The sequence below is a fragment of the Cajanus cajan genome, chromosome 2 (genome assembly GCF_000230855.2).
Source record: "Cajanus cajan strain Asha chromosome 2, NIPB_CcT2T_4, whole genome shotgun sequence".
NCBI lineage: Eukaryota > Viridiplantae > Streptophyta > Magnoliopsida > Fabales > Fabaceae > Cajanus > Cajanus cajan.
In genome coordinates, this window is record NC_138518.1 from 14,433,309 (window position 1) to 14,505,397 (window position 72,089).

Here is a 72,089-nt window from a genome sequence, read left to right on the forward strand (position 1 = left end):
TAAAGAAGCTAAAAATAAAAAATAAAAATTGAAAATTGAAAAAACAATGAAAAAAGAAAGAAATGTGTATTTTTTTTATACTTGTGACTTTATATAAAAAAGAGAGAAATTTCCCCTTTCAGTATACAATTTTGGTCGTTGTTTATGAAAGATTAATGGGAAATTAGTCTTGGCAAAGGAGTTGGAATGGAAGGAACCAAATTGGGGTGTTGTTTATGGAAGATTAATGGGAAATTAGTCTTGGCAAAGGGGTTGGAATGGGTGGAAGTAAATTGACAATGACTTGAGGTTGAAATATCATTTATGCTCTCTAAACCTCTAGTGCTTTGATTGTTTATCTAGGAAAACCAATTCTTTTGTGAACCTAGTCAAGTTACAACCTTCTAAAGACCTTGTGATCCATGATTGATTCTTACATAAATGGCATGTGAGAGATGATAATTAATGTTGACTTCCATGGAGGCATTGACGGATTTACGTTGAGAGTAGTGGGGGCACTTGCCCCCACTACTATTTTACATGTACATATTTTTATTTTAAAAATAATATATTTTAAAAAATAAAAATTATATTTTAATAAAATAAATATGCATGTTTAAATTATCATATGTATAAAATATAGATTTGGAGAAGAGATTTATTTATTTGATGTATGTCAAATTTTTTAAAAAGATTAATTTTCTTATGTGATAAAAAATATTCCTTAATAATGAATAAATTTTTTTTAAAAGGTTTAATGATTATATATATATATATATATTTTAATATTCACATATATAATGTAATATATTAAAAAAATTAATTTTTGATAAAATAAAATTTTTAATATGCATATTTACCTTTTATACTTTCTATTTATTGTATATGTTGATTAAAAAAATCAAAATAAGAAAAATCGAAACATGTAGTATTTTCTATTTATTGTATATGTTCCATTTATAATTGTTATTATAAAATATATATTAAAATAAATTATCATCTAAAAATATATATTAGATATTAAAAACATGTTTATATCATAAATAAATTAAATTTGATTTTTATAAAATTTAACATATTTATTTTATATTTTTAATAGTGTTAAATTATTATTAAGTAGGTCTTAGGATTGTAGTTCTAACCAAACATTTAAAAAATGTCTATGATAGATAATTAAGTCATACTTAAGATATATATTTTTAAAGAAAGTTAGGTTCAAACATATTAAATTATAATAAAATTTAGTCTAATCTAATTTATTTTCATCTTTACTTATACTTATAATCGTAAATATAAAAACTTGTAAAAAATAATTATGATATATATATATATACATATATATATATATATATATATATATATATATATATATATATGCTTTTAAAAGTTATATATGTAAATTTTTAATACTATAAATATATGAATAAGTATTGCCCCCATTATCTAAAATTTTTGAATTCGTCACTGATGGAGGTAATGTATGGATAAGTGAAACACCCACCCTAAATTGAGAGATACACTTGGAGAGGGAATCGTTCAACTGATTGCTTGATTTTGGGTTTCCATTTATATTGGTTCTTGTTGTGTTAACCTTCAGTGACCTTGTTTTTGCTTGTGTTGTGGCACCAATTTGAACATTAACCGGATTTTCCATGATTGTGAAAAGAGACTTGAGGATTGTATCTTGATTATGATATTGATTTGGTTTGAAATTTCTTGTGGTGAAAGATGTTCATATAGTTAAAGAGTTTAAGTTTAGTTGACTTTTGCTTGAGAGCAAGCAAAACTCTACATTTGGGGAAGTTGTTATGTGTGGAATATCATACATGTTTTAGTTGTAAATTGGTATAATTTTTCTTTTTTCTTAGAAATTGTCCAAGACAGTACACCTTGTTAATATATTTATACTTATATCATTTTAATCCAATTCATTGTAATTATATTACGTTTTATTATTTATGATGGATATTATTTTGTAGGATAAATAAGAGAAAAATAGATAAAGAAAGGAGAAGAATTATTTTTGGCTCAAGCGAATTCACCAAGGTTTGAACGAATTTATGACAGGTAGATTACTCTATTTTGAAGATCATAACATATTAAGACCAAAGATGAAGAACAAAACTCTTTCTCTAGACTCTAATATCACATATCTCACTCTCACTCGACGAAAGATCATCAAAGTTGAACACCTCAAAGGCGATTCCAACGTTTGGGGACGAAACAATGAGAACTTCTACTAGCTTCTTCTTTTTCCTTTTCTCTTTGTGAGTTGGCTCTCATGGAGACATGGTTGTAAGCAGTGATTGGGGGTAAGCAATATGCTTACACACTAATTTGATTTCATAGTTTATACCTTGGTAGTAAAGGAGGAGGGTTATGCCTTTCTGTAATTTTTTTTGTTTCTTTTTTGATACTTAATACTACTACTTTATTATCCTCTTTGTGGCTTTAAGTTTTGTTGATACTCAATACTACTACTACTTTATTTTCACCTATGTGGCTTTTGGTTTCTATTAACGTTTTTCCAGTGGTTAGGCTATAATATCTTTATTCTGAAATTTATTTCAGGTTTATGAAAGGCTTGGATTTGGTGACAGTGACAAGAGTAGTAAAATGGTACCACAGAAGGTTCAACTTTTAGCTGGGGAAGATATTGTTCAGGTACTCCTTTATACTATCTACACTTGATCAGGTTAACTAAAGTATGGAACATTATTGTCATGGCTAGGTAACAACAAACAATGATCACTTTCTAGCTTTTATCATAGATGAATTGATTTGGCCTCCATGAATGGCCTACATTTAACAACAATAGTATGCATTTGGTTCCTTTTTGACTTTTGAGGACTAAGAACATAAATTTATTTAAGCGATTTAATTATAATATTTGTATGTTTAATTGATTGAAGTTTGGTAGTATAAACATTCCTCCTCCATAGAATCTCAATGACAGCGCAGCCGAGGGACATTGGATAGCTAAATTTGTTGCTTGTGGTGGCCACCATACCTTGGCAATAGTAGAATGGAAATCAAATAAATCTTAAGATTGACTCATGAATCATAAATAAAATAGAAACTAGAAAATAGATGAGCCTAATGAATCATTTAGGACTCAGATGAGGTGCTACAATTTCTATTGGAACTCATAAATCATGTATGGAACACATGTTCATCAATATAGTCATGAGAGTTGATTTTGGATGGTCTTAATTTGCATGCTCATTTAGGAGATGTTTGGAAGTAAAACTTAAATCTAGAGTAAATTTGTTTTTGAAACAATAAGGATTTAAAATATATTTAAGGATTAAAAACAATAAAGATGAAATTTGACTATAAGGTTCCAAACCATTCTCAATTGGCTAAAATTCCTAGGAATTGAGTTCTCAAAAGTCCAGAACAATATCAAGATCTTGGATAGTCTTTTAAAGGTTTATGAACCAAAGGTCACTATCATATTAGAAACTTTTGACCTTAAAACTCTTACACCGGATGAACTCCTAAGAGCCTTAAGGGTTCATGAAGTCCATTTGAATAACATGAATCATTTAAAAGCTAATGATTCTATTGCACTAAGGACTGGGGAAACCAACAAGAAGATGGAGAAAGGCAAAGCTCTAAAGCTTGAGTCTGAACATAACAACTCGAATGAAGGTTCTGAAGATCATGTCCAAGAAATTCAAAAATATGTTGAAAAAGAAAGGAAGACTAAGGAGCTTCCACAAAAAAAAAAAAGATAGGTTTAAGAAACTCGTCAAAAAAGAAAGCAAAGGGGTCGTCTGCTAAAAAGCATGTTCATATGGAGGTTTAATGTCCTACACTTAAAAAGTGATGAACAAACAAGAAGGAGGCCAAGAAAAGTCTAATGGCTACCTAAAAATATTTGGACAATAGTAGTAATAATAATTTAAACAATGAGAAGACCAACATTTGTCTCATACTAGATGCAAACGAAACAAGATTAGAGGTAGAATCTAACTCTAACTCTTGTTTTAACTCTTGAAAGTTCTAATGAAGAAGAGATTTCTTATAAAACTTTTCTAGCAAATGTAACGCCATGGAAATACCGAGCTATTTGGTAGATATACTCTATATATATATATATGTATGTATGCATGTATGTATATGTTGTTTCTATGGATTTGGATTGGATTATGGATATGTGGATTTGAAATGTACTTACCTTTGTGCATGTTGTATGTTGACGTGGTTTTGATTAGTTGTTTAAGCATGGTAGTGATTTTATAGTATGAGATGAGAGGTTGATGTTTTGAGAGGTTTATATAGGCATGTGTGTGCATGAATTTGGTGAATGATGCATTGTACACCATTATACTGAATTGGTACTAAGAGTGAAGAAGACTGATCACCTTCCTTCTCATCTTGGTTAAGTGAAGTATTATGGCATGCAACTCATTATTCCAAGAATATGTATCTGAAAGTGATGTTTGTTTGTGTGTTGATACATGTTGCATTTCATATGGTGGTGAGTTGTGAGTATTGCATGGAAAGGAATAGGATGAACAGGAGATTGAAAGATAGGAATATAAGATAAATCTGGTCTTTTTGAGTGAATTTGAGGTTGTTTTAGAGCTTAGGGAGTTGAAATACTTCAAGGAATAGGATATTTGAGGTGAATAGGTGCTAAGGGTGAAATTTGGAAATTTTGGAAAATGGCTATATATAGGGACTTAGGACCGGAGGGTCTCATTTGTCAGACAGAGACAGTTCTAGAGAGAGAAAGTAGAGAGAGGGGCTCTGGTCCGGAGGGAAGCTGAGGACACATTTGGGAAGCTTATCAAGCCAGGATCAATCTTCACAACTGGAGTTTCAAGAGATTCAACCTTTAAAGCCTTTAAAAGGAGGATTAAAGTTTGAGTTGGGATTTGAGGGTTTTGTCCAAATCTTGCATTTCGGAAGTTTCTAAGGTAAGGGTAGTACTTATAAGACTTAATCTAGTATGTATGGAGTTGAAATATCACATTGATTCCATGTTTTACGCATGATTGAGGCTGGATTGAGATGGAGACGGTTTGGTTAGGTTTCTTCATGATTTCCTACGATTTTCATGGATTAATGGTTAATACTTATTTTTATCACTTAATATGTTGTTTTTGGATGGTGTTTATACTCTATAATGGTTCGGAATTGTATAAATTTGGTTTGGGATTCATTTGGGATGGATTTTGGGGTTGAAAATCGGAGTTTTCGAACTTCCGACGCGCTGTCTGATGCATGCGCGCTGAGCGCACGAGACAACGCGCTGAGCTCATTGAAGAACAGAGTTTTCTGTCTGGAACGCGTTGAGCGCATTTATCCATGGGCTGAGCGCATTTCAAAATGGGCTAAGTGCATGTGTCTACGTGCTGAGTGGGCTGTTTCCAGTGGCTCTCTGTCTCAAGCGCGTTGAGCGCACGAGTCTATGCGCTGAGCGCATATAGTCATGGGCTGAGCGCACGTGGTGATGTGCTGAGCGGGCAAAGCCTGATAGGCTCCCAGTTTTAGTTGCGCTGGGCGCAAATACCACTGCGCTGGGCGCATGGTTTCTTGAGGAAAACCTTTTATAATTGGGTTTTTATGAAACTTTTAAATGTTGAATCATATCATCTTTGATGTTATATATTTGGTATGGAATGTGACATGGTTTTGGAAAAGATTGCATGTAATTATGGAATATACTATGCGTGTTTGGTTTGGAAAGCTAATAGGACTTAGAGGAGTAAGGTTATGGTATGGATTGGAAGATCTCTTAGTGAGATCAGGATATAATCTTTGAGAAAATATGGAATTTGGGAGTCCCATTGTGAGGATTCCAATATGGAACTTTTCCAAAGATTATATAATAAACCACTTCAGATGTTAGGTGGATTCTGAAGTACTCCTCTAAGTATTCTATTTGCTACCAGTATGGGTCCAAGCTGAGTCATACCGATGGATGAGGTGGCCACGATCACCAGGGTTACGTGACGATGTAATCCAATTGTATATTTTCCATGAGAGGTTAGGTGTGTGACATGGGTTGATGACATGTTTCACCGAATCAACACTTGGTTTGGATGTGTTGAGGCCAACATTTGGTTTGGATGTGTTGGTTACATCATGGATTATACAGTGGTGTGACTTTGTTTTGGATGTGGAATATGTATACATATGGTATGGATTGTATACATTGGTTATGGATTCTTTATTATCATAAAATATGTAAGCATTGGCATGGATGTGTATACATTATATTCTGGATTGGTTTATATTTGGCATGAAAATAACTGTTTATAATGTTCATTTCTTTGGTATGGATACATATTGTTGATGAATATCTAGTTTTAATGATATTTCATTATATTGTACTATGGTTGGTTTTATATGTGCTAACCCTTGTATTTCCATGATGTGGACTGTGATGATCTCATTATGTGGGGGAGCAGATCAGGTGTGAGGCTTTGCAATAGCAAGGAGTCTTTTTGGGTAGCAGCTTTGAGAAGTGGCTAGACTTAGAGCTTGACCCGCACCTAGGGTGTCTTATTTTGATACTTTCATGATATTGTAATTATATTAATTTTTTTGATTACTGTATAATCATTACTGAGGATGATGACTCTGCTATAAAATTGTTTTATATTATGGAAACAATTTATACATTATTGTATATTTACACTCTAGTGTAGCTGGCCTTTGCTCTCTTTTCTTAATTATATATTATTTTATTTTTGGTTGTCATATTGGTTATTGATGTGACGACCTAAGGCGGGTCGTTACAGCAAACTCTCACATGATCACCCTTAAGTATAAAAATTTTAAAGATAAATGCAAATCTTTAATGATTGAAAATGAAAAATTCAAGAATGATCTACCAAATGCTACTAGAGAGATTCAAACTCTCAAACACAATACCACAAGCAACAAAACACTTGTGGTTACAATATTGCAAGCTGAAAACCTTCAACTAAGGAAGGATCTTGCTAAGTTTGTGGATTGATCTTCTAAAATGAATATGCTTTTAAAGCTTAGAAAACTACCATTTGACAAAAGTGATATTGGATTTGATGAGACATAGTCAAAAACATCATTCTCTAGACCAAAAACTATTCTCTGCTATATCTTGTAAAAAAACAAACATCTTCTAAATAGATAGGAATAAAAAGAAGCAAAGAAGGAAGTCTAAGGTCAAGGGTACTAACAAAAAAAAAACCTAAGAAGATTTGGGTACCAAAGTCTCAAAAAAATTTTGTTTCAAATATCCTTGATGGAAAAAGGAGGGATTCACATCAGTACCTAGACAATGGTTGCTCATGACACATGACGGGAGAAAGGTCTATGCTCCTAGACCTTCAATCTCATGAAAGAGTAGTCTCTTTTAGAGATATTGGTAAAAAAAAAAAAAAAGATCAGAGGTATAGGTAAGATTGGTAAGAACTTTATATCTATTATAAATAGTGTGCTATATATTGAAGGGTTAAAGTATAATCTTCTTAATGTAAGTCAATTTTGTGATAATGGATATATGATATCTTTCGATAAAGACTCATGTAGAGTCAAATAAAATGATGAGTTTGTACTTTTTACTACCTACAGAAAGAATAATATCTATGACATTAATCTTGATGATTTAGGCAAACAACAAGTAAGACAAAACAACAAGCAACATAATTTGGTTGTATCATGTTTTGCAAGTAAGACAAAATAACAAGTGATTTTCTAGCTTTAACTTTGTGTTAAAGTATGAAGATACCTTGTTTAAGGAATACTTGGTTGTTGAAACTTAGAGAGGCTTCGTAGTTCAAAGAATACTAAAATAATTGCTTGAAGAGGTAAGTAAAAGAATATTTAAGTTGAGCCAAAAGTAGCTTATGAAAATATATTTGTATTTTTGTGAAAAATAGTGAAACTTGATCAATAACTGGACATAATCTCGGTTAAGATAAATTAATATAAAAATATTATGTGTTCTTTGTTTTTATTTCTCTGCGTTCACTTCTTAGGTTTTGTTGCTACTCCACTATCTTGAAAAAGTGTTAAGTTTTTTATTAACATTAATTAACTCTCCTTCTAGTATTTTTTTCTTTTCTCTACAAAAGGTATATGGTAAAAGAGAGTGCTTGAACAATATCAAATAAATAAGTGTCAAAAGTATATTGCCTACAACATTGTCACCTTTAATTTGTAATTACTTAAACTTGTAAACTAATCATCCGACTCCATAATTGAAAATCACAACCCTTTGTGGTTTTAAGTGAATCTCTTAGTCTAATCCACTTATTTTAATTTAATGATTAATGGTTGAGATAGATCATTTTTATTCATACATTGTAAAATCATTCTCCTTATATACCTTCATTTTCAATATATACGCACCACTAAATAGAGTGTTTATGAATTAAATTTTTGAAAAATTTAAATTGAATCAAATCAATCTATTTTATAAAAATAAATTCATTAATCGATCTTTTTTTTAGGGGTGGCAAAACGGGCCAGCCCGCCCCGCCAATGGCCCGCCAAAAACGGGCTGGGCCGGGCTGGCCCGCCAATGAAAAATGGGTTGAAAATGCTGGCCCACCCCGCCTAAGGATGGGTTGGCGGGCCGGCGGGCCAGCCCGTATACCCAAAAAATATTTTTAAAAAAAATGGAAAAAAAAAATATATTTTATGTTTAAATAAAAAAAAAATGGAAAAAAAATTATAAAAAAAGGAACCATTCCTTGTTACCATAAGCCTAAGTACCAGGAGGAATGGTATGCTCTTCGGTGGCTGCGGCTGGAATGGAATTCATTTACGTTTTGGCTGTTGGCTGAAATTGGTTTAGGTTTTGGTTCTTTGGTGACTGCAAATGGGCTCTATTGGGCCTGATTTTTTTTTTTTTTTATATATATTAAGCCTATTATTTATACTAGTCCAATCACTAAATCAATAAATTACCTATGCGGGCTTGGCGGGTTGGGACGGGTCAGCCCGCTATTTGGCCCGCCGGCTTGGCGGGCTTGGCGGGCTGAAATGATGGGTCCGACCCGCCAATTTTTGGCTGGCCAGCGGGCCGGCCCGCAGGCCACAGCCCATTTTGCCATCCCTACTTTTTTTCTTTATATAAAGTGGATTGGTTAATTGACATTTTTATTTATAAAGTAGATCGATTTGATTTTTTAAAAATATGGATTGAATTTTTTAAAACTAGATCAATACAATGCAATTATCCACTTTATACTCATATATGGATTGATTTTTCAAAAAATTAAACTGAACTAAACTGGTCTATTTTATAAAAATGGATAGGATAATTGAATCGGTTTTGCAAACCGGATTGATTTAATTTTTTTTTCTCAAAATGGATCAAATTTTTTTTAATTGGATCAGATCAGTTATGAATCATTTTGGATAGTGGTACTTGATCTAATTTTTTTTAGCATGTCATTAGCTTCTTATTGAGTAGTCATGAGGGTGTCATCTCATATATACCATTATATATATGCACCATCTTTTATCACCTATGAAACAAACATCAGAAATAAACCATGTAGTTTTGCTATATGATGAGAATTGTTTTCTGTGTAACTTCCAGGTAAGGCTTGGCGCGCTTTCCATATATACTTATTTGTAAATAAAAAAAACGTATAAATTAAATTTTCTTTTCATCTGCTACCGAATCATCTCTTTGTCGATCTCAATATTTTGAAGGTTAGATGCTCAAATCCATCTCTACACATTGAAGAGAAGTATGACAATGTACTCTCACACCTTAAAATCAGTTTTCGTTTAATTAATTAATTAATATATACTTTAAATTGGGCATTATTATAAATTTTATATGGTCTTAGAATTTTTACTCTATATTATGGAGAAAACAAAAACACTTGACATCAAATAACATATATGTGCAAGAACGTATGTAAAGGATTTTGATGATGCCAAAGAAATTATAGAAAACAAGAGGTCAAGTTAAAGCAAGGTGATCAAGAAACAAGAATTTCAAAGTATTTTAGATAAGTCTTGTCAACCTAGCTTTATATGTAAAAAAGAAATCTTTAGAAATATTGCATAAGATTCTTGGCCATTTAAAATAAAGAATTTCAAAGAAAACCCAAATATAATTTTTTAAATAAGTTTTTGAAAATAAAAGTTTTTTTATATCTTAAGTTTTAACAGTCTGGTAATCGATTACCAGTACATGTAATCGATTACCAGAGGATGAAAACTCATATGTTCAAAATTCAATTATAAAAACGTGCTCTGATAATCGATTACCAATTTATTGTAATCGATTACCAGAAGTTTAAAATTTCAAAGTTTGAATTTAAATTTTACAACGTTCCAAACTTTTTGAACTTAAACCGTTGTAATCGATTACCAAGTGTTGTAATCGATTACCAGAGCCTATTTTCTGGAAAATTTTAGAAAGACACAACTCTTCATGAAAAGTCATGACCTATGAAACAATCATCTATAAATACCAATAATTTTTTAGAAAAAGGTTACGAACTCAATTGTGAAAAATTATCTTTACAATCATTTGGTCAAAAATCATTTGCAAATATTATCTAAAGAGTTCTACTAGATCAACAAAGTGTAAAATCCACTCTTCAAAGAGAGTTGTTCTACTTCATTCATCTTTTCTATTGATCTGTAAAGGGGAAATTGTTGTTCTCCTTGGTGGTCTGTGATTCTCAGCACGAGGAAAGAGAATTCCTAGGTGTTGGAGAATTTGAGTCTTGTAAAGGTTACAAGCATAGTAAAAAATCTCAAGTGGGTGACTTGAGGACTGGATGTAGGCAAGGTTGGCCGAACCAGTATAAAATCAAGTTTGCAATTCTTTATCCCTATACTTTTAATTTTGTTGTGAAGTTTTTGCATCAGTACGTACAAATTGTTTATGATATTGATTTTATAAGAAAGAAGTTAGAAAAACTAATAAAGAGAAGAAAAATTAGATAACTTAATTCACCCCCCTCTTAAGTTACACGAGGCTACTTGACTAACAAGTGGTATCAAGAGCAGGTTACTTGTATAAGGCTTAAAAGCTTCAAGATTTAAAATAGCCTCATCAAATTTGTTATTTCCTGAAGGAAACTCTATTAATAGACCTCCTATATTCACTGGGGTAGGGTATCATTATTGGAAATCTAGGATGCAAATTTTTATAGAAGCCATAGACTTAAACATATGGGATGCTATTGAAAATGGTCCTTTCATTCCCACTATTGTAGTAGGTCATGAAATAAAAAATTTGCCCAGAGAACAATGGAGTGATGATGATAGAAGAAAGGTTCAATATAACTTAAAAGCCAAAAATATAATCATTTCTGCTTTAGGAATTGATGAATATTTTAGAATTTCAAATTGTAAGAGTGCTAAAGAAATGTGGGATACACTTGAAGTAACACATGAAGGCACTAATGATGTGAAAAGATCTAGGATAAACACTCTCACTCATGAATATGAATTATTTAGAATGAATCAAAATGAAAGCATACAAGACATGCAAAAGAGATTTACACATATAATTAATCATCTTGCATCTCTAGGAAAAGTGTTTCCTAATGAAGATCTTGTTAACAAAGTTTTGAGATGTTTGAGTAGGGAATGGCAACCAAAAGTAACTGCAATTGCTGAATCAAAAGATCTGACAACCATGCCTCTTGCCTCATTGTTCGGAAAACTCCAAGAACATGAAATGGAATTAATGAGATTGAATCAAAATGAGGAAAGTGATAAAAGAAAGAAAGGGATAGCACTCAAAACATCATCATCTATTCAACAAGAAGATGAGAAAGAAGAAAATATTGATGAAGATGGTTTAGAGGATGATGAGGATTTCAGTCTCTTTATAAAGAGATTCAACAAATTCCTTAGAAACAAAGGAAACCGAAAAGATTCAACTTCAACAATAAGAGAAAAGGAGAAGACTCTTCTTCAACCCCAAAATGCTATGAATGTAATCAACCAGGACATTTCATATTAGAATGTCCAATCTATAAAAGAAGGATGGAAAAATCTAATAAGAAAAGTTTCAAAGAAAAGAAGGGGAAGAAAACCTATATCACTTGGGAAGAAAATGACACAGATTCTACAAGTGACTCTGAAAATGAAGTTGTAAATTTGGGACTTATGGCCAATGACTACGAAAGCGAAGAAGATGTAACATCTTCTAACAATGAAATCTCAATCTCATTTGATGAACTTCAAGATGCATTCAATGATTTACATAAAGAATCATTTAAACTTGCTAAATTAGTATCATCTTATAAGAAAACAATTTCAAAATTAGAAAACGAGATTTCAAAGTTAAATAATGAATTAGATAATCTCAAAACTGAAATTAAGATGATTAATTCTAAAAATGAAAAACATGAAATTAAAACTAAGTTAGATACTAATAAAGCAAATCATCCATGTTTAACTTGCAATAAATTTAAGGAAGAAATTAGTAATTTAAGAAACACTCTTGCAAAATTTACAAATGGAAGAAACAATTTAGATATAATATTAGGAAAGCAAAAATGTATGTTTGATAAGACAGGATTAGGATATAATCCTCAAAAACAACAAAAGAAGAACAAAAATTTCTTTGTTCCCACACAAGTTACTAGTTTTCCTTTAATAACATGTTTTTATTGTGGGAAGCAAGGTCATAATTCTTCAAATTGCTATATTAGAAAGAATTTTAACAATCTCAAGAATTTGGTGTGGATTCCAAAAGGTTATTCTGTTAATACTAACATTAAGGACCCAAAGAAAATTTGGGTACCTAAATCAACCTTTTCTTTGTCTTGAAGGATTCCAGCAACCAAACTTGGTACATTGATAGTGGATGTTCCAAGCACATGACAGGAGATGCTTCAAAATTTATTGACTTCACTCCTAAGAGAAGTGGACATGTAACCTATGGAGACAACAACAGAGGAAAAATACTTGGCATTGGAAAAATTGGTACAAATTTCTCAACCTCCATAGAAAATGTTTTACTTGTAGATGGTCTTAAACATAGTCTATTAAGTGTTAGCCAACTTTGTGATAAAGGTTTTTCAGTATCCTTTGATTCACAAAAATGTCTAATTGAACACAAAAATGATAAACAAGTTAAGATAGTGGGATTTAGAATTAACAATGTATATAAAATAAAAATAGAAAATAATCCTAAACATTCTCAATGTCTCATGAGTAAAAATGATGAACCTTGGTTATGGCATAAAAGGATTGCTCACATAAATATGGAACACTTAAATAAATTAATCTCAAAAGATTTAGTAATAGGATTACCAAAAATAAAATTTGAGAAAAATAAATTATGTGATGCTTGCCAAAAAGGAAAACAAGTAAAAGTATCTTTCAAACCAAAGAATATAGTTACAACCACAAGACCCTTAGAACTCTTGCATATGGAATTGTTTGGACCTTCTAGAACTATGAGTTTTGGTGGAAGTTACTATGGTCTTGTCATAGTGGATGATTTCTCTAGGTACACTTGGACCTTATTTCTTGCTAATAAAAGTGATACATTTGGTGTCTTTAGAAAATTTGCTAAACTAATTCAAAATAAGAAAAACCTTAAGATTGTCTCCATTAGAAGTGATCATGGAAAAGAGTTTGAAAATAAAGATTTTGATTTATTTTGTGAAGAAAATGGAATTGAACATAACTTTTCTGCACCTAGAACTCCACAACAAAATGGAGTAGTAGAAAGAAAGAATAGATCATTAGAAGAATTAGCAAGAACGATGCTTAATGATTCAAAACTCCCCAAATATTTTTGGGCAGAAGCTGTCAACACTGCATGCTATACTATGAATAGAGCCTTGATTAGACCTATTCTTAAGAAAACTCCTTATGAGTTATTCAATGGAAGAAAACCTAATATTTCACATCTTCATATTTTTGGATGCAAATGTTTTGTACTTAATAATGGAAAAGATAACTTAGGAAAATTTGATACTAAATCTGATGAGGGGATATTTCTTGGATACTCTCTAAATAGTAAATCATTTAGAATATACAACAAAAGAACTATGACTATTGAGGAATCAATACATGTTGTATTTGATGAAACTAACCTTGTTTGTCCAAAAAGAGATATTGTTGATGAAATTGTAGAAAGCTTTGAAGATACTCATATTAATTAGCAAATTCACAAGGATGACAAAGATAAAGAAAAAGAGGATTCAATTATACAAGAAGGTCAAACAAACATCAATCCTCAAAGAGAGTGGAGAATCTCAAGAAATCATCCTCTTGAAAATATCATTGGAGATATAACAAAAGGGGTAATTACTAGAAACTCTCTAAAAGAAGCATGCAACAATATGTCTTTTGTTTCTGAAATAGAAGTTAAAAATATTGATGAAGCTTTAAATGATGAAAATTGGATTAATGCTATGCAAGAAGAATTAAATCAATTTGAGAGGAATCAAGTATGGGATTTGGTAAATAGACCCACTAATCATCCCATTATAGGAACAAAATGGATTTTTAGAAACAAACTTGATGAACATGGTTTAGTCATAAGAAATAAAGCTAGATTAGTTGCTAAAGGTTATAATCAAGAAGAAGGTATAGATTATGAAGAAACATATGCACCAGTAGCAAGACTAGAAGCCATTAGGATGTTACTTGCCTATGCATCAATAATGGACTTCAAATTATACCAAATGGATGTTAAGAGTGCTTTTCTAAATGGTTTTATTCAAGAAGAAGTTTATGTAGAACAACCCCCCAGTTTTGAGAACTCAGAATTTCCAAACCATGTCTTTAAATTGAAAAAGGCTCTTTATGGATTAAAACAAGCTCCTAGGGCATGGTATGAAAGACTTAGTAAATTTCTTTTGGAAAAAGAATTTACAAGGGGAAAAGTTGATACTACACTCTTTTATCAAAAGAAAAAAGAATGACATCCTTTTAGTGCAAATCTATGTTGATGATATTATTTTTGGAGCTACTAATGACTACTTGTGCAAGGAATTTTCAAGTGATATGCAAAGTGAATTTGAAATGTCCATGATGAGAGAACTAAATTTTTTCCTTGGACTACAAATAAGGCAAACCAAAAATGGAATTTTTATTAATCAAAGCAAATACTGTAAAGAATTGCTCAAAAGGTTTGGAATGGAGAATGCTAAATCAATGGCAACACCAATGACCACTACTTGCTACCTTGACAAAGATGAAGTGGGAAAATCCACAGACGTAAAGAAATATAGAGGTATGATTGGATCTCTCTTATATTTATCTGCAAGTAGACCTGATATTATGTTCAGTGTTTGTTTGTGTGCTAGATACCAATCTAACCCTAAAGAATCTCATTTGAGTGCTGTTAAAAGAATTATGAGATATCTGTTAGGAACCACAAATCTAGGACTATGGTATCCTAAAAACATGCCTTTCAATCTAGTAGGTTACTCCGATTCTGATTTTGCTGGGTGTAAAACTGATAGAAAGAGTACTAGTGGAACATGCCATTTTATTGGATCAGCTTTAGTATCATGGCATAGTAAAAAGCAAAATAGTGTTGCTTATCTACTGCTGAAGCAGAATATATTGCTGCTAGAAGTTGTTGTGCACAAATACTATGGATGAAACAGCAACTATCTGATTATGGATTATCATTAGATCATATTCCAATTAAGTGTGATAATACTAGTGCTATCAATCTCTCTAAAAATCCAGTTCTTCATTCTAGAACAAAGCATATTGAGATACGACATCATTTTCTTAGGGATCATGTTCAAAAAGGAGATTGTGTTCTAGAATTTGTTGAAACAAAGAATCAATTAGCTGATATATTCACAAAGCCCTTACCAAAAGAAAACTTCTTTTCAATTAGACAAGAATTGGGGATTCTAGACTCTTCTCACATTATTTTTTGATTCTATAGCAAAAAGGCATATTTTTCATTTTTGTAATCGATTACAGGTTTAAGTAATCGATTACCAGAGGAAATGATTAAAATTTTTAACCATTGTAATCGATTACCATGGTCATGTAATCGATTACCAGTGCGTGTTTGCTTGTTCTGATATATGTAATCGATTACAGAGTAGTGTAATCGATTACCAGTGTGAATTACACTTATCTGGGTAAAGTGTAATCGATTACCATGGAATGTAATCGATTACCAGTGGCAAAATGCACAGAATCTGAAAAGGTGTAATCGATTACCATATGCATGTAATCGATTACACGGCGCGCATCCGCACTTATATTCGTGCAGTTCGTCTTCTTCGTCACGAAAATTCACCAAAAACCTTCGCGCCCTAACCTTCCCCAAAAACCCATATCTTCCTCAAATCTCAACGAAATTAAGTCCCGTTTGTTCCATTCTTCATCATTTTCAATTCCCTTCATTTCTACCAATTGTATTTTTCAAAACAATCACTCAAATGGCAGAATCATCAAAATGTCGTAAGGGTTCTTCACGTTCAACCACCGTTGGCTGCCATCAACAGCCTCCCTCCGACGACGCCCCTGCTCCTGCGAATCCAATTCCATATACTGGACGTGCTCTCGCTCTGTTCTCCACTGACGAACAACGAGATAGGTACTACCAGTTATTTTCTGAGCGAAATATTGTTGATCCCAAGTATATCAGTATTGATTTTTTTGAGGGTGAATCATTTGAGTGTCATACCATTTTTAAAAATTCTAGGTTGTTGGATTTTATGTCAATGACGAACCCTGTTTATCCAGAATTAGTTAGGGTATTTTACAGCAATTTGGAAATCAGGAATTGAGTTCTTTACACTGAGGTTAAAAAAATTCCAATAGTGATAAATCAGTCTCTGTTCGGAGATTTATCAAAATTAAAAGATCAAGGTACTCTGTTTGAGGGAACGATTCCAGATACATGGAAACCAGAATATTCCCATCCCAATGCCCAAAGTATGGTTTGTGTAGATAATGCTGACATGACTGGAAGATTATTGGCCGGCTCAATGAAATTTAATTATAGAATCATGCATTACATAATTGTTCGGGTACTGCTTCCCCGCACGACTAACCTTGCACAGGCTTCAGAGGAGGACTTAATTTTGATATGGGCTCTAATCACTGGCCGGGAATTTAGCTGGGCTCATCTGATTAGGAGTCAAATGAAGAAGGCCTTGCGGGTTAATGCTTCTCTTCCATACCCACATCTTGTAACTACTATTTTGGAACATTTTAACGTTCCTCTGGAAGATGAAACATGGGTTCCAGTTAAGAGGGTCTTTGAGATTGGGGCAAATGCAATTGCTTCCTTTGGGTACAAGAAAACACTAGATAACACCTGGGTCAGGAAGCGGGATTTTCAAGCAGTAGACACTGATGATAAGACTCCGTCTCCACCTCCTCAAGATCCTTCATCAGCACTTCTCTCGGATGTTCTCAATGAAATTAGAGATCTCCGGTTCTATGTTGGTGAACGTTTTGATTCTCTTGACACTCGAATGATTCGTCTTGAGGAGAAAGTAAAATCTCTTAGACGCCCTTCCAAGTAGATAGTTGTTTGTGATTCTGTTAGTTGCTCTTTTAGTTTATCTTATGTTTTGGACTATTTTTACTAAATTTCTGAACTTTTTGATTAGGACATATTTTGCTAACCTAGGATGATTCTGCACCTTTGACTCTGACTATTTAACTATAGGGACATATTTGACTTTTGGTTCTGAATGGTGTTTGTTTCTCTCATTCTATATTTTTTATATATTGTCTCATTCCTTTTGATGTTGCCAAAAGGGGAGAGGAAAGGAAAGAAGAAAAAGGGATAATTTATTTCTGATCAAAAAATTTGGATATTTTGATTTGAACAAATTAACCAGGTCACTACAACTGTCTATTTCTGATCAATTTTTTATAAAAAAAATTAACATCAAACAATGATTTATTAAGGGGGAGACTAAGGGGGAGTGATCGATATACACTGTTTTATGTTTCTTTCCATCTACAGTATGTTGTCATCATCAAAAAGGGAGAGAATGTGGAAGAACGTATGTAAAGGATTTTGATGATGCCAAAGAAATTGTAGAAAACAAGAGGTCAAGTTAAAGCAAGGTGATCAAGAAACAAAAATCTCAAAGTATTTTAGATAAGTCTTGTCAACCTAGCTTTATATGTAAAAAGAAATCTTTAGAAATATTGCATAAGATTCTTGGCCATTTAAAATAAAGAATTTCAAAGAAAACCCAAATATAACTTTTTAAATAAGTTTTTGAAAATAGAAGTTTTTCTATATCTTAAGTTTTAACAGTCTGGTAATCGATTACCAGTACATGTAATCGATTACCAGAGGATGAAAACTCATATGTTCAAAATTCAATTATAAAAACGTGCTCTGATAATCGATTACCAATTTATTGTAATCGATTACTAGAAGTTTAAAATTTCAAAGTTTGAATTTAAATTTTACAACGTTCCAAACTTTTTGAACTTAAACCGTTGTAATCGATTACCAAGTGTTGTAATCGATTACCAGAGCCTATTTTCGGGAAAATTTTAGAAAGACACAACTCTTCATGAAAAGTCATGACCTATGAAACAATCATCTATAAATACCAATAATTTTTCAGAAAAAGGTTACGAACTCAATTGTGAAAAATTATCTTTACAATCACTTGGTCAAAAATCATTTGCAAATATTATCTAAAGAGTTCTACTAGATCAACAAAGTGTAAAATCCACTCTTCAAAGAGAGTTGTTCTACTTCATTCATCTTTTCTATTGATCTGTAAAGGGAAAATTGTTGTTCTCCTTGGTGGTCTGTGATTCTCAACACGAGGAAAGAGAATTCCTAGGTATTGGAGAATTTGAGTCTTGTAAAGGTTACAAGCATAGTAAAAAATCTCAAGTGGGTGACTTGAGGACTGGATGTAGGCAAGGTTGGCCGAACCAGTATAAAATCAAGTTTGCAATTCTCTATCCCTATACTTTTAATTTTGTTGTGAAGTTTTTGCATCATTACGTACAAATTGTTTATGATATTGATTTTATAAGAAAGAAGTTAGAAAAACTAATAAAGAGAAGAAAAATTAGATAACTTAATTCACTCCCCCCTCTTAAATTACACGAGGCTACTTGACTAACAATATAGTCGATCAGACAAGTCAAAATAGTAAAAGACTTGGAGTCATGGATATGTAGTACACGTTTGGATTGATGTTAAGAAGCAGCAAAATGGATATTCACATATTTAAATTCTCCGAATGATAAAGTAAATATACCTATGAGTTGGAAAACATCATCGGCTACGTTCAATACAACATTTTCCAAACACACATATTATGTATCATAACAAGTTAACAACTCCCTAATATTAATATATGCATCAAGGAAACTACATGCTTAAGTCACAATGAAATTAGCAAACTAAACCAACAAAATGAACTGGTTTAGGTTGCCAACTAACTAATGAATGAATTATTGGATTCCAAATGAATAGAAGGAGTAGAAGAATACCAGATATTATCTATTTCCAATTTGCATGTATGCCAATTCTTACAATAATGTATGACTGGTTTAAAAATCCAATTATATCGTTGCAAAGTTACAATAGAGATGAAGAGATTTGAGGAAAAACACAAGTAACAAAAAGAAAAAAGATGGCTTCCTTAGTCTAACTCCAAGGAATGACTGTCTTCATTAGATGAGAGCTTATTGTTCAATTAAGAAGACTCAACACCTAAATCAAACTTTTTGTCATGTTTTCCAATTCATTTGATTTAAGTTGAGATAAGTGACTAAAGTAATTTACATAGACTTTAATGCCAAATTGCCAAAACCAACAAAATTAAGTAACTATAGGATTGAATGACGGAGCCAACACTAACTTAGTAAAGTGTATACTTAACGACATTTTTTCTTAATCTGAGATGCCAAGAAATTTTGCTACAAGCATTCTGTGAGCCTGACTTGAGCAATCCCATGTTTCAAACAATTTCAAACTAGTATCCTAGCAAATCTTAATTTTATAAGTCCATGTATATCAAATGTAAAATAACACACGTGATCATCAATAATTATGATAAAAAAAATAGATGTTTTTAAGATTTTAACTTTGATAAAGTTTAATTTTAGTCATTAGAACAATTTTTTTTATTTATTAATTTTAGTTCTTGAACTTTTTCTCCTATCAGTTGTTTATTCTTCCTTGGTGTCAAAATTTCTTGTTAATAGAAAAAAAATTAGAAACCATTAGAAATCTCATATCAATTAAAAATAAAATTATAATATATATATATATATATGAAGAATAATTCTATTGAATTAACCACTTTCTTAAAAGGGACTAAAACTATTGAAAATTTTTCAAAAATAAAAATAAAAATTGACAAAATCCGATGGCTAAATATATTTAATCCTAAAAGAAAAAGTGAGTCCTCCATAACTAGGCTTTTCCCAATCGCTATTTTTCTTTTTTATTTTATTCTATGTCAAAATTTACACTTGATACAATAACTTGATACTTTTCATTTCTTTTTTCTTTTGACGAAAGTAACTCGATACTTTGAAACATAATTATATTTTTACATATCTTACAGGACATAAGTCCATTAATTGACTAAAATCATGCAACATGGAAGAGGATAAAATGGTCTACAACTTCATGAAGGAGAAGCATTGTCATTGGGATCTGTATTGGAGATAAGTCTGACATCATATAAACCTTTTTTGCTACCCTTACCTGCAGCCAAATATTATGTCAGTATGCATTCAATCATTTCATACACATTCTGAGTCTTCCAATTATTAAGTATCAGAGATTTACCAAACACCCAGACATCAGACTCCCCAACTTCAGCTGTAATTCCTGGCCCAAAGAATGAAGCAAATTTGGCCTAAACACAAAATTGAAGTTTGAAAATTTGTTAGCACCAATGTCTTTGATATCACAACTCCAGAGGATCTTAGAATTGCAGTGAAAAGGAATTGAATTAATTAAATTCCAAAAGAAGCAGTCCTCTAAGGTTAAAGCATTCTATTCTGTCCACGATGCGGTTATGCATTCTGTTATAAAGAACCCATTTTATCTCTTGAGAATTGTTTTAACTTCTGTGCAACTTTGGACTTGATAAATCATAGTCAATGGGTTGGGACTAGTTTATCTTACTCTATACCCAACTCAAAATTTTGATCAGGTCATTTATTTGAACTTAACTCCTTAATAAATTGTACATGATTGGATCAACCTCATTTGTTGACATAATATATCAATCTTAAAATTAAGTATAACTAAATTATAGAATTAAAAGTATAGAACAAAATTAAGTTTTATTGATAGTATAAATTTCAAAACAAATAATATCCATATATGCAAAATGTTATCCATTAAGTCAGTAAATCTTATTAATTACTATTTACATAATTATTGAGAATTATATAAATTTCAAAAGAATATAGGACATTAATCTAGGTTGAGACAAGCCGGAAATATAATCCAAACCCACTCTCAACCTGAATATGTCAATTAGTTTGGTGCTGGATGAGTTAATGAGACAGTACAAGTTATGAACATCCTTTATAATTAAAATACAAGGTGATACGAGATTTTGGTTTTGGTACTTCTGTCTTATGATTCTTCTACTCTGATTTTCTCTTATCTGAATTCTTTTAAACCTCATTAGTCATTACAAACAAAAGATAACATCAGTTATCCAGTTTCTAGCACTTTTTTTATTCTCCAAAATTCAGAGAGTTCCATCATCTCCACGAACATGTTAAAAAAGTGAAAGCAAAATTTAAATTATGCTTCAGGAAAGAAAGCTGAATACCTGTCTTTTTTCAAAATCGGACAACTGCAGATCCTTGGCCTCAAAAACCAAAACCAAACAGAATTTACCATCTTCTGTGACCTAAGATGTGATCACATCATGAGACAGGATTAATAAGGGAATGACCATAGAGTTTAATCAATATAAATGATCCCCTAACTATTATGTTAGGCAGGATCTCAGATCAACAGGGATTGTTGTATGAAGAATATTAACAGGTTACCATTTCAAAAGTATTATGGAATCCCTTATATTCATATAATATTAGACTAGAAGGGTTTTGTACTAATGACAAAAGCCTGAGCAACCAAAATGGGTTAAGTAGGCCTATTCTATTTAAATGAAAATAAAATATTGAGGGGATCTAATCTCAAGAGAAAAAATAGCTGCTGGAGAATAGAGCTTGACCGGTGGCAACATTGATTAACAGAAAATATAGCACAAGTACCAAAAGTGGGATTAGACGAGAACTCAACATGTTCTATTTTAGACTTGAAATTAGACTAGAGCTTGCTCGAGTTTAATCAAAATGAATCATTTGAAAGGTCAGGTTGTTGAGGTGGCCTGGTGGGTAGGGATAAGGATAGAGGTATAAGCTTAATATGCAGTAAGGCACTATGGTATACCAACAAAAGATAGAACAAACGAAGTTAAAACAGACAAAAGAACATAAATATAATTTTTAATTATATAAAGAGTAATAGAATGAGGGAAAAAAAAGGAAACATAGTGTATTTAGAGCAGTCCATTACATAGAGGGATGGAAGATAGTGTGCACATGATAGAAGAGACATGAAGTAGTATAAAAAATTTACACACTACTAATTTTTTTTAAAGTCAAATGAGATATATGTCATTATTTCTTTTTCTGTATTTCCAAATAATCTAGTAAGTACTATGAAATGAGACTTAAATAATCTTATTGATTGATAAATTAATGCAAAATTGACAAGCATACTTCTTCGCGAATCATTTGTAGAACAGGAGCACTTCTCCTTGGTATTCCTCCTCCCTGAAACAAAAAGAAAACAAAATGATGTCTCAAAATTGAAGAACACATCACGTGCTGCAGAAGATGAAAGATTAAATCCCACTTGCAACAAGGACATATAGTAGGCAATGTCACTATTTAACTAATGCTGCTGGCTTGGATGAAGATTGTTAGAGACGTAGTATGGAAAGATATTCATGTGTATTTGCCAAATAGCTGAAGTTATAAGGTGAAGACTTGAAAATGGGCTTTCATTTTAACAGTCACAGGACATATTGTCAAAACTGACCTGGGTCCATGTATTGTGTTGAGTTTCATTTCAAACATAGGTAGAAAACAGAGATCTTTTTATTTATTTATTTATTACTTTTATGTTTCATTTAATGCTTACAAATGGAGAAATAGATAATATGCAAAAAGCTAATAAGTACCTAAAAGATAATTTATTGATTAATAACATACTTGACCATACTGGAATATCCGTTTCAATGCCTCATCCAAATGCTGCTCATCTCCATAGCGATATCTGGTAACATCACTCTTCACCTGTGAAAGCACAAGATGACAACTTAATACATTCGATATTCAAAACCATCTAGGTTAGACAGACTATCAGTGAGTAAAAATGAGTGATTGGATGAAAAATTGAATCTAATGGTAATAAACAATCAAACTAAAAATATTTTGAAAATCATGGAGGGATTTGACATTGAATGAACTAATTTCGCTTGGGAGATGTACAGCTGTATGCCATTGGTAATTCTGACATGACCCATGAATGCTACTCAAAATGGACTATGTATTATTACTGGATGACCAACATGAGCCCAGTCCAGAATAAAAAGGGCAAGCTAACAGGGGCAATAATAAATAAGTCGAATCTAGTCAAAACTATACATATTAATAAAAAGGTTAACTCTTTAATAAGTCAGCATCATTAATGTGTAATTTAAAATGACAACTAGCTGGGCAGTAAGCATGAGTCTATGATGAGATTACCTGTTTAAGAATTGGAGTTGCACATTTTTCCCTCAAGCTTTGAGCATCGGAATATGTGAGGCACAGGACTGGCTTGAGTTCTGCATACTGCAAAAGAGATGGCCCAGGACAAAATATGAATACAAGGATAGTATGACCCAAACGAGCATCCATTAAAACACCAATGTACAAATAAAACTATGAAGCAACAACATAAACATTAAGAAGGGAAACTCCTAACATGACTCTTGCACAATTTTGTTATGATGAATGTCCATCTTATAAATTTATTCACATCAGTAACACTTTCTCTACCTTGAGTGCCATTCCAATAATTGCAAGAGGGAAGCCATATGTTAACATTATAGCTGACCATTCAGATCCGGGGAAAAGATTAAAATATGCTCCAAAACCATAGCTGCATGAAACAAACAACTAAAATAAGAAACAGAAACACTTGACATATTATATAAAACCAACGAAGAAGGTGAAAAAAATGATAAAAAAACTCACGATAAGAGTGAGAGTCCAACACCTAGACCAATCACACCAAATGAAACCTGCAACCACCAAACAACTAGTTATAAAACTTTATGTTGTAAGGTCAAGCACAATGATATAAATCTGCGAATCAGCAAGCCAAGATGAGTGACATGAACCAAAACTTACAAGTTTCAATAATAAATAAGAGTTCCCTCAAAGACAAGGAAAATATTACGCACAAATCACCAATTCACTGCCATATATCATTGTCACCACCAGACATCTAGGAAGAGATCACACTTGCAACATGTGTAAATTCATTCACCCCACAGTATATATCATCAATAATTCAATATTTCTTTTCTTGCTTCTCTGACCAAAATCCAGTGTTGTTGAATATTCCACAAAATACTAATATATAGTAAAAAGTAAAGCACGAGTTACTGAAATCTGCACTTGTCTCATAATGTACTATTAATTGTAGTAGTACCCTCTCAAAAATAAAATTTTATTTTATTAATTATACATTGTTAAACTAACATAAGAAGATTGTTAGAAAAAACCACATAGTAACTGTGGTGTAACCCAAATCCTTTTCCATTAAGGGAAATATTAAAGTTTATTGGTTCAAGAAATCCTTTTTATTGTTATTTTCTTGTATTTAACACATAAATACAAAAACATCACAACATTTTTAGTTTATTTCTTACTTTCACATACATCATTTCATATACATACTAAAATCCTTGAAAACAGAAAAGGAAGTAAAAATAACTTGAGAATATTGTAATTATTTGTGGTAACAGGAAATAGAAAACACTTCCTAAATTTGGCATTTGGTTGGGTGTATTTTAATAGACAACTTGATTAGGTTCTTATTAAATAAGTGCTTATCATGTAAACAATTATGCACAAGTTATTTCATAATTGAAAAAGAAATAAGGTTAAATCATTTTCACCTATGCATAATTTATTTTCATAACTTATCCTGATGAGGTGAAAATAGTTCATGGACATGTCATAAGTTCTTTCAAACATTTACATCAAAACAAAACACTTATTATATAACTCAATTATATAATTGAAGAGAAAATATAACCAAATTATTTTCATAAGTTACGGGAACAGCTATAAATAATTTATAGAGATGTCATAACCTATGAAGCCTAGATACTTAGTACGACACAGGTACAATACGACACAGATATGGGGATACGATTTTTTTTTTTTGAAACTAAGGATATGATACGTTATAGATACATTAAAAAAATAGAAAATTTTATATAAATATAAAATATAAGTAAAAAAAAAGAGAGAAATGTGTCTTTGTAGAATATGTATATTAACTTTTAAAAGGTTTTTTCTGTTTAAAAATTTTAAAACTAAAAATAAATATTTAAAATATTAATAAAACGAACATTTGGATAAAAAAAACGCATCCAAGCCATATCACATGTTATAAAGCCGTATCTAGCCATTGTGAGCGGAGTCGTATCAGAGCTGTATCCAATAATTTTTTTTACAAAAACAATAAAAAATAATCAGATACTCCTTGGATACGTATCCTGGCATATCCTAGCCGTATCGGTGTTTGATACGGGTAAGACATCGATACTTTTCCATTTTTAGAGTATCCAGGCTTCATAGGTCATAACATATTTTTATTAGTTCTTTTAAGCATTAACACATGCTTACAAGATAAAATAAAGACATACTTTTTTATGGCACCTCTCCTCCTAAATTTTAGTTTTAATTTGATATGTTAATTTTAAAAAGTTTCACTTTGATCTTTTAAATAGCTTTGCCAAACTAAATTAGTCATTTTGTCAGTTCAGCACACAAGCAGTTTTAACTTTAGTTGTTTGGAAAATGCCCATCTAATATGGCATGTTTCACAGTTATGATATGTTGAACAAGTTAATGTGATACTCTCTGACACAGACATATAGGCACTAACACCCTGTTTGGTACTGCTAATTAGCCAAAGAAGAGGGAGGGAATGACAGAAATAGGGGTGAGTTTATTCATGAATGGTTATTTGGTGCCGTTGAGAGAGTGAGGAAAGAATAAATAAAAAAATGTGGTGGGTCCCATACTCCCATGTGTCTTTCTTTTCTGCATTGAGTGGGTGGAAAATGCAACGAAATTGCTTCACAAGAAGCACAAAAACTTTTTGGACAAAAATACCCAACACTCTTACGACCACAAAAGCAAAGGATTGTGTATTCTATCTCAATAATTTGCAACTTGAATTGATTGAGTTTCCTAATTAATCAATTGAAGCATAGAACTACGTATTCATGCTCCATAATTTGCAACTTTAATCAACTGAAATCCCTAAACAACTGATTGAACCAGTGAAACAATCGATTAGCATAGAACCACATATTCACACTTCATAATTTGCAACGTTAATCAACTGAAATTCCTAGACAATAAATTGAATCATTGAAACAATCAATTTGTACCTCTACAATTGATTATACTTTTTTTTTCCATGAACATAATATGTCTCAAAGCTGACAACCAAAAATTAATCATGACTTCTATTGATCAAACATTATTTTAACACATTCAAGAATCATACTTGGGAGCATCATGTCGATGCCCCATGTCCCAACGCAGCACTTGCAACCATTAGACCAAAAGACTTGATGAGAAAATGTGCAACACCCATTGCAGTTGAGTTATTTGTTAAGGGCAAAAATGGAATTCATTTGTTCTTACAATTACTTTCCTCTCTTTTCTCTTCCTTCTATTCCTCATAAACCAAATAATTCAAAAGTTCACTTTATTTCTTTCTTTCTTCTCTATTTCTATCACACTTATTTCTTTCCACCCTATTTCTTTCTTTTCTACCAAACATATACTAAGAAAATAGAGCAATACTGTGAAAATTATCCTTCACTTGAGACAATCAGGTTGAACATGGTAGAACCATAAACATTTTAAGTTTAAGAGATTCAAGAAGCTCATAAACTAAGAGAGAAAACACATAAAATAAATCCAAATAAACAGTAAATAAGTTCTTCCAGAAACCGGTCCGGTTCGGTTCATTGGTTGAAATACGAAAAAGGAAAAAAAAAAATACCTTAGAAATGGAGAAGTCATCGTCGGGAACGAGAGACGGTTGGGCGGAGGAAGAATCAGCAGCTCTGGGAATAAGACTCAACTTTGAACCGAACCGGTTGCTACCGCCATTCGTAAGGGATGTGGATATGGATATGGATCCGAGCTGAACCGGAACGGGTCGCGACCGAGTTGGGAGGGTGAGTCGGGGACGAGTTGAATGCGGGAGAACGCAGAGAAACCGGTGACCGGAGCAGACGGTGGCTCCACCTGGCATCGCAAAGAAGGGGGAAACGAGAATGCTCTTTCTTTGTTTCACAAACCCAAACGCAGAGTGTGAGGAAATGAGTAGCTCAGGTGCTCCTCAACCGCCAAAAATTTGGGCCACGTGTCCTCTTTATCTTTCAGATAATATATATATCAAGAAGTAAAATAAATAAATTTCAAACTGTTGTTTTATTTCTTATTCATTTTAATTTTTAGTTATGTAACGATTCATTCGATGACATACTTAAACGACAAGTATTTTTTTTTTTAAAGAGTGAGAATAAGGATGATATTAAGATTTTTTTTTTTTAAATAGGAAAGATTACAAAGATAATTGCATCGAGAATTGAACTTAGATCTTCATATTTCTAACTACCTCAATCCTTCCCTACCCAATCACTAGGCTAACCTAGTAATTTTATTAAGATTGTTTATTTAACCAATTATACTAAATTCTTTATATGAAAAAATAGTTTCTATCTATGCCTAATTTTTTTAGTATTTTAATTACTTTGTTTCTTTAATAAAACTCTGGTTAATTGTTTTTTTTATGAGATGGGCCGGTGCATTAGTGCTGGTATAATTACACTTGAATTTTATTTTTTCTTTAATCATAAAACAAATATAGCTAGTTAAAAAAAAATTTGGTCTCTTGTCGTATATTGAATAATAGGACTGGTTATATTGAAAAAATATAATTTATATTTAATATAATAATTAGATTTTATAATTAATTATGATGATTTTTTATTTATTACTACTTTTTTCTTAATAAGGCTCTATTTTATTTTTGGACAACAACCAATAAGTTCTTATTTTCAAGATTTAGAGGATCTAAGAGGAAGGACTCTAAGTCTAAATCTTCTGTAGTTCCTACATGAAAAGCCCCTAAAAGGTGGAAGACTGGTAGAGCCACCTAAAAGAAGACATTATTGGTGTTGCATGATGATTCAAATGATGATGAGCCCATTGCATGCATTGCAAGCTTGGTGCATAAGGGCAAGTGGACAAACTAAGGATGTTGAAGCTAAGGTGACTAGTGAACCTCATGAATGTGCAGGTTGAAGCTTCTATTGAAGCACAAGTTCTTGATGAGGAAACTGTTGCAGATGGGTTTCTTGAGCCAAGTGTTGTTGAAGAGGTTGTTGCTAAATAATCTAGTATTGTTGTTAGTGAGAAGTTTAGGGTGCATTTGGCTTAAAAAAACATTTTCTATTTTTTATTTTAGAAAATAATTTTTAATTTTAAAATTTAAAATTAGAAAACGTGTTTGGTTTAAACATTTTTAATAAAATTTCATAAAATGTTTATGACATAAAATTATAAAAAAGAATTGAACAATAAATTTATAATATATATTTAATATTATTTAATTATTGTATTATATATATTAAATAAATGGATATAAATATTGAAAATTCAACATATTTCATAACTAGTATTTAATTATAATAATCAAATAATATATTTTTATAAATAAGAATTAAATTAAATAATATATAACATATGAAATTAAAAATCTGTAGAATAATTATGTCAAATAATGTGTAAGATTCATGATTTTGTAGGTGTGTCTAAACTGACGCAACTTTGAGTGTCATGAATGACTGTTGGGCACGAGCTCGATAGAGATGACAAGTTGTTCTCTAATACATTTAGGTCGGACGGGTAGTGTCACGTTAGGCATGAGAGCTTCAAGGACTCCCTGTTGCAAATTCCCTAGGTGTGGGAGGGTTGCGATTAGCATGATCCTTTTAAAGAGCAAAGTTTGTTCGTGGTCTCTATCACACTAGGCGTAAGTATCCTTTAACAAACTTCACCATATTCATACAAAATTGTTTTACTTATAAATATGGAGTTTTGATAATTTTGAATGCCCTATGTTGTTTAATTAAGAACGTTGTATTGAATTACTTTTGGAATAAATGTATGTATTGGTTAAAGTGACATTGGTGATGTGTGATGTGTTGTTGTGTAAGAAATGTATGATAATCATTTAATAAAGTCTAAGTTTAACTTAATCGTGTGAAAAATCTAGGTGATATTGCTTAGCTAGTTGTACCTCATGCAGTATTTGAATTAAATCTATTGTAAGAATGATAAATATATTTATATGAGTTTGAGTGGGTGAATGGTGTTGAACACGAATTGCATAAGAGTCTTGTATGGCATGCATCAATTGATTGTTTTAATGGGTACAATGTGAAATACGTCAATAGGAAAAGTTTTCCTTGTGTAAAAGCTTGAGGATTCATGACCTTAGAGATAACAAGTTTTGGAGCTCTAGTTCCTCCTAATGTGTGCATGTGGTGTAATTTGGCCAAAATCAATATCCTAAGGCGCCTTATTACATATCCTCTTAGTGTAGAGTGTTATTATGACTATGATTGAGCATGTTCTCCTAGGGTATTGGACACCAATTGACCGTTAATAATCATTTTATTGACGTCACATGCATATATTTAGGATTGTTTTGTCCATTGCATTGTCATAACATAATAATTATATCTTGGTTGATTGAGAATTGTGGATTTGATATATAATGGATGGTGTGCTATTGAACTGTATTGAATATTTATTGATATTCATTGTCAATTTATATATATTGTTTTTAATGTCTATGATTACCTAGTCTACCTAGTCATAACTTGCATTGATAATTAGAATTAGATGTTTCTTACTTTCCTTTCTTTTATGATTTGTTTTGGAATGTGGATGTAAGTGAAAACAATTTATGAAATAATGTGATTAGAGATGAGGTTTAAACTTTGTATTGAAAGTGTTGTAATAAGATGTGACATCGGAACAATAAATAAAACTTTCATATTTTTAGTTAATTATTAAACTATGATTTAATTCTATTAGTTGATTTGATGTTAAGTTTTAAATTTTGATTTCCTTGTAATTACTGTTAAACACAACTTTGCTTATTGTTTAATTTTAATTATAATGTGATACTTTTAGCCTTTGATGTTTTCAATTTATTCGGTAAAATTATTTGAAAAACTCTTCTATATAATTATTGAATTCTTAGAGAATGTCACAATTATTATAAATAAATAAAAAAACAATAAATTCATGCATTATTTTGGGTAAAAAATAAGAAGACTGAACCATTTAATCGATGGTTACACAGGCATCAAGAAAATTTCGTCAATAACTAACACATGCTTCAACACGAGAACTACCTGTTTTAAAAAAATTAAAATACAAATATTATATGCATAGTTTTAAAAACCGGACCGGTCATCGAATCGGTTAAGGTACTGGATCAGTGGGTCAAAGGTTGAACCGGTGAGTCATTAGTTGAACCGCATGACTCAGTTTTTATTTATTTTTATTAAAAAATATTCATATTAAATATATTTTATACTTATAAATTTTAATAAATTTATATCTTATTTTTAAATCACTGATTATATGGTGCTTTATTACCACGTGTTTTTTTTGCTAATCCGGACCATCGATATTTGAAAGCTTTTATCTAAAGGTTATGGAAAAAAGCCCCCCATCGTTGGAGACATTGTCCCTTTCCCACGTTAGAATGCGTCTCATGTTTGTAAGATTAAGTTTAAAAGTATAAAAAGTATTTCAATAAACATCAAATAGTTTTTAATTATTTTTTTATAATAAAATAAGAATAAATTTTTTTTCTAAAATTGATGTGTTCAAACCATCTATACCACATCTCCCATTTAATTTAGTTATCAACCATCGGTTTGCATTGTGTGCAACAATGCAACAAAAACTAAAAGTAATAATAGAGAAAATATTCAAGAATCATGACTCGTCAAAATTTGCATTAGAAACTAAAAATGAACTTCTAAAATAACTTATGAATTGAAAACGTATTTAATATTTTTTATATTTGTTTTTGGCCTCGTTTTGGATAAACAATAAATAAATAAAAATCACAACTAAATAGCACTCATTATTTTAATTTGAATTGTCTTTCAAAATCAAGTTTTCAATCTAGCTATTCAAAAGTAAATACAAAATAAATAATCCAACAATTTAGAAAATAAATATAAAGATGTCACAAGCTTCCAGTCCACTGAAATACGATGTAAGGAACCCATGTTTCAAATTTTTATCATAACATAAAAAACAAGAGACTCTTCTTATATGTAGATTATTTATCACAATGAAGTTTTCTTTGTACGCAACACTAAGAATGGAGGGAACTCACTCAACTCAATAAAAACAATCAATCATCCAAAAGATGTGTACTTTGTTTACTCTCACAAGTATTTTATGGAGAGAATAAGACTCCCACCACCACCAAAACCTGTGAAATCAAGAATAACTTTTTCATGTTATAATCATATTCAAGTTCAAAACAAAAAAAATGCATATCATGTTACAAATAGTAAACAACACATTTTTTTTACATTATTATTAGATAAATTTGTTAAATTTCATCTCAAATTCAATCGACAAGACTCCCAATACTCTCTTCCACAAATGCTTGTCAAAACAAGCAATGCCTACCAAAATAGAAGAATCACAAAAATGAACCATAGACTTTGATACAATATTTTAGATTTCATCTTGCAACCAATTAATATCAAGTAAAATTTCCCAATAAATATATAAGCCACAACCCAAGAATTGAGACTTGAATCTCAAAATATATCACCAACATTCTTAGGGAGAAGACCAATATGCAATTTACCTGACAATGAATGTGTTTTTGCAAATATTTATGTTATTATGAAAATTTAAAACTATGTTAGACCTGTTGCAAGTTAGATAATACTTGAAGCAATAATAGATGCCCAATTGTAAATTATAATTAAAGATTGCAATACTAACCATGAACATCCTATGGATTTGCTTCATCGTAAAGCATGTGAGAAATCTTTCGACTTTTACATCTCTTAACCCTTCAAAAAATAAATGTACTTAATTGATTTCACCTTATGAGCATTATTCATGAGCTATATAAGTAGAATTCACTAACAAATCTATTGTATTCAATATTCACAGATGTGTTCAACCACATGTTCCCTTCCCTTATCCTCGTGCTTGAACTTCAAACAAAAATGTTGCACTCACAATGGTAGATAATTGCATGCATGGACAGAGTTAAATTTAAATGAATAAGGTATTAAATTTAAAACTGACTATTTAGATTGTTAAAATATCACATATTATCATTATTATATATCAAAGTATCTTAGATGATTTCTTAGAATCCATTTTAATATTTCATTAGATTTCTTTATTAATAGCTTAAAAAAAACTACCATTACAAAATATATATTTTATTATATTTTGAAATCTATCTTTGTATGTTCCAACATATAATGAGTGATCACTATTCTTTCAACGAAATATTCAACACCTTCACTGAAGCTAGCTTTCATAACTAATCATGTTCTTAACAAATATAAAAATTGAAAATTCTCTAATATCAAGTACCATATCCAAAACCAAGAAAACAATCATCCACTTCAGCTTTAATAACAAAACTCACCTTGAGGAAATGTATTTGTCAACATCAACCTTCTTCTCAGGACCATAAACAACCCATTTTTCATTTGGAGATGTAGCAGTTTCATCCATTATTTTAATATCTGCATGTTGCTTTATTTTAGAAAACTTGCTATAACCCAAATCACGACAGTATCATCATTCCAAATAATTAAGCTAATGCATTTTGAGAATTACCTTGCAACAGAACATCATGAGCATTGTAACTTTTTAGTTTCCAAAATGCATGACCATTGTTGTCCAAAAACTCAGGCTTGGTTCTCATAGCATCAGAATTATGTTTCTCTATAATATATTAGAAGAACAAATGTCAACCATTCAATATTAGAAACATTACGTTTTTATAAGATAGAAAGTAACACATAATTTTCCATTTTGGCTTCGGTAAGAGACTTATTTATTTACCAAACCAAGTCTCGACCTAGATCAAATGAAAAATAAGTATATAACAAAATTATAAGTTTAATAGATCATTCGGTTCTTAAACTTTTTGACAAATTTCAATTAGGCCCCAAAACTAAAAATTGTAATTAAGTCATTTGATCTTTTATAACTTTTGTAATTGATTCCACAGAGTTAGGAAAACTGTCACAAAATATTATTTTTGTAACAATTTAAAATTGCCACAAATTAACTATAGGACCTCAATTTCAAGAAACATAAAAGATTAAAGACTTGATTGCAAATTTTTAAAGTTTAGGGACCTAATTAAAATTTTCCAAAAAGTTCAAAGACCAATTGATATATTAAACCAAAATTATAATATCATTAAGGATGCAAGCAAAATTACTGTAGAATCTAAAAGCATATGATATACCAATGGAAGTTTGTCATATGAGTATACATTAGTTCTTTTTCATGTAAGTGTAATAAAAAAAATAGTTCACTTTAATTTTCCTATGATAATTATTGCTTGATTGCAACTTGGATAGTTTTTTGAATTATAGAATTTTGTACCATCACCTAAATATTCTGATTTAAGAGACATGATTGATGCATAATTCATAAACATCATAGCATACCTTTAGGAATTGTTCTCTTTAACTCAAGCATCTCAGCATGAGCCTGAACCACTTCACTTTGTATGTTTGTAAGAGCATCAATATCCTCCATTAGAAGGGGAGCCACATTTGAAGTAACAACTTTATCCCTCTCATTCTGCAACTTCTGCTTAAGACTTTTTTCCTGTAGATAACATGCATAAAAAGTTTCACACACAATGTAATAGCAAGGACAATCCAGATACAAAGAACATGACACCTTATTTCCTGTTACCTTTTCTTTGGCTACAGCAACCTTGGATTTTGTTTCTTTTACTTGTTTTGCATGCATTGAATTTTGATCTTCAATGTATCTCCTTAGTTTCCTACACATATTAAGCAAGTTTTCAACAACTTTAAACAAGATTAAGAAGACAACAAAAGAAAAGAAAAGGAAACAATAATTGCAGAGATGAAAACAATAAAACAATAACAAAATACACAATAAAATTATTTTCTAATTGTACTAAAAATACTTACTCTGTGCCTAAAGCTTCATCACAAAGAAAATTCAACAGAATAAGCTTTTTAGATAAATCCAAATGGTAGTATCCACTAATGCCTTCTTGAAGCCAATCCAAGGGAAAATCTTTGAGTACAAGATTAGATTTGGTAATTAAATCTTCCAGAGGTTTCAACCATGAATTACTTCCATTGCCAGTAGTTAAGGATGGAGACCTAAACCAAATTATGCAACTTTAATCCAAGTACATCATAGAAAAATTTGTCACCCCCAAAAGTATAAAGAAACAAACAAATAAATAAAAACTATAATGGATAACTCACTCATTTCCCGAATCAATTAGTATCAGAGTCAACATAATTTGAAACTGAACCATAAACTATAATGGATAACTCACTCATTTCCCGAATCAGTTAGTATCAGAGTCAACACTCTAATTTGAAACTGAACCACTAAGGTTGTGGTGTTTTGTCCTTGACGCAAATTTTGTTTGCATACTAATTCTTGTAAAATGGCTTCACCTTCTCCTTCCTTGAGGTCAAGAGCCTGACAAAATTATACACAAGATTAAATATGAAGTAACACAAGATAAAACAATTATGACTGACTGCAACATCATTAAGTATAAACAATATTTATATATGTAACAATAACACCATTATATCTAGAGTGTATCATATAATTTAATTTAATGTAACACAAGAAAATATCCCTTTCATCATGTAATCATTCAATTAAATGACCGACTACAAAAAATCTGCCATTTGATTTTTAAGTTGTATGATATTTAAAAAATAGTAAATAGTTCCAATTTTGTAATATTACTGTATAGTGTATAGCATTAAAAGAATTTGCCAATTATGGGTTGTTTGTTTAAACTTAAAATAAGTGTTTATAAATAAATAATTTTTTTAAAAAAATTCTTTAAGAAACAGATAGGAATTGCTTCTTAAAAAAGGCATAAAATTGCTTATTTAAAAAAAAAAAGTTTAGGCAAACACAACAAAAAGTAAAAAAAAATGCTTATTTTATTAAAAAGAAGTGCTTTTGTAAGAAAAGAAGTTTAAACAAACAAACCATATATATATTTAGTTGCTCAACAACTACCTGTAATAGTAAATTGCGACTAATCAAAGCTTGTGAGAAAATTATCAAAGAAGTTAACATGTAGTCATACCTTTCCAAACACTTTACAGAACTCTAAAAATTGTAATGCATTCCCAACATCTTCAGGTCGAAACTCAATGTCTAATATTTTTGTTAACTCAATTCCAGAGGGCAAAGGAATTTCCTCTTCAATTTTTTCTATCTCTAAGTTCACATCAGGAATTTCCTCTTCAATTTTTTCTATCTCTAAGTTCACACCAACAGTTTGGAACGATGTTATTTTTGCTTGAAGCACAGCACTAGCATCATCACTTATAACTATAGTGTTGCCACAAACTTTGGTGTCATCATTTGTATTTCCTTTTAATACTTCCGATGGAACTTGTTTGCAAATTTTAGGTCTTTTCAGACTCTTCTTTTTGCTAGCACCATCAACATTATTCCCATTAGATATTTCCTTTAAATCTTTAGACTTTGTTTTCTTAGATATTTTGGGTGATGATGTCTTCTGAGCGTTCGAAGGGTCAAGCTTTAAATAATTGTTTCCATCTAGAGAGTTTTCCATCCCATATTCTCTTGAGTGAAGTACTACAAGCTCCTGCAAAAGATAAACAAGAACAACCAAAATCCACAAGAGAATAAGGGCTTATGATGCATCATGCATGGCTACATGAAAGTATAAGATAAGACACAATGATCCCAAAGTCCTAACACAATGCTATAGGTGTAAATATGACAAATTTTTTTTTTAAAAAAAAGGAAAAGAATATTGATACAAAAATATATTAAATAAACATATATTTATAAATTACTTATATTTTATTAACTGGTTTTCCCAATTTCTTGATTCTTGTATTGATATTGGTTTGCCATTGTCATGATGTTATTGCTAGTCTTTTATCTCTTGAAAATTTTGTTAGAAATATATAATCACAATCAAAATTAAGTAAAAATATTATATTCAATTTATGATATTGATCCTTTCATTTTGCAAGGAACAAAACATACATTGATAAATGATATGATGTGATAAGAAAGAGATAACAAAAAATTCGAAGTGTCTAATAGGAGTTTGTGATATGTGAGTGTCCATATATCATTCACCTTTAAAGATAAGAATTGAGTTTCCATAAAAAGCAACCTCTGTGAAGATATTAATATCTGGTATAAGTATGATATGGATACATCCTCCATTTTAAAGTACAAGTGTATCATAACTAAGAGAATTAAATTTTAAAAGTTTTTAATCATACCATTAAAAATGGATAGTCAAAAAAATATTTAAGTAAAACAATCTTGAATGTTCATATATAATAATGTGGTAAAAATCAACTCCTCTGCCTGGCTACACCAATCTGTAATATTTATCTGCCAAAAACTAAGATAAATAAAACAAAACAAAATAACTATAGTACCTTATCTGATTCAATTTTCTTAACATGTGAAACACCTTTGCTTATAATAACCTTATCAGAACTTGAATTATCAACACATTTTTGCTCCTGTCATAATTAACACAACATGAATTTACATGATTCAAGAGGAGAGCTTCTTTAACCAGCAACCGTAACTTAATTTGTCGAACATAGGATAGATGGGAAGGGGCATGGAAAGAAAAATAGCATACCTTTTCAATATTTGCTTCCTTTGAAGGCAAAGCAGCAACATCAATGTCCCCATTTGAATCAAAAGCTTCAGAAGGCATCACGGTAAGCAATTCTGACACACACTTGAAACCCAATTCTCTAGCTTTATAAATTAATTGCCCAGTAGGTTTTTTACCAGCCTTTTTCCTATAAATATCACTTTTCTTTCAGAATGAACTCATAGGAACAATAAATAAATACCAACTCAAAACACACAAAGAAATAAAGAAAAAGAAACTCACCGACAAACACTACAGTTGCAGAGGTTTCTACACTTTATACATATCCAATCACCCAACTGCCCTACCTCTTCATCATTCTCCCCATACCTAATGCACCACCAAAAATCCTTAAAAGGGAAAACACATACAAATATACAAGGACTATTATACTCTATTTCTTTTAGTTTGTACATTGAACCAAGGATGTCTCCCAAACAACAATCAAAGACTAATTCCTTTGAGACATATAGCATGTTTGGTTCCACGTTTGTTACATGGAATTTCATGTTTGCATAAAAGCTAATAGTCATAGTATCCATGTTTTTTAGCAAAATTGATGTAGATTCTTGCTTTGTAAGAGTATCCAAAGATCTGTTGCCTTGCAATGAGTCCCCATACACAGAGATCACCAAAATGTGTTTGGTCATTTTTTGTTGTACGAGGCGACTAGTACCTTCCATGAGAGATATTCTTGCTCGAAGTAGGTAAGACCACCATGGCCAGCATAACTCTTGGTGGTCCTACTAAATTCAAGCAAAATCGTCTACCCTAGAGGATACCATTGTCTTGTACAAAAAAAGAAAAAGAAAAAAGGTCTTGGTGATTTCTACAAGTGTGTTTGGACACTTACAAAGTTATTGATCTTTGCACACTCTTGCCAGGCAAGAAAGCCTTTTTCATACACAAGGTTAAAAATACACCTAAAAAAAGAATAATTCTGAAAAATAAAAAAACTTTAAAAATAAAAAGAAAACTTGATGTATATATTGTTGAACCTAACCAGTTCAAGAGGCAGCTGTGGCAGAACTTGATGGTACAAGGCTTCCCCTTTTTCAAATTCTTACAAGTAGCAGCAAAATCCCTTTTTTTCTGTCGACACTTCAATGTAGAACACCAAGCAAACAACAAAGGTTATCATTTGAACAAACTTCAAAATCTAAAAACAAGAACAGATATAAGTACACACACAAAATAAAAGCAAAACTACGCACAAGCATCATCATCATACAATTCCATCAACCAAAGTTCCGATTTTTCACACAATTGCCACATTCTTTCACATACCCACATCCGGATTTCACCTTCTCTACAAACCACCACACCCCATAATGCAAAACAGAACAAAACACAGAAAAAGAAAAAATACAACGCCACAAACATCATAATCATCATCGACAACAATTCTTGAACCACATATGACTATTATGGGCAGAAAAACTCTCTATTTAACACTGTTGGATATTTAGGACTCAAACTTGAGACTACTTGTTGAAACAACCTTGTGCTGGTAGATCCACATGCTCAATGGTACATCATCATTATTATACAACCCATCAACCAAAGATCCCCTTTTTCACATAATTTACACTTTTTCTCACATATCCCACATATCCCACATTCAATCTCACCTTCTCCACAAACTACCACACCCTACAATGCAAAAACACAAACAAGGAAATGGGTATCATAAAAACTCAAAACAAAAGTACCTGGTGACAAGTTTTTCCATTTGCATGATCGTAGGTTCTATTTCTTTGAACTTTTTGAGGATCAGAACGCTTCGATTTTATGCCATCAGCAGCAACCGCATTCAAATTCTGATGCGATGTAGATCCAAGTTCCATGATGGAGTTGGAGGCAACCTCGTTCAAATTCTGAAATTGAGCAGAGAATCAAAGTTTCATGTTAGAGTTGGAGATCGATGCAAGAGTCAACAGGATTGTAAAAGCACAAATGTACCAAAGACTCTTTTTGATGAGTTTCAAACTAACTTTGAATTTGTGTCTAATAAGACACTAAAAAAACGCAGCTTAATACGAGTGATGATATGATGTTTTAATACTTGTTTTGGGAACTTTTTTTCTCTCCTTCAATGATGAGGTGGCAAGATTAGCGAAGAATGTGAAAAACAAATACGCTTTTGTGGCCTAATTTGAATTTTGCAGTTTTGGAAGAGTTTCATTCACTCTCTCTCTTCCTTTATTAATAAAAATGAGTTGTGTCCTTTAAAGATATATGAAAATAGTTTTCATGGGAGTGAATAAGAAAATAAAGAATTTTATTAATGGTGGTCATAAATGTATTTAACTTTGAATCTGAACTTTAAATGTTTTATTGGGAGGATATAAATGTAGAATTTATCTTAAAATTTAATGGAGTAAAAGAAATTAATTAATATACATGAAGATATTAATTTTGGAGTAAATGGAGTCAAAAGAATTTATCTTTAAATTTAATGGAGCAACAGGATCTTATTATTATACCATGTTCAAAACAAAAAACCAATTGAACGCCCTGAACATACTCCATTTTCAAACCAACTTTTAATATATCAAGGGTTTATTTGGTTCAAGGTAAGGGAGGGGAGGGAAAGGGAATGGTGGGGAGTGTTTAAAATTTTGTTTGTTTGAGAGGAGGGGAGGAAAAAGGAAGGAAGACAACTCTTTTCTTGTTTGATTCACAAGAGGAGAATAGATTTTAAAAATTAAGTACCTTTGTATCCTTATAATTTAGAATTTAAAAACATAAGTAAGAATATTTTGGATATTATATTAAAAATGTTTTAAAATCACCCCCTCCAAATCCCCACAATATATTAGAGGAGAACTAAAGTTAGATGAGGAGGGGTTTTGCTCCCCTCCATTCTTGCCTCTCTCCTAAAATTTGAACCAAACATGGAAGTTTATAAAATCTGCTCCCCTAAAAGTAATAAAAGAGTGATATACCATCAATTTGCATACATTCTTGAAAGAAAAATACATAAAAATATTTACATAAAAAACTTTGTTGCATTTATATATTTTTTATTTAAATATTTTATACATTTTCTATTTTTTACAAATTAATAATACTTCAAACCTTCTATGAAATTTTAAGATAAGCAACTTAACTTGAATAGTTAAAAAAAAGAAGCTATAAAAATTGAGGGCAAATATTTGTAATCGCACGTAAATGAAAACCCAGCAAATTTTACCAAATCAAGAGATTTTCCCAATAGAGGACAAGACCTCAGTCAAAAAGAACAATTCAGCAAAGTTTTTCCCCAATTCATTAAGCAAAAGGAGTGGGTCAGTTAGAAGAAAAAAACAGAACAAGTTTTTTTCCAGTTAGTTCATCAATGCACTGAACTGCAATTTTAGAAGTTCATTTTTTCAAACTGAACCATAAAATTGTTCAGTTCAGTTTTTTCAGTTTAATTTAGTATATTTATCTACTAGTTCAGTGCAGTACAGTTAATTTTGTCCACCCTACTCCCTAAGCTAGAAACCAAAACCATCATCAACACAAGGAAATTTTTCCCATCAACAAAAGATGAATCAAGAGTTAAAACAAGCCTTAGATGGAAGAATGAAACAATAGAAGGAAAGAATGAGGGAGGGTCGAGAGAAATCTCACCTAAGAAATCCGAAAGGGCTTGGACTTGAAAGATCATGGAAGACACCAACTCAAGAGTTTCTTGTATGCTCTTTGGATGAGAATGAAAATGAAATGGGAGTGTGTAGAGGGAAGGGGGAATTTGACTGCAAGAAGGGTGGGTTTTTTATATTAGTTGACTAATTTGAACTCACGCTGACCTAATGATTTCAACTAGCACATGTATTCATATATCCTCACAAAGCTTGTTGAATTCTTCATTTTTGTTTAAAATACAAGGATTAATGGTATTTAGGTTTTGGTATTTCTGTCTTTTGATGTTTCTATTCTGATTTTCTCTTCTCTGAATTCTTTTGAACTCCAATCCCATCCCAGCCAAAAAGGTTACAAGCAAAAGATCGCATGAGTTATCTAGTTTCTAGCACTTTTGTTCTCTCCAAGATGCAAAGAGATTGATCATCCTCATGCACATATCAAAATATTGAATACAAAATATAAATAATTAAAAAAATATATGCTCCAGGGAAAGAAAGCTGAATACCTAATTTGTTCAAAATCTGACAACTGCAGAGCCTTGGACTCAAAAACTAAAACTAAACAGTATTTACCATCTTGTGTTGTGTGACCTAGGATGTAACCACATTATGAAACAGGACTAATAAGGGAATAAACCTAGAGTCTAACCAACAAAAATGATTCGCTAACTAATATGCTAGTTACCATCTCAGACCATTAGTGATTGTTGTGTGCAGAATATTAACTGGTTACCATTTCAAAAGTATTATGGAATTCCTTATATTTATAGAATATTAGACCTGAAGTTTTTGTACTGATGACAAAAGCTTGTGCAATCAAAGAGAGTTGGATAAGGCAGTTCTACTTACATGAAAAGACAATATTGAGGGGGATCAAATCTGAAGACAAAGAATAGTTGCCAGAGACTAGAGCTTGTCTATTGGCAGCAATGATTCACAGAAAGGCTTTAATAGAAATTTCTTGAAAACTTTAAAATAATAAATACATACTATAAATGATTAATGGAAAAGATAGCACAAGCACCAAATACTGAATTAAAAAGAATCCAAAACATGTTCTATTTTGGACTTTAAATTGCTCAATGTTAAGTGGATCAAGATAGACTTTCAAAGTAAATCTAAATGCAATTAGAGTGAAAGTGAACTAATCAAAGAATTACCGGTAGCTTTTATACTTTGAACCAAGATAAATACTCTAGATAACACATAAGGTATTCAGATAAATCTCACTGTACTCAAAGAAAACTTGGGTGCTTGAGTTTAGACAAAATGAATCTTGTGAAAAGGTAATCAGATTGTTGAGGTGGCTAGGTTATAGGCTTGAGATGTGGTAAGACTGCATGATATACCAACAAAACATAGAACAAATGAAGTTAAAGCGGACAAAAAATAGATAAATGTAATTTTAAATTATAAATAGAAATAGAGTGAGGAAAATAAATAGAAAAGTAGTGTATTTAGAGCAGCTCATAATAAAGATAGAGGGATATACGATAGTGACTGTATGAGAGAAGAGACATGAACTAGTAAACCATAAATTTACCCATTCTACTAATTTTTCTTTTGAAGTAAAATGAAATATATGACACTATTTTGCTTTTCAGTATTTATTAATTATCTAGCAAGTATTATGAAAAAAGAGTTCATAATGAGACGAAAATAATGGTACTGATTGGTGAATTAAAACAAAATTGATAAGCATACTTCTTCACAATCAATTGTAGAACAGGAGCACTTCTCCTTGGTAGTCCTCCTCTCTGAAACAAAAAGCAGATAAAATGATGTCTAGCAACTAAAGAACATATCATAGGCTGCAGAAGAAATATTAAATCCCACTTGCAACAAGGGCAAATAGTGACAACCTCACTATTGAGCTAATGCTACTGGTTGGATGAAGATTGTTGGAGAAGTATTATGAAATAATATTCATATGTATTTGCCTAATAGCTTAAGCTTTGGAATAGTTGGTTCATGAGAAAGAGACCGGGAAGTATTGAGAAGCATACCTTTTGCCCCTGTTCAGAACCAATTCATTGGAAACTTAAGCTATAGGGTGCAGCCTTGAGGTTTGGAAGTGGGGTTTCATTTTAACAGTTACTGAACATATTGTCAAAACCTGACCTGGGTTCAAGTATTCTGTTGAGTTCATTCCAAACACAAGTAGGAAACAGAGAAAAAAAAATGTGATACTTTAATGTTACATTTTATTCCTCAAGATATGAAAAATGGAAAAATAGATACAAAAAGATAATAAGTAGTTAAGTACCAAAAAATAAATTTACAAATTCAAATAACATACTTGGCCATACTGGAATATCCGTTTCAATGCGTCATCCAAATGCTGCTCATTTTGATAGCGATATCTAGAAACATCACTCTTCATCTGTAAAAGCACAAGATGAACACTTAATACATTTAATATTCAAAACCATGTAGGTTAGACTGATTAGCAGTGAGTAGATACGAGTGATTAGAGGAAAGAAAGAATCCAATGGTAATAAACAAATAAAAGAAACCGTTTGAGAATCATGGAGGAATTTGATATTGAATGCTTAAAAGTAACTATTTCCTAGAATGAAATAATTTTGCTTAGTAAATGTACAGCTATATTCCATCGGCAAATTTTTACACGACCCATGGCTGTTACTCAATATGGGCACTATACTGCAAGGTTTGGATTGCTAACATGAGTCCAGAATAAAAAAGGGTAATCTAACAGGAAAAGTTAATAAATGAGTTGAATCTAGTTTAAAATCCTGCAACCTAAAATTAATCCACATTTTATGCCCACTTAATTCTGAATAATTGGTTTGACTCGTGCATGTTGGCAAATCCTTTTAGAATATACATTGAAAATGACCATTTTACCTAAGAAATTACAAAGTAGAATAAAGAAAAAGTTGACAATTTTAACCCTATAAATAACCAGAACCTGGACATCACATTACATGTTTCCTTTAACTACCTAATCCTGGTTGCTTTTAGATAAATGATTTAAAAGGAAAATGTTATGCATCTTGGATTTGCTTTTCTAAGTAAATATGTTAAATGGGCAATGTCAAGGTTAACCCTTCAATAATTCATTGTCATCATGGCCTACTTTAAACTGACAGCAAGCCTGGAAGTTATGAATCATTGATGAGATTACCAGTTAAAGCACTGGAGTTGCACATTTTTCCCTCGAGCTTTGAGCATCTGAATATGTCAGGCATGGACAGGCTTGAGTTTTGCATACTGCAAAAACAAACAGCCTGTGACAAAATATGAAGAGTGTGTGACCTGCAGGAGCATCCACTAAAACACCAATGCAGAATCACAAATAAAGCTATGAAGCAACAGAGTGAACATTAGCAAGGCGAACTCCTAACATGACTCTTTTTTGCACAACTTTGTTATGATAAACATCCTTCTTACAAATTTATTCACATTAATAAAACTTTCTTCACCCTGAGTGCCATTCCAATAATTGCAAGAGGGAAGTCATATAATAACATAATAGCTGACCATTCAAATCCAGGGAGAAGATTAAAAATATACCCTCAAAACCACAGCTGTATGAAACAGAAAGACCAACATAAGAAACAGAAGCACTATGCATAACCTGAAATCAATGAAGGAGGTGAAACAAGAAAATAGAACTCACAAGAAGAGAGAGTCCAACACTTAGACCAACCAGTCAACCACACCAAATGAAACCTGCAACCATTAAACAATATCCTTAGAATAAAAAACCTAACTAGCTACAAAATTTTATGTCGTGAGGACAAGGACAATCATATAAAGCAGTGAATTAGCAAGTAAAGAAGAGTGACACGAACAAGAACTAGCACAAATCAACAACAGTTCCCTCAAATAGTAGGAATATATTACAAACAAATCACCAATTCAAAGCCATGTATCATTTGTCACAAGACAGATAGACAAGATCACACTTGCAATATGTGTAAATCCATTCACGTCATAGTTTATGTCATCAATAATTCAATATTTCTTTTCTTGCTTCTCTGAGCAAAAACCTGTGTTGTCGAAACTTCACAAAATACAAATATATAAAACGATAAGCACAAGATACTGAAAACCACATTTGTCTCATAAACTATGTACTATTAATTGTACTTGTACCCTCTCAAATATAAAGTTTTATTTCATTAATTATACATCTGGATTCTCATTGTTAAAATAACAAGAGAAGATTGTTAGAAAAAGCACATAGTAACTTCTAAAGTAACCAGTGGACCCCATAATCCTTTTCCATGAAGGGAGATATTAAGGTTGTTAGGTTTTGACAAAAACTTTCTAATTGTTATTTCTTGTTTTTAACACGAACAAAAATGTCACATTATTTTGAGTTTGTTTCTTACTTTCACATACATCATCTCTTATACATACTAATCGTTGAAAATAGGAAAGGAAGTAAAAATGACATGACATGACATTTTTGTAATTATTTGTGGCAACAGGAAACAGAAAACACTTCTCAAATTTGGAATTTTGTTGGGTGTATTTGAATAGACAACTTAATTATGTGCTTGACATGTAAGCATTTATGCATAAGTTATTTCTAAAATTGAAAATGAAATATAACGTTAAATTGTCTTGGTGTAAGTTTAAGTCATTTTTATAACTTTTCCCGAAGAGGTGCAAGCATGTCATAGGGCCTATTTGGATAGACTTCTCCATAAGTAATACTAGGAGAAGAAAATTAAAATAACATTTTCCATAAATTAAAACTATCTATGCATAAAGTCAACTTATTTTCAAGTAAATGGAAAATTATTTTCATAAGTTAATTATAAGTTGAAAATAGTTTATTTTCAATGGTTGATATAAAAGGAGAAAAGACCTTGGAAACGGATAAGCCATCATCAGGGACGAGGAAAGGTTGGGCAGTGGAAGAATCTGGCAACACCAGGAACGTGTCATGACTGAGTTGGGTGGCTGAGTCAGGGACAAGTTGATCACAGAGAAACCGGTGACCTGAGCAGATGGTGGCTCCACCTGTCATTGCGCGCACACACACAATGGGAATGCCCTTTTATTAACTGAAAAATTGATATCAATACACTCCTTAGCACATTCTTTTGGAGTTCAAGCTAAGGTGAATCACCTTATAGCTCATGGTGAAGCACCAAAATTGACGTGATGAAGGCTGTAATTTTAACCTGCAAAATGAATATTCTTATAAATATGGGAATCGAACTTATATCAAGAAATTTACCATACATAGGTTCTGATCAACTAACTGAATTAGACTCATTAAGTGCAAGATGAATTTTACATATTTATTGTTCACAGCCTAACACTTCAAAATTTGGAATTGTTAATTGATTGAGACTAAGAGCTTGTTTGGATCAAAGAGTTTTTTCCAATAAAGAAATTCTCCGAAGCTTGTATCCAAACACGTTCAAAGTTGGTAAAGTTGAATTAACTTTACTGTAAACAAGGTGAGTACCAAGCGGAGGAAGCCATTGCCAGCAAGAGAAGGATCGCCGGCAGCCATGAATCAGAGTACCGTCAAGTTCCCCTTCTGCCTTCCCTCCCATGAACACCATCGAATTTTTGAACGTCTCCGACTTCCCTAAAACCTAAACCCTAAATATCTCCCACAACAACTTCAAAACATCAACCACCTGAGACATGTTCAAGAAATTCAGCAAAACAGCATTCATTCACGCCGACAACAGCTTTAACTTCGATGACAACACATCCAATACGTCAAAGCTAAAATGATATCAAAACCAGAAGCATGATTGATGCACTCAAACTCGAGATTGTGGCAAGCGCAGAAATCAACCCGAGTGCGTCGTCTCCTTTGCCCACAGATCTGCGCGAGCTTCGCTGTGACGATTTTCGCTTTCGTCTTCGCTCTTTCCGGCGGCGTGAAGATATGGTGTTGAAGGCATTGGCGGAGCGGTGGCCTTGAGACCTTTTCCAATGGCGGCGAAAGACGCCTTGGCCCGTCCAGTGCAACTAACAATTTGCATATTTACCCAAAAATGTAAGGACTACATTGCAATTATTATAAAACTAAAACCATACAAAAACAATTATGTTGTAAATATACTTTTAATTTTGTGTCTATTATTGAAAACATCACTTTAAATTTAGAAAATTGATAATACATAACTATCTTAATATGTGATTTTCAAATATGTTACATATTATCATATTTTTATATATGTTATTGATAATTTAAATGATTAAAAAAATTTTAAAAGTTACAATGATTAAAAATAATAATTTTAAATTTGAAGAAAAAATAAATTTATTTTAAATTTAAATAACTAAAAAATATTTAAACATTTTAGTTATTATAATTTTATAACTTTTTTTTTGGAAAAAAGAATAATCAATCATTATAAATATTATTTTTTTTACAAATAAACACTATAAACCTTTGTTTTTATCATAATTAATCTTAAATTTTATTAGATTTATAAATAGACATTATAAATTTTAATTTTATTTCAATAATTCTTAAATTTTATTTTTTTTACAAATAAACACTCTTAATTTTAATTTCAATCTAATTGATTTTGACATTTGATAATGTACTGTCTGACTCTCTAACCGACTAAGTTGGCTAATTCGAGACTCTTCGCGCCCTTGACGCTCAAGCCTGGAGGGTTGTGTACCCTCCAAATTCCCAATTAACCAAATTAACCAAATCAGTCGAATAAAGACTTTTTGCACTGTTAATAATTAAGCATGGAGGGTTACGTATCTTCTAACTCCCCATCCGACCGAGCAAGCCGAATTCAAGATCACTTATGAATTTCCAATGACTAATTAAGGAGGTAATTTTCATGATTGTCGCACATATTTGATTACGATTATAAATGTGATTTATAGGCTCATTATGAGAAATAAAATGAAGGCTTATTTCAAGGAATTTGGATTGGGGAAAAATATTTGTATCCTTAACATGACACTCATATATATAAAGGAAAAAGGGTTTTACTAATGGTAGGTTACACTCATCAAATATTTTAGGTTAGGACGACGACTAGGTTCTCTTAGAGTTCATATCATTAGGGGTTCTCCGACTATTATCATTTAACTGAAACATTTTGGCATCCATCGTGGGGCCTCGGGAAAACTCTTCCCAAGGCCATTACAACTACAACCAACGAATACATGGTTAAATTTCTGTTTTGCCATTAGATGCCTAACACCTAAAAGGTTTATGTGATTATCAGTTGTGAGACCCGCAGCCCCACTCCCTCCCTTCTCTTTTCCCTTGTTGTCCCTCTCACTCTCTTTTCTCATTCTCCCTTTACCATTCTCTCTAAAAATCCTTGTTCTGATTCCCTTTCTCTTAGGCTGAGGCAGTGAGCTAAGGTGGTGCTTTTCTTGTGGAGCTAGCGGAGAGTGGAGCCTTCTCTTTTCTCCTTCTTCCTTTTTCTTTTTCCCGGAAGCTCGGAATCTTCTCCTCCGAGCTAAGGGAAACTAGTTTTTCGCATGGATTGGTTGGAAATGAGTTTAGAAACTCATGTGTTGTTTGATGTGAGAAGATTGATGGGCTGTTTTGAAGAAATTGCATTTTTGGGGTTTCGGGGAAAAGGGTGAAAATTTGGGATTTTTGAGTGTTGATGGTTGCATGTTGAAAAAGTCATGATTTTTGAGTTGTTTGCTGAAAACGTGGTTCCTTTGATGGATTGCATGTGCTTGAGCAGTTTGTTTTTGCAAGATTTGAGTGAAATTTTCGAAGTTTGAGGGTTGCTATGTGATAGTGCGCCGAGCGTAATTATTGGCGCCAGGCGTGTGTCCATCAAAGTGTTTCATTGTTCAAGCACGCCGGGCACAGGATTGTTTGTGTCGGGCGAGCTTAAGAATGGAAGCCCTTGGATGGCTCACGCCAGGCGTGGTTAAACCACGTTGGGCGTGATATCAGACAAGGACTCACAATGTTGGGGTACTGGCATGGCGCTGGGCATGGTTCAATCTCGTCGGGCGTCGAGACTCCTTGGGAGTCTCTGCCAGGGGTGGCGCCGGGCGCAATTAGTATTGCACCGGACGTGAGACCTTGGGGAGGTCTCTGCCTTACTTGCGCCGAGCGCGGGTTTGGTATGTTGGGCTTGTGAGACTCTTGAGAGTCTCTACCTTCTATTGCACCGGGCGCAATTAGAATTGCGCCAGGCGCATAAGAGCTTTGAAGCTCTCTGGTTGGTCCAAGCCGAGTGCAAACTCTATTGCGTCGGGCGCGGATGTGTTCTTTCAGAACAATGCTAATTAATGTTGTTAATGCTGTATTGATGTAAAGTTGAGTTGTGTCGTAAGATGTTTATGCTGATTAATGATGTTTAAGCTATATGATGTAACGGTTGAGCTGTGCTGTATGATGGTTTTACTAATTAATGTTGTTGAGCCGAGCTGGGTTGTATGCTGTCTAAGTTGTTAATGTTGTTATGTTGTGCTGTGCTGAATGTTGAATATGAGTTGTTGTAGGTCGTAAGGCTGAGTTGTTGTAGGCCGTAAGACTGAGCTGTTGTAGGCCGTAAGGCTGAGCTGTTGTAGGCTATAAGGCTGAGCTGTTGTAGGCTGTAAGGCTGAGTTGTTGATCACTAAGACTATAGGAGATCTCCTAGTTGAAATGCGTGACGACGCATAAGCTGTTTGGTGTTGATTTTGTTGAATGATATGAGTTGTATGTATGCAGTGTGTTGTGAAGCTGAGATGTAGATGTATGATATTATGTGTTGTAGGGTGACTTTGCTGAAATTGATGATGTGCTGTTAAGTTGAAGTTGTTTATAATTCTATATATGTTGATTCTTTTTACTAGCTTAGCCTTGTCTGTTTCCATGTGGGTTGGACTGCAATGATCATACTGTGTATGGGAGCAGAGTAGGGATAGGCATCAGAGTGGTAGCTGGACTACAGGCGGTAGCAGAAGTTGATGTTTTGTTGTTGTTAGGCTACTTAGTGTAGCTATTTGGTTGATATATTTTGTATATTGACTTGTTGAGCCCCAAGCTAGATCTATGTGTATATATTTTATATTTATATGCATACTCTATTCTGTGTGGTATTGTTTGTTGTGGAACAGCTAGGCAGGTCGTTACAATTATCAAGCTTGAAATAAAAATAGCTAAGTATCAATTTCCCATCCCTTTTAATCATTTTCACATGAAAATGTTTGGTTAGAGTCAATGTTTCAATTCTCGTATCATGGATTGAGCCTCGATCTATTTGTTAAGGACGCTTAATTGCATGTTCTGTCAATGTTGTTGAATCAAGTAAATAATTGTTTAAATATACCAAGTATTTCACAAAGTTTGGTTGACGTCGGTGATGATGTGGCTTTTTTTCTAGATGTTAATGATTGGTAAAGTACTTTAAGATATTATGTTATATGCAATTATTAGAGGATTGTGATGGGTTGCGGGAAAGGTGAGTCATGTATATACACATAAGGTAGTTGCTTTGTTGTTAATGGACCTTTTCCATGTCAAGTCCACTAGCATGATGAGTCAAAAAATTGTTAATAAAATATTTGTTTTGTTTTGGGGGAGGGATGGTTTCGGGGTTTATTCCTTTGATTTGTTTTTGTCCCGATTCTGTTATCTCTCTCCTATGTCGTACTTTCGATTACCTCTTCCTTTTCTCTTTCTTTTTTAGTCTCTTTGCAATGTGAATTCTTTTACATTATACTATGCTCTACGTATAACTTGTTATTGTTTCAAAAATCGAATCAACCAAATGGCAAACGATTAGCAGCACAACAAGATATATGATGCTCAACATACACTTTAATTTATTTTAATTACATTATTTAGTTTATATGATTTCACAATTTATAATAATTAACATTATGTCTAGCATGTAATTAATTTATCGGTTTGGTAGTGAAAATAAAAGACAAGCAATACAATTACAATTAATTCATTGTTACATATATGTTTATTGTATGGTTTTATGGTTTCATTTAGCAAATAATGTGTTTTATATTTTTGTGATTAGAAAAGGATTCAAAGTTTCTTTCAATTAAATAACTCGTTCAAAATTATAATTAATATATAATAATTAAGTTTGCTGTTGCTAATTGACTATAATTGTGGAACGACCATTACCAAATTGATAATATAACACCACAATAAATTACCTATTAAAATTAATTGCTTTTTTCATTTTTCAATAATAGAACATCAATTATTACTTTATTGTTATGAATTTTAATAGCGAAAATTGAAGAATGTTTAGGATTGACAAAGTAAAATATTTGTCAAAATACTTTAAGGTCTTCACTAACATACACCCTTAGCGCCGAAGATGCATTTTAAGGTCGACTAAATTTTGATTCCTTAATGTGAAGAGGGCTTTAAGGTATTCTCCAGCATACACTCTTAGCGCCGAAGACGCGTTTTAAGGTCGACTAAATTTTGATTCCTAGGCGTGAAGAGCGCTTTATAGTTTTCTCCAACATACACCCTTAGCACCAAAGGTGCGTGTTAAGGTCGACTAAATTTTGATTCCTTGGTGTGAAGAGTGTTTTAAGGTCTTCTCCAACATACACCTTTAGCGTCGAAAACGCGTTTTAAGGTCGACTAAATTTTGATGCCTTAGCTTGAAGAGCGTTTTAAGGTCTTCTCCAGCATACACCCTTAGTGTTGAAGATGCGTTTTAAGGTCGACTAAACTTTGATTCATTGGTGTGAAAAACGCTTTAAGGTCTTCTCCAACATACACCCTTAGCACCGAAGACTCATTTTAAGGTCGACTAAATTTTGATTTCTTGAGTGAAAAATACTTTAAGGTCTTCACCAACATACACCCTTAACGTCGAATATGCATTTTAAGGTCTTCGTGAAATTGGTTATTAACCGAATACTTGCCACATGCTAAACTCTTGATCTACCATGCATGAAATGTTATCAAATCCACTCGGTAATTAGTTGTTCAATAACACGATTATCTTGCGAGCAATTATTAATTTGGGAATGTAAAAACATGTATTTGGCATAACAAGTGAGACTCTTTGCACTCTAGTACTCGAACCTGGAGTAGAGATGACAAATATACCCGTACCTGCGGGTAATACCCGAACCCGTCCCGACTTTGACGGGGAATACCCGATTTGACCGGGTACGGGTACGGGTATGGGTAAAACCCGATATATTAAATCGGGTACGGGTATGTACTTACCCACCCCGTACCTGTCGTACCCGTCCCCGTTCCCATTTTTAATTTAATACCCATTTTCAATTTAATTATATTAAAGAATTTTAATATTTTTTTATGTGTGATTATTTATTATAATATGAGATAGAGAAATAACTTAATTATAATTATAATATAATAAAAAATAATTTAAAAATATCATTTTTTTTACAAAAAATAAAAAATAAAAAAATTGACGGGTATGAATACGGGTACGGGGATGGGGATGAAAATCATATACCCAACGGCGATGGGTTTGACTCGCGGGGACAGGGACGGGTATCATGAAACTCGTACCCGACCTGCCCCGTTGTCATCCCTAGCCTGGAGGGCTGTGTACTGTCCGACTCTCCAACTGACTAAGTTGCCTAACTCGAGACTATTCGCGCCCTTGATGCTCGAGCATAGAGGGTTGTGTACCCTCCAAATCCCCAATTAACCAAATTAACTGAATCAACCGAATAAAGACTCTTTGCACTGTTAACAATTAAGCATGGAGGGTTACGTATCCTCCAACTCCCCATCCGACTGCATAGGCCGAATTCAAGATCACTTATGGATTTCCAAAGACTAATTAAGACAATAATTTCCATGATTCTCGCACATATTTGATTACGGTTATAAATGTGATTTATAGGCTCATTATGAGAAATAAAATGAAGGCTTATTTCAAGGGATTGAGATTGGAGAAAAATATTTGTATCCTTAACATGACACTCATATATATAAAGGAAAAAGGGTTTGGTAGGTTACACTCATCAAATGTTCTAAGTCAGGACGACGACTAGGTTCTCTTAGAGTTCATATCACTAGGGGTTCTTCGATTTCTATCCTTTAACTGGAACAGATGATTTATTATTTTTATAAAATTTTTATATTATCAATTTAGAGTTAAATTATTTATTTTAAATATGAGTCATTCATTAATCTTTTATCTTTTTATGCTACAATTTTTTTTTTCAAAATATAATAAAAATACGAGTTTAGAAAAAAATAATAAAAACCAATAAAAAGATTAATATATGTGAAAATAAAACTAATATATATGTATAAAAAATTAATAAATAAATATGATTTAAAATAAATAAAATATTGATATTTTTATTTTAGTAATTTAATCTTAATGTAATATAAGAGAATTACAAAAAAAAAATTAAAATAAAATTATAATTAAGGTGTTTATTTGTAAAAATGATAAAATTTAAGGATAAATTATAATAAAATTAAAGTTTATGGTGTCTATTTGTTAACGAGACAAAGTTTAAAAATCAATTGAGATAAACTTAAAGTTTGTGGTATCCATTTATAAAAGAGGTGAAGTTTAAGAGGGTTAAATACTTTTTTTTTCCATTTTTTTATTTATATAATTTTAAAATGTTATATTTTAATCTTTTATATATATATTTTTATTTTCTTTTAGTTTTTAATTTTTGTTGTGGATTGTTACAAAGTTTAAAACTTAATTAATTAGAGAACCTAAGTTTTGTGCTTCACATATCAGATACCTAATTCCACAGTTCCAGGTAAGCTAGAGTCCTAGCTTGATAGCTAAAATCTCCACTAATACATGATCTCCAACAACATTGCTCACAAACCATCTTCCAGATGAGTCCCTCAGTACACCACCCACTCTCATACTATTAGAGTTAGGGACAAAGCTCACAGCAACTTTTAACTTCATGAAGGGGTGATTCGGAGCTACCAATTCAGCTCTTGTATTAGTCAGTTTTGTCCTTAGCATAACACAATCAGCATGCGTCTTAGAGGCTCACCAACAAACAAATTGAACGTCCCAATACCCTATCAACAAAGACAAAGTTACTTCTTCATTGCCTAGCCCACCAAAAAAGTGCGGCTAAGAGGGGCGAATCTTTATGATGCAGAATTTGGTTTACCCACGAGCCCACATTATCATATGTAAAGAGGCAATGTGTATGAACACCACAACACAACTAGAGATTCCTTATAGTATGTTTGGATGAGGAATTTAAATGGAGTAATTTATTTGTTAGAAGAATTTCAAATTCTTTAAAGTGAAATACTTTGTTTGGATAGAAAATTTATAAAGAATTTGAAATTCAAGCATTTATGAAATTCCTTGAAATAGTAGAATTTCAAATTCTCTAAAAAAAGTAAGAATTTGAAATTTTTTATCTTTTTTTTCTTCTTATTTTACTTATATATTTTATCTTATCTCTTATCTCTTCATGTTTTTAATTATTGAATGTTCAAAAAATAATTTTAAATTTATTAAATATTATCTAATATTAATTTTTAAAATTATGAAATATTTAAAAAATTAATTAATATTTATTTTTATAAAATTTAATTTAAAAATCTCAAGATGTAAATATATTTTTAAAATCAATTTTATCATGGTGGAATCAAATTATCATATCCAACCTAATAACTTAAAATTTAAGGAATTTCAAATTGACTTATTCAAACAAAATATTTTAAGAATGATAGAAATTGAAATCAAAGTAATTCAAATATCAAGAATTTAAAATTCTTTGAATTTGTACAATTCCTCATCCAAACACACCATTAGAGTGTGGACGGTCTCTAAGGACATGAAAGAGGTCCTCAATGGGAGATGAGCACCTTAAACACACTAGACAAAGGAAGATGACACTCTGCCTCTTAGCATTAGTTGGTTGAGCACCACGCAAAATTAGCCTCAGAAAGAAGCACAACTTTTCAGGAAGTATTATTGCATGCCAAATCTTCTTCCAAATTCGGTTAGGGTAGTGGTTTCCCTGGTCTAAAAACCATTTGTATGTTTATTTTGTTGTATAAAATTTTAGTATTTATTAACTTTGATACATACTTAGTCATTTATGAATATACTTAGATTTAGATATAAACATATTTTTAGTCATTTAAAATATAATAAGTTTGATTTTAATCCTTCATAAATTTAACAAACATTTTTATTAGTTTATTTCCGTCAATATGATTAGTCCTTATAATTAAATTTAAAGTTAAATTGTTGATGTGGTAATGACGTTGACACATCAACGCTTGTTAGATTTCCTAATATGGTGAATTATCTACAATATGTGTATGATAATTCTGACGTAGTGAGTATATTTCAGAGTTTAGTTGACTCTAGGGAGAAAAATATATAAGGGTTTCTCTGAGAAGGGAGTTTCATAAGTTCATTCTCAAAGAAAACTTATAGAGAAGTTTTAGAGAGAAGGACTCTGGGACCGTGAGCTCCTTTCTCTCCCAAATTTCTCTGTTTGATTCCTCTTCTCATCTAGATTGCTAATCTCTTCTGTCTTCTCTTGGAATTCAGGCTAGGAAGCTTATTTTTGGAGGATTGAAGTCCAAGAGTCGAGCTTTGGAGGATATTTCTTCTTCTTCTCAGTTATTGGCTATTCTGAGCCAATTTTCAGATGAGGGAAGCTAGAATGTTTGTTGTTTGGTTGCACGTGAGTTTAGAAACTCAATTGATGCATGAATGTTGAGAATCCATGGTTGGATTGGGGAAATTGCTCATTTTTAGGGCTTGGAAAAATGGGGTTTTTAGTGATTTTGATGCATCGGGTGAGTGCATGTTGAATCTGAGGTTGTTTTTGAGTTGTGTGAAGCCTATGAGCTATGTTTTATGGATTGCATGTGGCTGGATTTCCTAATTTTCAGGTTTTAGACAAAAGTTTTGAAGTTTTGGGGCTGTTGTATGAATTTATGTCGGGCTTGTATTCATCAGAAGCAGTTTCTGGATGAATTCACGCCAGGCGCGAGATGACTGCACCGGGCGTGAGTGTGCTTTCAGAATTTGACTTTATGGTCTTCATGAAAGTTGTAGACTTGGATCTTAGTTTTCCAATGGCATTGGAATAACCTAAAAAGGAGGTCTAGAACTCTAGATATGGCTATTTTAGTGGACAGGGGCCAAGTTGTCAACATTAGTTATAGCTGTTGCAGTTTTTGTAAGTTTTGAAAAAGTAGATGATGGAATTAGGACTCGGTGTCTTAATAAGAGTTGTAGGAAATCCCCTTATATTTCTTTTGAGATAGGTTTGGGCTTATTTGGATGAGTATAAATCTTTGGATGTTGTTTTCTTTGACAGTTGTCGAAGGGAGATACATGTTGTTTTGATGTGTTAAGTTGTTATCATGTCGATTAAAAAGTTGTTTGATACTATAATGTATAGTTGGTTCATATATGTATGATATATGATGTATGGTGGTGAATGATTCATATGTATGCTTGGTAATGATATGTATGAATGTTTGAATATGATATGACATGTGTATATGTTCATATGAGGATGATATTGATCATGATGGTGGATTGACCATGTATGATGTATGATGCATTATTGCATGTGATGACTTATGGCATGAGTATGATTATTGATCATGATGGTGGATTGACCATGTATGATGTATGATGCATTATTGCATGTGATGCCTTATGGCATGTGTCTAGCCTAGGACTTGAGGAGAGGGAAATATTTTTTCGAACTAGAAGAGCTCACATAGAGTCTCTTGAGAGTGGTGCTTGGATAGGCCACTGATTATGAAAATGGTGCTCAAGTAGGCTATTGGTTTTGGGTGAGAGTGGTGCTAAGATAGGCCACTGGTTTGGGTGAGTCTCCTCTAAGTCCTTAGCTAGTGTTGGAGCGGAGTATGAGGTCGAGGGTTATTCCCTTAACCAAGTACTGGGGAAGGTGAGTGGTTCCTTGCGGATAGTCGGTGGGCAAACCCCACAAGTGACTTGCTAATGAATGCCAAGGTCGTGGTAAGCCTGTACCCAGCTGTGTTATACCTGACCGTGGAACTGGACTTCCAATTGTGTAAGTGACATCATCCGAGTAAATCGAGTGAGGATTTATATCTTATTTAGCTATGACCAAGTGGGCGTATTGGGTGTGAAAATGGTTGGGGTAGTTTCGTTAGGATTGGGATGTCACTTATACTGCTCTGCTGTTAGGGAGATCTCCTAGGTGTATGCGTGACGAAACATTAGATGATTGATATGCATTGATATCTGTCATGAGTTGCATGTATTGCATGACTTCTATGATGATGAAGTGTATGATGTTTGACTTCATTTTTGATGAGTTGATGATTGATTGAGATGGAAGTTCCTTTAGGACTTTAGTTGGATGCATGTGTAGTATATATTTTATTTTGTACTTGTATGATTGCTTTTTAAACTCTAGCTTACACTTATGTTTCCATGTTGATGGACTGCGATGATCATACTGTGTATGGGAACAGGTCAGGGTTAGGTTGGAGCTGTTTGTTGTGAACGCTGCGGGACGAGGAGTTTTGTCCTAGTGTCCGAGTTACCTTCTTGGGTAATTGTTGTTTGTGCTTGACCGACACTAGGAGGTTATTATTTTGGGATGACTGTACATATTTGGTATTATATTTTTGTATATAGAGACATAGTTAGTATTATTATACTATATTTATACACTTGTATGTATGAGTTGTTCAGTCTTAATATGTTCTTAGTTTACTAGTAGTAGTGCGATTCCACTAAGTGTAGGGACCATGTCAGGTCATTACAATAATAAAATAATTATGAATTTTGAAGTCAATTAAATAATATTTTAAAATCAAAATTAGAAATATGAAAAATAAAAAGGAAAGTAAGGAAGGGTGGGATTGGAATTAAGATCTAATTGAAGAAATTTAAGTATTTGAAGAATGAAGGTTTTTATAGGGATTAGAAATATGATTGAAAATTGAAGGAATTTAGAGATTTGAAGAAAGGATGATTTTGAAGGATTAGCAATTGAAGCAATTTAGGGATTTGAAGAAGGAAAGAGTATGCTTTAGTGTGAAGAGATTGCTTGAATGGTGATCCTTGTGCATGTCCAAACATATGAAAAGATGTTATATTGCATGCTTAAGAGATTGTTCTCTAGCCTTAATAATGTCTCACTTCTTTCTTGTCACCCTTTTAAAGATGAATGAACTATTCTGAATGTTGATGGGAGCAATTTTGCTACCACAAATATAAAGCTAAAGAGATCCTTCTTTCTTGACATCCTTTTAAAGATGAAGGAACTATTTTGAATGTTGACAAGAGCAATTTTGATACTGCATATAGAATGCTTAATGTGACACCCTCTACCCCAACATACATATACAGTAATTATAAAAAATATATATATAATTTTACATCAATAAAAATCAAATTTCCAACTACGTAAGGGTAAAAAGTTCACATTCATAAACTTAATCCAAATAACATGCCGGTAAAATTACAAAGAAATAAAACTGAATTTTCCAAAATAATTTAATAAGAACATCTTAAACTAATCCTATCTATGTCCCGATGTCACATGTCCTATCAGAGCAAAACCCAACATAGAAGCCTAAGCTTCATCACCAACATCCTCAGTCTCACACTGATGATCACCTGTATAATAGTCACAGCAAAACAACACGAGAAAAGGGAGTGAGAAACATCTCACTCTGGCTCACAGTGTAGAAATATACGCCGAATAGCCAAACACAAACAAAACAGGTATAACATAGATAAATTAATAATAACATCACACTCATCCAAGACATAAACCATCACTTTATCACATAACATTAAAAATGCATAAGTATGGACACGGACTACATATTATCATGTATGTGGCGCCAGTAAAACATCACATGGCATATTGCCGCTAGCAATACACGAAGAGTAGTCTAAGAGTACATGCTGGGTCACACCCTCTGCGCACTCTCACTATAAGGATATACTACCAGAGTCTCGTCGGGATAGCTAAGTCGTGCAAGATACATCCCATGCACACAATGGGCGAGACTGGGACTTCCAAACCGAGCTATCCCCAAGGACTAATCCCCAAAGCTTTTACACTAGGGGGCCTTCTCTGGCGGTGTATTCCATATCGTACCCTTAAAACACTTATGCAAATGATGCATGTCAATCAAGACTCTATGCATTCTCATATTACATTATCATGTCTCATTCTCATATCACATTATTATGTCTCATTCTCATATCACATTATCATGTCTCAACACATCTCATCATCACATCTCCTCATTACATTTCATCATCACATTGGCATTATTACATCATATTCACAATTTTCACTGAGCACTTTTATTCATATCAGAACTCATATATTTGCAAAGGTAAACATATATTCATACATCCCGTACAACAAAGAATACAACAGAACAATCAGAAGGTAAAACAGAAAATATTATAAATATGCCTATTTCTCATAGGATTCCCACAGGAACCCACAGAGCAAACTAATTCATATCAAAACTTATTTATTTTCAAAATTAGACACTTATTTACACTCTATAAACATTAAAGAATACAACAGAAAATTCAAAAGGTAAAACAGAATACATTTAAAATTTGCCTGTTTCTCATAGGGTTCCCACAAGAACCCACAGAGCACTCTAATTCATACAATAAACATTTAAAATAATATAATTTACTTATATAATTACTCTTTAAACAATCTCCTTTAAACAATCTCCTCTTACAATCACTAATTCATTCCCTTAGGGTTTCCCATAGGAACCCACAGAGATCTCAAATCATATATTTATTTACATATAAAAAGAGCAAATAGAAGAAACAAATATAATTGGGAGAAACTCCTCATAAAGAAGCATACAACAAATACAGGATTGAGGGCCAATCCCACTACCCAGCATACAATCCCACACCCAGAGCGAGGTTTCTCACTCCCCCCTTACCTCGATAAGCAGGAGCCGAATCTTGCTGGTCGCCCCCTCTAGGTTGACCTTCGTCTTCAGAGAGGAAGGAGGAAAAAAATTAGAAAATGAAGAAAATGAATTTTAAAGAGTGCAAAACGCTCTATTTATAGGCATCAGGCCGCGACCAGAACGGTCCGTTCCGAATCCGGAACGGCCCGTTCTGGGCACACAGAATAGGTACAAAAGCCTCTCCCAGAACGGCCCATTCCAAAACCAGAACGGCCCGTTCTGGGGTTTCTGGAACGGCCCGTTTCAATGTGGAACGACCCGTTCTGAGTCAAACTTTGTTCTTTTAAAATCACATCCGGAACGGCCCGTTCCCAAAGTGGAACGGCCCGTTCCAGAGCTAAAAAATCCAAGACTGTTAATTAATAAATAATTAATTAACATATATATATATATATATATATATATATATATCAAATTAAAATAAAATATCAAAACAATTTAAAACATGATTTTCTTGAAATAATAATTATAACAAAATATCATAATTAATAATATTATACAAAATAATTTTCATAAATAATTATTATTAATAACCTTTAAAACTTCAATCAAACCCATTTAATTAATCAAAATAATTATAAAAAAATAATCTTTATAAATACAAAAATAAATAATAATTATTCATTGTATTAGTAGAAAAATTCGGGGTGTTACACTTAAGAGATTGTCCCTTAATAGTTTTGTCGAATCACCATCAAAACTAAACTAGATTTCTCCTAAAAATTTGCAATACAGGGAATAAGCTAGGTCATTATTTACAAAGACATAAACACATTTAATTTGTATTTTATCACATAATTAGAAAGGATATTTTTAGTATTTGAACATTATTCAATCAACAAATAGAGAATTAAGAATCAAAAATTCAATCGAAGAAGTATCGATTCAATGTTTTAATCTATATGGTAAAATTTTCATAGTTCAAAAATAAATCTGAATTCTCGATCAACCTAATTCAACATGAACATAATAAAAAAAATGTAGATGTAAATCTACATATATGAATTCCATCAAAAACATGAAACATAATCACGATCTCACAATTTTAATAAAATTCAAGAACGATAAACGATTGAATTAGGCGATTTAGGTTATTTTAGGTCTAAGTCTAAATATAAATTTAGATCTAAAATTAATCTTCAATATCTATTCTAGATCCAAAATGAAATTCATAATCATGAAAAATGAAAGAAAAACCTATAATAGAGAAGAAGAGAAACAAAGAATTTGTTCGATAAAAAGATTGGGAACTCGAATTTTACCATAATTCTTGAAACCTAGAATCGATTAACGAACTAGTCACATATCATAATCATGTTGCAGCAATCCAATTTGTGTAAGCAAGAGAGAAAATTAGAGAGAGAGAGAGAGAGAGAGAGAGAGAGAGAGAGAGAATTTTGAGAAACTTCTAAGAGAAGTAACTCAATTTTTTGAAAAATGAGTGTAAAGTGTACATGTGTTACACTTATTTATAGACTATACTAATAGGCCTAATCTGGGTAATTAAAGGTCCAACCTACTAAATCAACTAATTATATCACTAAATAAATCCTAACATTACAATCTAAAAAGAAAAAGAAAATACTATGTAAGGCCATAACTTTGCAATGAAATTTTGGGGCACTTACCGTCTAAAATGGCCTTTTTTCTCAACGGAGAAGTTGTAGAAATCTCTCTTATCTTTTGAAGGACACCAAGAACATCCAAATCTGATGTGGGGAGCTCTAAATATGGTATGCACAAGAAACAATGCCAAAATAGGAAAAAAATTATAGGAATTAACTAAAATTTACAACTAAGAATAAAGCTAATATATCACAACATGATACAAATGAAAGTCAAATAAACCAAAAAATAATGCATAGAAAGACATACAAAAATTGATCTATCAAATACCCCCATACTTATTCTATTGCACTTTGGGGCAAAACTCACTAATAAACCTAAAACTCAAAAGAAAGTAAATACAAAATTTCAACACATTTTAATGAATTTCCAGGGTATAGAAAAAGAGAAAGAGTATAATAATTCATAGAATCAAGGTTACAAACAATATATGAGACATGAATGACATTAAAAACAAGCAAGAAAACAAGTCAAATTAAATAATGATTCAATAATGATAAAACCTCACAAGATGGTGTATAACTTTCAACTCTCAAGTGTTTAGGATTGTATTTACACTCAAACACATAATGAAAACTAACACATCCAAGTTTTGACAAGTCTTTAATTTCCACAAATTGAAATACATGTTAAAGATCAAAAGGACTTTTATTTAGCTTGTAATGTTGCCAAGGTAAAGGTTGTTAGAAAAGAATGGCCCAAATCCAAGAGGGGGGGTGAATTGGATTCAATGACCCTTTAAAAATTTATCAGAGTTTTTGGATCTTAAATTCAATCAAAACTTTTCTATGACAGAATTTTCAAATAAAGAACTCTTAAAGACTTGTTACTATGATATGAATGCAATGTGCAACTTGATTACAAGACAATGAAGTTCAAATATAATATCCAATTATAGATTTAAACCATCAAAATTCACATACACACGTTAGTCAAGTTTTATCTTCTTTAAAGCACAACCAAGAAGTTACAAAATAAGAGATAAGGTTGAAGAAGATTGCACAAGTCTTTTATACTGGTTCAGCCACTCCACATGTGACCTACATCCAGTCCTTAATCACCACCTGATTAAGATTTGATCCACTATCTTTTAGCAAGAAGGTTTACAAGCACACACACATGCATATACTTCACTACAAAAAGATAACCACTTTCTTGACCCCAAGAAAGTAACCCTTGTAGAACCCACTACAAGAAACTTCACCACTTGAGAAACCCTTCTCAAGATTTTTCACAAAGATTCACAAAGAATAAAATGAAACGAATTCACCTGGAATTCTTGAACAAATCTTTGTCTTCCTCTTTCAAGAGTATGATGATGATGATGATTTCCTCACAAGCTTTTCACAAACGTTTTTCTCTTGGATTTCACAAAGAAAACTCTCCAAGATGTCACACAGACTCTCTAAAACGTTTTTACCAGTTGATTATCAGTTTTTACTCAATGTTATGAAGTTTCAAAAGAGTTCAAACTATTTATAAAAATTCAAACCCAGATAATCGATTATTTTAAAGAATAATCGATTATTTTGTTCTTCAGATTTCTGGAAATCAATCAAGAACAATTTAATCGATTATTTAGCTGGATAATCGATTATTCCAGAGAGTTGTTCCTGAAATAATCGATTATTTTGGCAGATAATCGATTATTACAGCAAGGCATTCCACTTAGCCCACTTGCTGAAATAATCGATTATATTTAACAATAATCGATTATTTTGAGTCAGTTCTTAAAACTTCATTTTAAGTCTCAAAATAATTTTCCAATGTTTAACTCATCATCATCCACTCCCTTACTTGATTCTAGACAAGATTTGCTCAATGCACAAAGCACACACAGACACAAATATAACAATTCATTTATAACAATTTGCTTCCTAAGCTCTATTACATAGCTATACTTCAAGGTATTTTTCTTGACTCTTCCTTGACTTTGTTTTTGTGTTCAATGTTGTTGTTGTACACTTGTTGTCTCCAAGTTGTTGTGATCATCAAAACTCTTAAGGTCTTCAGCTCCCCTAAGCTCAACAATCTCCCCCTTTTTGATGATGACAACCCATGAACTAATCCATGAACCAATATTCACTTAACTTGTTATTGTGCCATATTGTGCTACGAACCACCTGCACAACACACACACACAAGCACAATACCTGCAAACAACAACTAAACACACAATACACAATACCATTTCTCCCCCTTTGGCATTATCTAAAACAAAGTAAGCCAAGGTTAACAAAGAATTGCCATGTACAGATTCTATCCAGCAATATTATCATAAATGAACCAATTTTGGTTCTGCAACTCAAACCAAATTTGAACCAATTTGTGATGCCAATTGTGCATCATATCACAAACCAAACCAAATCAAGTCAAGATAGTCATTTTCACAGTACAAAAACAGAGTATTCCAAAGCACAAATAATCACATTCCAACATATATGCTCACCAAAAAACAGAGCATTTTGCATCAGCAATCCAAACCAAGCTTTGGAATCAAAATTGAACCAACACATTAACAAACAAGCTTCAAATTCATCAAATTTAAATTGTTCAACATCAAAAGCAATAAAAGTGTTCAGGAATTAAAATCATTACAACCCAAATGAACTTAAAAATTGTTCCAGACTTGAATTTAAGAACTAAACAAAATAACAAAAACAGAAATCACTCCTCATCGTCCGGAATACCAAGCTGCGTCTTGATGATTCTGACTTCATGATCTAGGTCGTCAAACCTATCAAGAATTCCAGAGAACATGGATTCATGTCTCCGTGACATCTCCATCATAGCATCCATTTTGTTGATCATGATCTGTTCAAACGGTGAGAACGGCTTCAGCTCCGGCTCAGCTTCTCTAGGCTCAGCTTCCACCTGTGGTGGCTGATCCTCATCATGAGAAGGAACACCGTCCTCATCTGTAGCTGGCTCTGGGGTAGGAGGAACGTCTCCTTTAAAAACCAACTTATCTTCTTGCTTCAGCATACCCATGTGGTGCAAAGAAGATTTCTCAATTTTATTTGACGCGTGTAGAACAATCTTTCTTTCACCTGTCAAATCTACTCCAGCATTTTCAAAATTTTTAGACAAGAGTAAAGCATAAGGAATCGGTTCGTCTTCCTTTCTCCTTGCCTTCCAGATACAATCGTTCACAACTGACACCCAATCAATCTTAATTTTCTTCTTAATCACATGCATTAATAAAATGTCATCCCGAGACATTTGTGCATGGTTGTGCAACCTTGGTTTTAACATCCAGGCAATAATGAAAGAAATTAAACGAGAGTTTTTCTTCATACCTCCCGCTAAAAATTTCTCGTAATTGGTGTTTGACGGAACCCTTTGACAGTCCCGAAATGTGGTCAGTTCTTCAAAATCTCCAAAGTTGAATGGCTGGGGTTTCTCTGCTCCTGTCCCGCTCAGACCCGCAGCCGCTCTCAGAGTTGGTCCGTCCAACTTGATCAGTTTGCCCTTCACCACTGATTGCATAACTCCTCCGTTAGTAGTGGCAAAACATAGAAATAACCTGATCCGTTCTGGGTAGTAGGGTCCTTCCATCTCCAGGAACACCTTCAACTCCTGATGCTCCAAAAGGGTTGGAAAGCTAAACCCTTCATTCTTGAACCATTCAAGCTTCAGGGTCTTCGGAGGAATGATTCTCCGACCAGCGTACCACTGGAAGTAATATTCTTGCGCTTTCTCATCCGCGAACCACTTCGAAATCAGTTGCTCTGCGGGAAGAGGACGTTTGCTCCCCCTCACTTCAAGCTTCTTGGGCCTTTTGGAAGAAAATGCCATGGTTGGGTCTTAGTGAAAAATGAAGAAGATGAAGAATTGTGGAAGGATTTGAGAGGGTTAGGGTTTTAAGGGTTTGGGGAAAAATGAGAGAATGAGAGAATGAGAGAATGAGAGAAGATCAGTTGAGAGAAGTGTTTTATGGCCTAACACATTCTGGGTATAAGGGTAATGGGTAGTTTTAAGGGTTGGCGCGTAGATAACCGTTTCAAGAAATTTAAAAAAACCGCCCAGATAATCGATTATTTATGCAAATAATCGATTATTTGCATCAGAAAAATCTTTTAAAAATGAAATCGAATATGGATAATCGATTATTTTAAGGATAATCGATTATTACAGAGGGTAGTTTCTCCTAACACAACCCAGATAATCGATTATTTACAGAATAATCGATTATTCCAGTGGCCTTTTCAGATTCTACTACTCAGATAATCGATTATTATCCAAGATAATCGATTATTACAGTGACTTTTGAGTTCCTTCTTACCAGATAATCGATTATTGCCCAAATAATCGATTATTTCAAAAACTCTTGGAATTCTTCATGTTCCAGATAATCGATTATTTCCCAAGATAATCGATTGTTTCCATAAATCACTTAAGATAATCGATTATATCTTAAGATAATCGATTATTCCAGTGAAGATTTGCTTCTCTGAAAATTTTAACTTCTCAAATTTTTCAAGTCTTGTTTGCCACTTTCAAATATAATCTTTCACACATCTCTTACTTTCATTCTCACAACACAATCAATTCAAACTTGATTCATTAATTATTCCCAACTCAATTCTCAATTGATTGAACCTTTCTCTAGGTAGAGGTTTTGTAAAAATATCAGCAAGTTGTTTACTTGTCTCTACAAACTCCACAACACAATTATTTCTTTGAACATGATCTCTCAAAAAGTGGTGTCTTATCTCAATATGCTTAGTCCTAGAGTGCAAAATTGGATTCTTGGTCAGATTTATTGCACTAGTGTTATCACACCTCAAAGGAATTTTGTTCAACTCAACTCCATAGTCTCTTAACTGTTGCTTCATCCAAAGAATTTGAGCACAACAACTTCCAGCTGCAATATACTCAGCCTCAGCTGTACTTAAAGCAACACAAGCTTGTTTTTTGCTATGCCATGAAACAAGTGCACTACCTAACAAGTGACAAGTTCCACTTGTGCTCTTTCTATCTAGTCTACACCCAGCATAGTCTGAATCTGAGTAGCCTATCAGACTTAGTGAGACTCCCTTTGGATACCACAAACCAACATTAGTTGTACCTTTCAAATACTTAAGGATTCTCTTTACACTTTTCATATGAGATTCTTTAGGATTAGCTTGGAATCTTGCACATAGGCACACAACAAACATTATATCAGGCCTACTAGCTGTCAAGTACAAGAGTGATCCTATGATACCTCTATATTTTGAATTTTCAACAGCAATTCCTTTCTCATCTAAGTCAAGATTGCAATTGTTTGATATTGGTGTAGCAGCCTCCTTACACCCTTCCATACCAAACTTTTTCAAAAGTTCATTGCAATACTTACTTTGACTTATGAAAGTTCCATCATGCATTTGTTTGACTTGTAATCCCAAAAAGAAGGTAAGTTCTCCCATCATTGACATCTCAAATTCTCCTTGCATGGTTTTAGCAAATTCTTTACAGAGAGAGATATTTGTAGATCCAAACACAATATCATCCACATATATTTGCACATACATTGTATCATTTTTAAACTTCTTGACAAACAATGTATTAACCACCTTTCCTCTTTCATAATCATTCTCAATTAGAAATTTGCTTAACCTGTCATACCAAGATCTAGGAGCTTGCTTCAAGCCATAGAGTGCCTTTTTGAGCTTGTACACATGATTAGGATTTTTGAAATCCACAAATCCAGGTGGCTGTTCCACATACACTTCCTCTTGTATCAGCCCATTGAGGAAAGCACTTTTTACGTCCATTTGATAAAGCTTGAAATTCTTTATGGTAGAATAAGCAAGAAGTAGTCTAATTGCTTCAATCCTTGCTACAGGGGAAAAAGTCTCATCATAGTCAATTCCTTCTTCTTGATTATACCCCTTAGCCACTAGTCTTGCCTTATTTCTAAGAATTATTCCAGATTCATCAAGCTTATTTCTGAAAACCCACTTGGTTCCAATGATTGGATAATCTTTTGGTAATGGCACTAAATCCCACACTTCATTTCTTTCAAACTGATTTAGTTCCTCTTGCATAGCCATTAACCAATGTTCATCTTTAAGTGCTTCATCAATGTTCTTAGGTTCAACTTGTGACACAAATGCCATAGTGTTGCAAATATTTTTAATTGCACTTCTAGTTGAAACACCCTTACCAATGCTTCCAATTATATTGTCCATTGATAAGTCTCTTGTGGTTTTCCATTCCTTTGGCAATTGTTCACATGTTTCCTTTTGTTTCACATGTGACTCACTCTCCTTAGACACATCATTAGGTTCATTCTCCAATAGGGATTGATCAAGCAACTCAGTTAAATCCTCAACTTCAGTTTGTCTAGTCTCTTGCTTATTTGACTCATCAAATACCACATGGACAGATTCTTCTACAACTAGAGTTCTCTTATTATAAATTCTATAAGCCTTACTATTTGTAGAGTATCCTAGAAAGATTGCCTCATCAGCCTTTGCATCAAACTTTCCAAGTTGTTCTTTCCCATTGTTCAGCACATAACACTTACACCCAAACACTCTAAAATATGAAATGTTAGGTTTCTTTCCTTTGTAAATTTCATAGGATGTTTTCTTTAATATAGGCCGAATCAGAACTTTGTTTAACACATGACAAGCAGTGTTAATAGCATCAGCCCAAAAATATTTTGGCAAGTTTGTTTCATTCAACATTGTTCTAGCAAGTTCTTCTAAGGGCCTATTTTTCCTCTCAACAACCCCATTTTGTTAAGGTGTCCTAGGTGCTGAGAAATTATGGTTTATACCATGTTCCTCACAGAATTTTTGAAACATTATGTTTTGAAACTCACCTCCATGATCACTTCTTATAGAGGTGATGTTTGAACACTTCTCATTTTGAACAAGTTTGGCAAATTTTCTAAAGGCATTAAAAACATCATTTTTGTTTGCAAGAAACATAACCCATGTATATCTAGAATAGTCATCAACAATTACTAAGCCATAGTAGTTTCCGCCTAAGCTCATTGTTCTTGATGGACCAAACAAATCCATGTGAATTAATTGCAAAGGTCTAGATGTTGAAATCTGATTTTTACTTTTAAAGCTAGCCTTCACTTGCTTGCCCTTTTGACAAGCATCACATAGTTTGTCTTTTCCAAACTTGAGTTTAGGTAGACCAACCACTAATTCTTTCCTACACAGTTTATTTAGGTGATCCATATGAATGTGTGCAGCTCTCCTATGCCAAAACCATATGTTTTCTTCTTGAGTTATTAGACACTTAGTGTTTGACAATGTTATAGAGTGTTCTAAGTCAAGCATGTATATATTGTCAATTCTTTTACCAATGAATCTGATTTCTTTACTCTTTTTATCACATATCAAGCAACATGTATTATCAAATTCAATTTTAAAGCCTTTATCACTTAATTGACTAATACTCAGCAAATTATGTTTCAAGCCATCAACAAGCAAAACATTTTCAATCAATGTTTGAGAGGAGGAATTACCAACATTGCCATGGCCAAGAATTTTGCCTTTATTGTTGTCACCATAGGTAACATACCCTTCATTCTTCAATTTCAGACTTGAGAATTTGGAGGGATCCCCGGTCATGTGCCTTGAGCAGCCACTATCAAGATACCACAGTAAATTTTTGGCCCTCAAGCATTCCTACAACACAAATTTAGAGGAAAAATTTAGGTACCCATGTGGAGGGTCCTTGTTGGTTAGTTCTCAGCCTTTGACTCTTCTCAACCCAAATCATTTTTCCACTTGGAACTTCATATTTTCTTGAATAGCAGTTCCTAATTGTATGACCTTTTTTACAACAATAAAAACAAGTTGCTTGTCTAGAAAAGTTGCTTTTGAGTTTTCTAAAATTTTGACTTTTCACAAAAGCTACTTTCTTTGACACAATTGGTATGCTTGTACTTGGATTAAAACCAAGTCCACTCCTATCAAAAGTGTTTCTTTGTTTTCCCAAAAGAATATTCAAATTTGCATTTCCCTTTGTGAACCTTGCAAGTGTGGATTTTAAGTCAGCATTTTCTTTTTCAAAAACTTTGCAATGTTCACAAACATCTTTTGAGGAATGAGCTTCACTAAAGTTAAACATAGTTTGAAGATTTTCATGCTCATGCTTCAAATCTTCAAGCTCTTGTTCAGCTTCAATTAAAGCATTTTCATACCATTTCAGCTTGTTTTTCAACTTTGAATTTAAGGCACCTAATTTGACAGCTTCTTCATGAATTTGTATAAAAGCTTCTTGAAGCTGATCATAATCCGGATTGGATTCAAGGTCAGAGTCACTTACAATTGTATCATGGTCAGTTCCAGCCATCAAGCACAGGTTGTTCTCCTCACATTCAGATTCATCACTTGATGTGCTTGAGCCATTATCTTCCCAAACAATGTAGGCTCTCTTTCCTTTTGCATTTTTCTTAATTTTCTTCTCCTCTTGTTGCTTCTTCAAGAGATTTGGACACTCAGCTTTCATGTGTCCCGGTTTACCACATTCAAAGCAATTAAAGGAGGATGTGCTTGCTTCCTCTTTCTTGTTTGACTTCTTATTGAATTTGTAGGGGGAATTCTTCTTTCTTCTTATGAACTTTCTGAACTTCTTTACCAGCAGATTGAAGTTCTCGGTTTCGGAATCATCGGAGCTTGTTTCTTCACACACCTCTTTACCTTTGGCAGATTTCAAGGCTTTCAATGACACTCCTTTGCCTTTCTTATCTTGCTGCTCATGTTCATCAAATATGTGCAGCTTTTGCTCATGCTCCCTTAATTTCCCAAAGAGAGTAGCTAATGTCAAGGAGGTCAAATCCTTTGATTCTTCAATGGCTGTCACCTTTGCTTGCCATGATCTATCCAAGCATTGCAGCACTTTTAGATTCAGCTCTTCCTTTTCAAATTTCCTGCCAAGGTCAACAAGGTGATTTATCAAGTGTGTAAATCTTTTTTGGAAATCAGAAATAGATTCACCATTTTGCATTCTAAACAGCTCATATCCTCTAATGAGAGTATGCTTTCTTGATCTCTTTACATCGCTTGTTCCTTCATAAGTGACTTGCAAAGTGTCCCACATTTCTTTAGCAGATAAGCATTGTGAAATTCTGAAAAATTCATCAATAGACAATGCATATGTTATGATGTTTTTGGCTCTTTTGTCATGTTGGGCTCTTCTCTTTTCCTCATCACTCCACTCACTCCAATGTTTTTCCTTAAGCTCACCATCATCATTCTTTTTCATAGGGATATAGGGTCCATTTTCTATAGCATCCCATACAGCAATATCAATAGCTTCAATGAAAATTCTCATCCTAATCTTCCAATAGACATAATTTTCACCATTGAAAACAGGAGGTCTATGTATAGAGACACCCTCACCATAGGGTAGGTTGTTGTTGGCCATTTTTAAATCTTGAATAACTCTCAAGAACCTTGCTCTAGATACCAATTGTTAGAAAAGAATGGCCCAATCCAAGAGGGGGGGTGAATTGGATTCAATGACCCTTTAAAAATTTATCAGAGTTTTTGGATCTTAAATTCAATCAAAACTTTTCTATGACAGAATTTTCAAATGAAGCACTCTTAAAGACTTGTTACTATGATATGAATTCAATGTGCAACTTGATTACAAGACAATGAAGTTCAAATATAATATCCAATTATAGATTTAAACCATCAAAATTCACATACACACGTTAGTCAAGTTTTATCTTCTTTAAAGCACAACCAAGAAGTTACAAAATAAGAGATAAGGTTGAAGAAGATTGCACAAGTCTTTTATACTGGTTCAGCCACTCCACATGTGACCTACATCCAGTCCTTAATCACCACCTGATTAAGATTTGATCCACTATCTTTTAGCAAGAAGGTTTACAAGCACACACACATGCATATACTTCACTACAAAAAGATAACCACTTTCTTGACCCCAAGAAAGTAACCCTTGTAGAACCCACTACAAGAAACTTCACCACTTGAGAAACCCTTCTCAAGATTTTTCACAAAGATTCACAAAGAATAAAATGAAACGAATTCACCTGGAATTCTTGAACAAATCTTTGTCTTCCTCTTTCAAGAGTATGATGATGATGATGATTTCCTCACAAGCTTTTCACAAACGTTTTTCTCTTGGATTTCACAAAGAAAACTCTCCAAGATGTCACACAGACTCTCTAAAACGTTTTTACCAGTTGATTATCAGTTTTTACTCAATGTTATGAAGTTTCAAAAGAGTTCAAACTATTTATAAAAATTCAAACCCAGATAATCGATTATTTTAAAGAATAATCGATTATTTTGTTCTTCAGATTTCTGGAAATCAATCAAGAACAATTTAATCGATTATTTAGCTGGATAATCGATTATTCCAGAGAGTTGTTCCTGAAATAATCGATTATTTTGGCAGATAATCGATTATTACAGCAAGGCATTCCACTTAGCCCACTTGCTGAAATAATCGATTATATTTAACAATAATCGATTATTTTGAGTCAGTTCTTAAAACTTCATTTTAAGTCTCAAAATAATTTTCCAATGTTTAACTCATCATCATCCACTCCCTTACTTGATTCTAGACAAGATTTGCTCAATGCACAAAGCACACACAGACACAAATATAACAATTCATTTATAACAATTTGCTTCCTAAGCTCTATTACATAGCTATACTTCAAGGTATTTTTCTTGACTCTTCCTTGACTTTGTTTTTGTGTTCAATGTTGTTG

General features: G+C 32.5%; 2 protein-coding genes across 15 annotated transcripts; both read right to left on the minus strand.

Moving 5' to 3' along the window:
- Positions 1-20,373: 20,373 nt before the first annotated feature.
- APE1 (acclimation of photosynthesis to environment) lies at positions 20,374-27,594 on the minus strand. The gene is made up of 9 exons (XM_020378331.3): positions 27,242-27,594; positions 24,181-24,227; positions 23,983-24,085; positions 23,689-23,775; positions 23,152-23,235; positions 22,657-22,710; positions 21,699-21,779; positions 20,696-20,765; positions 20,374-20,611 (listed from the first exon to the last, which is right to left on the minus strand). The coding sequence occupies exons 1-9, from the start codon at positions 27,494-27,496 to the stop codon at positions 20,532-20,534; spliced, it is 861 nt and encodes a 286-aa protein (XP_020233920.2). The 5' UTR covers positions 27,497-27,594; the 3' UTR covers positions 20,374-20,531.
- A 3,793-nt stretch (positions 27,595-31,387) lies between these two features.
- LOC109814009 (uncharacterized) lies at positions 31,388-45,800 on the minus strand. Of its 14 annotated transcripts, XM_083067951.1 has the most exons (18): positions 45,713-45,788; positions 44,513-44,565; positions 44,018-44,420; positions 43,169-43,252; positions 38,950-39,114; positions 38,241-38,338; positions 37,481-37,567; positions 37,220-37,385; positions 37,008-37,094; positions 35,663-36,190; positions 34,883-35,031; positions 34,503-34,700; positions 34,258-34,348; positions 34,005-34,167; positions 33,160-33,267; positions 32,966-33,065; positions 32,302-32,372; positions 31,388-31,774 (listed from the first exon to the last, which is right to left on the minus strand). In XM_083067951.1, exons 4-17 carry the CDS (start codon positions 43,250-43,252, stop codon positions 32,312-32,314), a joined length of 2,085 nt encoding a protein of 694 aa, XP_082924077.1. In that variant the 5' UTR covers positions 44,018-44,420; positions 44,513-44,565; positions 45,713-45,788; the 3' UTR covers positions 31,388-31,774; positions 32,302-32,311. The 14 variants fall into 14 exon arrangements, with proteins under 14 accessions (XP_082924077.1, XP_082924075.1, XP_082924076.1 ...); XM_083067949.1 differs by lacking the exon at positions 32,302-32,372 and having other exon boundaries at positions 44,018-44,103; positions 45,713-45,800; XM_083067950.1 differs by lacking the exon at positions 32,302-32,372 and having other exon boundaries at positions 44,018-44,120; positions 45,713-45,800.
- Positions 45,801-72,089: the final 26,289 nt, after the last annotated feature.

Coding starts and splice junctions, on each gene's coding strand:
- APE1 (XM_020378331.3), bottom strand. CDS start 27,496: ATGCCAGGTGGAGCCACCGTCTGCTCCGGTCACCGGTTTCTCTGCGTT. Junction 23,236..23,688: donor CAACTCCAATTCTTAAACAG/GTAATCTCATCA, acceptor GTGCTTTCACAG/GTGAAGAGTGATGTTACCAG. Junction 20,766..21,698: donor CCGATTTTGAAAAAAGACAG/GTATTCAGCTTT, acceptor TTTTGTGTTTAG/GCCAAATTTGCTTCATTCTT.
- LOC109814009 (XM_083067949.1), bottom strand. CDS start 43,252: ATGAAGAGTGATGTTTCTAGATATCGCTATCAAAATGAGCAGCATTTG. Junction 33,268..34,004: donor AAAGAGAACAATTCCTAAAG/GTATGCTATGAT, acceptor AATATATTATAG/AGAAACATAATTCTGATGCT. Junction 31,775..32,965: donor GACAAATACATTTCCTCAAG/GTGAGTTTTGTT, acceptor TTGATTTCACAG/GTTTTGGTGGTGGTGGGAGT.